This window comes from Acomys minous, assembly GCF_964271855.1.
Source record: "Acomys minous genome assembly, chromosome: 2".
NCBI lineage: Eukaryota > Metazoa > Chordata > Mammalia > Rodentia > Muridae > Acomys > Acomys minous.
This window is the reverse complement of record NC_140484.1, coordinates 25,975,997-26,048,085: the sequence shown is the minus strand read 5'-3', so window position 1 is coordinate 26,048,085 and position 72,089 is coordinate 25,975,997. Positions and strand designations below refer to the sequence as shown.

The following is a 72,089-nucleotide window of genomic DNA, read 5'->3' as shown; positions in this document are numbered from 1 at the left end:
GGTCATAAAAAGAGGTTCAGATCCCTGGAGTTGGAGTTACAGGTGGTTGTGAGCCACCTAATGTGAGTGGCGGGAATTGATCTATGTGCTCCACAGGAGCAGCAAGCATTCTTGACTTCAAGCTGTCTCTCCAGCTCCTAGAATTTTAACTTTAAGCATTTTGATGTTCACAGTATCACCATACCATTTTTTTTCCAAATCACTGGATCATCAGTTTTTCAGGAGAGGAAATACTGTCTTGGTCATTCTCCCCCCTCTCAACTGGATCTTTTCACTTTTATTTGCTGAGACACAGCCTTGTTATGTCATTGAAGCTGGCCTCAAATTCCTGGTCCCATGACGTCCTCCTGCCTCAGTCTCCTCACTAGCTGGGACTTCAGTGGACACCAGCATACCCAGCATGCGTCTTTTTATAGACTTAAATAGTATATTGTATTTTCTTCATACACTTGCTAAAGTCTCTAACCAAGGTCTATGCATGATGATTTCATTAAATGCACCTTCCCACCTGGGCCATAGAAAAGACTCTGGCACATAGATCTCCATTGGATCCCAGTACCTGTCATAGAGTTGGCATAGGACATCCTCAGTAAGTATTGCTCACATGGATGCTACTTAATTAGGAAGTCTAGTTAGACTCTTACGGTGAGCAAATGAGTACATGAATACCTATAACTCTCTGAAAAACAGGTGCTTTTTGAAAAGTGTGCTGGTGTTAACTCCATATATAACTATACTGATATTAGAAGGAAATATGAGTTCACAAGTTTCTGGAATGGATACTTTTCAATATACACGCACTCTATATATCCCATGCTTAATGCTGAAATTCAGAATATGGTGGATGTTTAGGAATAACTCAGTTTTTATGTTCCCACACCAAAGTACCTGTCTATTCATTCTTTACTGAAGAGCAAAGTCCTTGCTATGTTTATGTGGCTTTGTTTTCCCAAGAAATGTCTCCCTAATATTAGTTCTCCCCACCCCGGAAGCACCCAGGAAATCTGACTGAGCTAACTTTTCTTCTTATTAATCTTCTTTGAGTGCAGAAAATGCTCAGCTTCTCCTGACATCTGGATTTATTTGCTTCTAAGCTTGCTGATGCCCAGGTGAACCTCACACCAGTGAGATCACCTGCTGAGAAGTGCTGGGGACATCTAATGAGCCTTTGCCTAATTTAGCACAATTCCTATTAGTTCTAGGAAACAGAAAGACCAGAATATTAATGTGGCATTGGGAAAGTCCAGGAATTAGTCAACATAACTCTAGAATTCCCAACTTAACATTTATGCATCTAACATCTGGCAAAAGGATATATCCGAGTTCACGTCTGAGATTAGGACTCCATCACTCAGCAACAATCTGTTTCCTCTTCCATAACTCATAAGAAACACACAGAAGCCGGGTGTGGTAGTGTATACCTGTAATCCCAGCACTTAGAGAGGCAGGAGCAGGTGGACCTCTGTGAGTTCAAGGCCAGTCAGGTCTACAAAGTGAGTCTAAGACAGCCAAGGCTACACAGAGAAATCCTGTCTTGAAAAAACCAATTGAAAAAAAGAAAGAAAGAAAGAAAAGGAATATGGAGAAGAAACATCTTCCTGAATAAAGGAGCCTGATCTTCAATCTTTGATCAGTCAATTGTAGATTTAGATTGTAATGTATTTTCCTGAGCTGAACAAAATGGGCAGGCATTTTATTGGCTTGAATTTTTGCTATTCAGCATTTTAGTTATTTAATGGATATCTCATCTCCAAGAACACATGATAATAAATAGTGTATTTATTTTCCATCTTCAGAAATATAACTTGATCAAATAAATACAGCTATGGACAAAGACAACCACAGAATAGGCAAATCATAGGCCCAAGGACATAGCATAGTGGGTAAAAGTGCTTCTCATGTAAGCCTCAACTTGACTCTGGAACCCATCACGGGAGAGGAGATTTGACTACTGTGTTGTCCTCTAACCATATTTGTACTGTAGAATGTGCATGCCTACACATATATCACACACATTAATAACAACAACAACAATAATAATAATAGTAATAAACAATAGATGTAGAATTAATTAATTAAAAAAAATTTAAATGATCAAATTTCATGTAAGATATTTGGTGAGAGATGTCTGTGGGAGAGAGGAAACTGATGCTATCTCACCCCTTGTCTGGATGACTTGCTTCAATTCATGTCAGGATCTGAGTGATGGGTAAAATAAAATATACTAAGACTGGATACCAGTTTCATTTCTTCAGATACTACCAGATAAATGTTAGAAACAAAAAATATCACTCATCTAATTCCTTCTAAGTATTTGGATTTGTTCTGCCCCTTATTGGTTTGCCAGAAATAAGAGACAATAATACCCACTTGAACAGTTGCCTTTTAGCTCCTAAGCTAATAGAAAAAAAATGCTATTTGCAAATGTAGATGTGTAATAAAAATGACTGTAGAGTAAACATAGCAATTTTTTTCAACATCGGTTGTTTGTTCTTGCTGCATAATCTCCTTGAGAAACCAGCCAAGAGTGGCAGTCACATGGAGGTGCTCTGACAGAGAGCTGGCCTCGGCACCTAGTTTCTAGACGGCTATCAGTGGTGTTTGAGTCAGGGAACCTTAATGCTGCTAGCTTGTGTAGTTGACTGGTTTTTTTTAAACGTTTATTTATTTATTATGTATACAGTGTTCTGCCTGCATGTACACCTGTACGCCAGAAGATGGCACCAGATCTCATTGTGGATGGTAGTGAGCCACCATGTGGTTGCTGGGAATTGAACTCAGGACCTCTGGAAGAGCAGTCAGTGCTCTTAACCGCTGAGCCATCTCTCCAGCCCTTAGTTGACTGTTAATTGGCCATTTTAAATGAAATGAAACAAAGTCTCTAAGTCCTCACAAATAAGAACAGATCAGTTTAAATTGAGCTGTTGTCTGGGCTTTGGGCAGCAACTAAGATAAGAGATTAGCTACTTTTTAATACAGTAGTGATATGCTAGGAAAGTTTAGGAAAGTGATTGATATCTTCTTCTAATTAGCCTATTAATAAATAATATATTTGAAATGTTTAAATTAGATCAGTCATTATATGAGCAGTTCCCACATGCTACCTTTGCTAATTTGATCTGTCTTCCCCTGTCTTGTTCTTTTTTTTTGCCTTCTTATATAATATTTGAATATTCTATATGTTTACTAATTTGTACACTACTATGTTACATCTGTTTCCTGTGACTTTGAAGGAACTTCTCTAAAGATTACACTACATGTGTTTAAATAGCCATTGCTCGCTTGGAGTTAATACTGCCTTGCTGATGGAAATAATTAAAAGCCTCTGAGAGCCTTGTCTATGGTCCTTCATGTAGAAACTGCTAGCAAACACAGGCAGTGGCACAGTTTTCCTTCAGTATTTTCTCTGCTGTTTCTGATGTTGCATAGACACCATTAAAGCAAACACACCCTTCAGTGTGTTTCTGAAGGTCTGTCTCCTGAAACTCCTAAAAGCAATTCTGCGGCATTCTAAGGCATTTTGGACAACAGTCTAGCAATTGTGAGCCTGAATGTGTGTGTGTGTGTGTGTGTGTGTGTGTGTGTGTGTGTGTGTGTGTTTACATGTAAGGAGACCCTGCTGGGAGAAACCATTGACTATTACAGACTCAAAGTTGAACTGACAGGTAAGTTTAAAAACCAAACTTGTAAATCCTTAGTCTTTCTAAAAAGTAGTTTTAATTTCTGTGTTTCATTTCTCTGCTTTCATTATGCCATGTGCCTCCCCTCCCTTCACATGCGAGACCTAGAGATAATAAACAGAGACACAGATGGTTCTGAGCTGCCATGTCAATGCTAGGGACCGATATGGCAGGCCAGCTTCTCTGCAAGAGCAGCCGGCAGTCTTAACTCTTCATCCCCTGTCTAAACAGCTTTAAGCGAAATGGGAACTACATCGTTCTTCTGGAGAAAGTGATTGGGCAATCCCAGAGGTTTCCAGGGGAACAGTTGTGAAACCCTTTCATGCTGTTCACGACGAAGAAAGCATTTCATTAGACACGGTCCTTTCCTTCCTCTTTCTAAAGAAAAGTACGCTGCTTTATCCTTAGCAGCCAATCAGTTTATCAGTGTCAGGCACTGGTACCCGGGTCATGTTTGAGATACTGTATCCATCACTTTTGCATCACAGTAGCAGAAACAACCTAATGGAGGGAGAGGGTTTTGGCTCACATCTTTAAAAATTAAAAACATTGAGTTCAGTAAATATATGAGCGTCTGTATATAGTTGACTATGTAGGCATGCAGGTGCCATATAAACCAGAAGAGGGCGCTGGACCCTGTGAAACTGGAGTTATAGGTGGTTGTAACTGGGAATCAAGCTTAGTTCTTCTGCAAGACTAGTATGCATTCATAGCTACGGAGCCATCTCTCCAAACTTTTGGCTCATGGTTTTAGAGGGTACAGTCTCGCATGGTCCAGAAGGCGTGGTGGAGTTCACAGCAATGGGAGCATGTAGTAGGGACATGTTACATGCAGTAGACCTGAAGGAAAAAAAAACCAAGATCAGACCAGCAGTCGGAGTAAGCTTCAAAGACCTCCCCTTAACCTATCACCAGGCCTCACCTTCTAAAGGCTCTGATGCCATCAAAACAATGCAATGTGGCTCCCTGGAGGCATTCCAGGTTCAAACTGCAATGGGTGCCATACTTGCTTGCCACATAGTAACCACACTCCAAAGCTTTCAATGTCTTGGTTTCCCCCCCCCCCCCCAGGGCCAAAGCAATTAACTAGATAAATCTCAATTACCTTATTAATCCATAGTCATTTGAATATCATCTGCACTCATTTTGCTACTAAACCAGAGCCTTTTCTGCAAATCACTAGATGAACTAGGGTTTTTTTGTTTGTTTGTTTGTTTGTTTGTTTGTTTTGGCAAGCTTAATATAGGCATATATATTTACCTGTAAGCTTTTCATAGTTGCAGAAATGACTTCAGAGCTATAAATTTTTCACCATTATTACATGTGCTTGATATCTGTGGTGTGTGCCCATGTGCACACACACACACGTGTGTGTGTGTGTGTGTGTGTGTGTGTGTGTGTGTGTCTGTGAATACAGATGCATGTGTGCTGTGGCACAAGTGTGGAGGTCAGAGGTCAGTTCTCCCCCACAAATTGTTAAGAAAGGATCTTATTTCTTCCTTGATACATACTCCAGGCTGCTGACCAGTGACTTTCTGAGACATCATCCTGTCTCTGCCTCCCATTTCACCATGACAGTTCTGGGATTAGATGCATGCCACCTTATCTGGCTTTGTAAGAAGAGTCCCAGAGATTGATTGAAGCCAGGGCCTCCTCAGGCTTGTTAGGGAAGAGTTTTTACCCACAGAGCCACGTCACTAGCCCCAGAGCCTTAAACTATTAAACTTTAAAATTAAGGCTGACACATTGAGATGACTCATAAATGATAAAAAAAAATGGTTAAAAAAAGTAGCTTGCCTACTTGATAAAGGAGTAAAGTTCTCAAGACTTAATTAGTCACTTGTTAAATCAATTAAGCTCTCAAGCTCTATCTCTAGGAAACCAATACAAACAGACCATTCTTGTTTTCCCGTAAAGAGAGCGTAAAGAAAGCACTTTAAATTAGTGCCTTATACTTTAAAAATAAGATTAAAACTAAAGCCCTGTCTGTTGGTTTGAAAACTTTGACAAAGCAGTTCCATCATAGGATGCAATTTGTTGAGGACTGCCAGGGACCATTTTTCTTGAGTACTTAGGCGGGTCAGCTAAAGATTAGTAAGTAATAAAAGTGTTTCTGTGAATTCCATCTGACCATTGATCTTGGGAAAGTTGCTTTAAGCTTTGTTTGGTTAAAAAAAGAAAAAGAAAAAAAAATAAGTCCTTCTTCTCCTAATTAGGAAGCAGTTTTTGGAACCTGACAAATGTTCTAACATTTGAGGGTCAGGAAATATGTGGCATGTGGCCCTTGTGTAAGTAATGGTCTCTGTTATTGATAGAAGCAGGTAAAGGACATTCCTCTGAACAAAAAGAAAACATAAAAAGGAGGAAAAATAGAAGCTATTCTTAATAGCTAGGGATCTAAGGAATAGGAAAACATGTTACTGCTTTTCAGATTATTTTATTTATTTACTCTGAGAATTGCATTTGTCTGTGGAATGCATTTTCCTCACACCCACCACCCCCTCCAACTTCTCCCAGACTCCCTCAGTTGCTTCCCAGATCAGAGCTTCCTCTTTTCCGCTGTGATCCACTGAGTCCAGTCAGCACTGCAGGAATGTCCAAGGCTGTAGGTTGGGCCATACACTGTAGCACAACTGCATCCTTGAGGAAAACCGAGGAAATAAGATCTCTCCCCTTTCTCCATTCTCGGTGTTCAGATAGGTCAGAAATCTCAGACGCAGAAAAAAGAGCTCACGGTAGCAGGGGCCTAGAGACAGATGACATGGAGCTTCCTGAAACCACGTCTTTGAACTCTGGAATGAGCAGAACTCAGGCCCTGACTGCTTTTCTCCCAAACTGAGAACTCCATGGGGGGTAAGAAATTAAAAAATGGCTATCACGCTTATTATTTATTGTGTGTGTTTATGTGTAGGAATGTGAATTCAGGAGCACATGTGAAGAGCAGAGGCCAACACGCAGGACTTTATTTTCTCCTGCCACCTTGTGAGACACTAGGATTGAACTCAAATTGCTGGCAAGCTCTTTAACTGCCGAGCTATCTGGCAGACACTTTTCTCTATCGTCTTCATTTGCTACTGCCTCACAGGGTACAATGATCAACTACGCAATGGACTCTGGGTAAAACTGGTGCGATGTGCTGCTCAGGCAGGAAGAGACTTCTAAGTCCTTGACAATTCACCTACTTTAAAGTTGTTTCTCTCCCTTAGCCTTGACGTGTGCTCTGTGTAGAATTAGCATATTGGATTAACACTACCACTATGGTGCTGAACCAGGGAGCAGCACAACTGGAGTTCGAAGCTTACCTTGAATGTTGTTATGATGTAGGCCTCAGGGGGCATCGTCACTTCTTTAGAAGTCCCAATTAATTGCCACTGAAATCCAAATTCTTCCTCAGAGTAGAGGCCAAGACCAAATTGCCTCACCACTGAATCACACATTTCCTTCACCCAGTGAATTACTATTTTCATGAAGAATTATTAATATGTTTTAAAAGCTGGGACAAGCTCTTGACTAGCTCTTTCACACAACCATATAAAACCTAGAAAACAACTCTGCGTGTGCTTGCTGACTTTTGCCACGGGGTACCAGATGCACACTAATGTACCTGCTTTTTGTAGGCTCAATTTTCTTAACCAATATATTTTATTACAACTTACTAACCAAGTGTATGCCACTTATAACCCAACTAACCAAAACTATAGAAAATGAGGATTAAGGAACACAACAATAAACCGTAAGAAAACCAGTTCCGAGGAACGATTCTCCTGGCGTAATCAGCAGGATTTCTTCTGCTGGAACCTGGAGTAACCAGAACCTGGAACCTCAGCAGGATCCAGAGCCCCGAAGCCTTCCTTCCGGCGGTTCTCTCTAGGAGCATCTTGAAGTGGAGCAATGAACAGCCAAAACTATCCGAAGTCTACAAAAAGCCTCCCCTCCAGTTCTGGGCTCATTTATATATCTCCTCCCAGAGTCTGTTCATGGGATCTTTTCAGCTGGCAACAATCAATCTCTCACACGAGGTGGTTGGTCTTCGAGTGGATTAACATGACCTGTTCTCTCACAAGACCATTCCGATCCCACACTTGGGATCCTAAAAGACAGGTTTATCTCTCCTTCAGCTTTGAGCACAAGTTTCTATCACACCTACTCTTCCCTACCAAAAATGAGGGAAAGAGAAAGGAGATATTCTGCTTAACTAGAGCCCAATATAAAGAGAAAGAAGAAAGGCCAACCAGGCGGGTCCATGCTAAGATCTGGGTCCAGTAAAAGAAGGAAGTCCAGCTGGGTGTGGTGGCCTTTAACCCCAGCACTCTGGGAGGCAGAAGCAGGTGGATCCATAGCTGTGAGTTTGAGGACAGGCTGGTCTACAAAGTGAGTCAAGGACAGCCAAGGCGACACAGAGAAACCCTGTGAGAGAGTGAGTGACAGAGAGAAAGAGAGAGAGAGAGAGAGAGAGGGAGAAAGGGAGGGAGGAAGAGAGGGAGGAGAGAGAAAGAGAGAGAGAGAGATCCACTGACATCAGATCCTCAGCACACTATTCTACTAAGGTATGGAGGAAGTTCTTTGGGTGAACATCGCAAGGCAGAGGTGGGTAATTAAACTCAGTCTTCCCTTCTACTAACCCATATTAGAGTTCTTCATCCCTGGCAATATTACCTTAAACGCTTCCTATAATAGCTGAGGTTAGGTGTGACACTTCCTCCTTTTTAACGTCTGGAATGTTCCTTCTTTTGTATCATTATTATTCATGGTAGCTAATACCCTCCGAGGACTCACTATGAAACATAGTTGATGTCAGCTATCTCCTTTAACCTTCATAGTAAGCATAAGCTCATTCTGTTGTCATTCATGCCATAGATGAGAAGACTAAAATCTCAGAAGAGGGATGTACAGGTGGTTCCTGACTTAACAGTGACTCGACTACGGTCTTTTGACTCAGCAGTGATGGTCAAACCCACATGGCCATTCTACATTTTCCTCTGTGTGAACACTATTCCATAAATCAAAGCGGCATTAAGAACATCACTATAAAATAGGCACTGTGAGGTCAAGTGTGATGGTTCCTGTCAGTTATCCTGGCAATGTAGGAGGCTAGCCTGAGATGCGCAGTGAATCTGATACCAGCCTAAGGCTACACAGCATATAGAGCTATAGTTCCTACTATCAAGGCCCCACTATGCTAATCTTGGATTCTAATGGACACAGAAAGCCAAAGCCAACAGGCAAAAATTATGCTTTAGAAGACCCAATAACGGACCTCTTTTGAAATATTATTGCTCATTTAGTTATTTACTTTACTGCTTACAATTTTCTGTTTTTCTGGCCCAGATGTAGATGAAAGGGTTTGGTTTTAAACACAGTAAGAATTTGAGAGAATGAACAGAAAAAAAATAAGTGGAAATTACACATGATGCAGTTGAAATATAAAATTAAGATGCAGGAGCATAAGGTATAGATCTGTACATCCTAAGAGTGGATGGTTGGTGTCTTACATCACTTCAGAAATGAAGGGAGCAGAGGCAGCAGAAAGTGCTTTGGCAAGCAGATGGTGCTGTGCCTCATCCGCGTCAAATACTGGAAAGGAACAGAAGAGAACTGGAGTGTGCTGTCTACCACCCTACGAAGGCGACCAGAGGCTGAGGGACCAGGGATGACTGTGACAGTTCCATGACTGTCTCATCCAGTATTACACAATAGGGCTGTGAAACTGGGACCATCCTTATCCTGCCTACCACGGCTCTGTGGGACCTCACTGTTCCGGCCCTTATAAGTAGTTGTAGAATTAGGGAAGGTCTTTAGGAATCCAAATTTAAGCTCAAGGTCTCCGTGTAAAGAAACAAGAAGATTAGAGGGGGAAAGGAAAAAGGAGGAATTATATAATATAATTATGATAAGATCATAAAACATAATTACATTATAATCTCAAAAGCAAAAGAAATAATAATTAAAAAAAAGAAACAAGAAGAAATATTTTCTCAGGTACCTGGTATTCTGATGAGGAACATGTCACATGCCACATGCCATGTAAGGTCAAGTAGCTACCGATGAATAAAAGAACAATAATGCTGAATCTAGATTGATTTCAAACAACCATTTAAAAAGACAGGAAGCCAATGCTGGAGTCTGGAATGTCACAGACTCCAGTTGTGACATTCCCCCTTGATCCTCAATTATGCCAAGGAAACTCTAAGTTTGGAAAGGTCAGAATTGGGTAATGAGACTCAGGGGAGGCTACAAGTCTCTAGTTTTGCCTCATATGGGAAGTGAGATTCAAGGAGCGCCCTCTTAGAGGAGACACTTGGGTGACAGGGTGAGAACAAGCACAGGAAGGCCAGCTGCTAGGGATTTACAACTAAGGAATACATCAAAGAAGAAGCAGCTCAGTTGGCACGGCGAACTGAGCAGGCTCCAGACCTGTGTGCCAACCTCAGCCCTAGCATATAACAGCAGTATATACATTACTTTCATTCACCAGACATCGGTTTCTCAATATGAAAAACAACAGTTCCTATGATGCCCTGATGCAACATGGGTTTCCTTTACTTACATGAATCAGACAAGTCTGAGAATTAAGTGAGATAACATATCCGATAGAGTCTGGCATATTTTGAGTTCTTAATTACCCAAAATGCATAAAAGTAGCACATTGCAGAATTCAGGGAACAACTGCCTTGCTTCAAATCCCATTTCTGTCCCTGTAACTCGCTCAATGGGTGATGAATGCATGATCCTTCTTCCTAGTAGGGTTTTTTTCTTTTTTGTTTTGTTTTGTTTTGTTTTGCTACTTCCCCTGTGTCAGGAGGCATCATGGGAACTTCTGTAAGCATAAAATACAACCATATTTATAAGGCCTTTATAATGGTGCCTAACTCATACTGAGTTCTCTAAATGGATTGTCTATGATTTTTAGCAGAACCAAAACCAGTGTTTCAGTTAGTTAAGGGCTTTTCACATAAGAGACAGTGGATTTTTAGATGAGCAATCACATCGAACTTAGATGTCTTTTCAGAAGTGGAAGAAGTCAGAACTAAAAGGCAGTGGGTGTGGCACAGAACTGTAAGATACAAGTCCCCAAGACAGAAATAAAAAAGGCAAAGACTCAGAGAGGGGGTAATTCATGGACATTTATGGTCACATTCTCCTGATTGGCCAAGAGACACAGCAGACATCCAGCCAATTTTCCTTCAGTTCACAGAAAAGCTTAGTGTACTTGAAAAGGAACTAAAGTGCTTCTCTCTCTCCCCTCCCTCCCTCCCTCCCTCCCTCCCTCCCTCTCTCTCTCTCTCTCTCTCTCTCTCTCTCTCTCTCTCTCTCTCTCTCATGTATTTATGCTTGAGAAATAAGCAAACTTATTTCTGCTAACAGAAAGTGCAGCTTCTGCATTATAGTGTGAAGCTATCTTAAGTAGCAGATAACTAACAAGACTGTTAGGAGATTATTGAGTTCACTAGTTTCCCTGCATTTTGCTCCTGACCCAACTGCAAAGATGCCCAAATAATAATACAACTGATAAAAACATTCAAGGAAGAAAACAGGCAGGTTGGCTTCTTGTATTTATTGGTGAATAATTCCCATGAACTGGCTATACTCTTGCCATCTCTTGGGTCCTTTCGGGTCATGATATCACTGTTGCCTGGGCAATGATAGCCACTTATCCTTCACAGATTTTAATGCATTAAGACTCCAAACTTAACAATGGCACTTGTGGTACTGGCATGAAATCCAGAGGCTTACCACAGTGCTAAATACACACTCTACCATGGAGCTACAACCTCTGCCTTCTTTATCCTTTTGAATTTGAATGGCATCTCACCAAATTTCCCACAGCAGTCTTTAACTTGTAATCCTCCTGCTTCAGCACCCCAGGAAGCTGGGTGTGATCCTCCTGCCTCATCCTCCAGTGTAGCTAGATTCAAGGCCTGCACCAACAGACATGATTGCATTTAGTAATGTTAGTAGGTGATTTATTCCATTCTGAGATTTGCAGGTCATGACGTTAGAATGTGAATTTATGGCCAAACTGGCTTCATTATCATGTATTTCCATCCAGTTTTGTGGCTTTGTAAGCTATCATTCTTACAAAGAATGGGTATAAATGACAGATTTCCTTCTCTGTGGAATTATTCAATGCAACAAGGAGGTTCCAAGCTCTTCATATGAGAATGCTAGTCAAAAAAAAAAAAAAAAGTCTAGGATTTAGGAAAAGATTATGATATGTAATGAATCATCAGGAAGAGAAGCATTTGACTGAAGCACAAAACAACCAGGTTTGATACTTCCATGACCATAAGGCCACTGATGTAATAGGCCTGAAAGGAATGTGGCTTAGTATGGACCTTACAAGTCTACCTCTGAAGCCCAAATAGTCACTGAATGACCATGGGCAAGGACCGCAAGGACCTACTTCCTAGGGAAGTATGAACATTCAGTGAGTTGATATCATGCAAAGCATCCACACACATTCAAGTCAGTGCCAGTGTTATACGCTGTGAATAAACGGAATGCCTGAAACTATCCTCTCTCGACACACAGACAAAACTTATGGAACTCCGTTGATTGACTTGCCAAGAAGAGGACTACTGTCCTAGTGTCTTTACTCAGTGTGGAAGCTGCTGTAAAAATATTCATTGCTCCCTTGGTTTGTTACAATTGTGCAGGATTGTGTAGAGTGAGAGGGAAGTCTCTTGTGTGTATGAGGGTGGGTGTGGTAGTGGTGGTGTCAGACTTAGGGTTCTCTCGTACCACATGGGGCCTGTGGCTTTAGGTGAGGTTGTCAGGCCTGTGCCTTTACCCGCTGAGCAACCTTGGCATTCCTTTGTCACTCAGTAATTTTTTTTTTTTTTGAGCAGTTTTACTTTTGCTTCCACGACTACTCTTTGTACTCTGGATGTTAAGCAAATGATTGTCAAAGTTCCCACATCAAGGGGAATTTCTAAATGCTCAGATGTCCTCTATAAGAAAGTAAAATGCCTTAGGAAATGGTGGGAGCCAATCCTGGAAGGATTTAAGCCAAGAGAGGTGCTCAGCTCCCAGGAGCATAGGGAAGAGAATCAGGTTTGAAATGCTGGATGTTAATTTCACCATCCAAAGTTCCTCCAGCCGTTGCTCTCCCAAGCTTTCTGACTATATAGGCCAGAAGTTACCAAGAGTAAGTAGGAATGGCCCAGGCTTCACAACCATCAAAACCCTCACATTATACCAAGATACTGATACGTCAAATAGCATTATGATGTAGTTCAGAATTTAGATTTTAAGCATTAAAAACATCAGTGTGCCATGCAGACATCCATTTCCATATTTTATTGAATTATTTTTATTTTAATATACCAAGAACTTCATAAGTCTGGGCAGCTTAAGCTCTCTGATCCAGCTTTCTCAGCCTATGAAAATTTCGTTCCCAAATTCGGTTATTCTTGTTTGTCTAAATAAAAAAGGCATGAGAGAGAGAGAGAGAGAGAGAGAGAGAGAGAGAGAGAGAGAGAGAGAGAGAGAGAGAGAGAAATTGATGGTTTTGTTTGCAGATCTAATGAGAGGAAACAACATACTCTCTTGTGAATAACTACTCTGAGCCAGTAATTCTTTTCAGTTCTTGTCTTGGTTTCGTTAGAATGAGTCGCCAAAGATCATGCATTGGAAAAAAATTAAGCTGCACATTGAACTGTAGATAGTTACACAGAGCTGAGGTCTTAGGGAACTATTTACAGTGAGATGTGATCACCAAGCCCTGAGCATTGAGCTGCTGCTTTATATGGAGAGAGACCTGAGCCGACACACCCGGCTTTCTCACCTCAGGCTGTCACTGCTTGTTATGAAGCAGCCAGGAGCTGCTCCCCAGATGAGGCCCTTGGCCCTAGACATCCAGCTTTTAGAAATGGATGAAATAAACTCCCTTTCTCTATGAATGACTTAGTTTGTTGTATGCTATAATGATAATACAGTAGAGATTAAAACAGCTGGTTTCTGAATCTAAAAAAAAATAGAAAAGTAAAATAAAATAGCAGTAAACAGCCAAGTCTATAGGTAATCATATGTTCCCTAAAAGGGAGATAGTACAGATTAACACACTGTGCCAGTGTTGGTAAGTATAGGTAACCTAGAACAGGTGTTGGTGAACCACATGGTCTTGAGAAAGCCATTTGTGAAATGCTAATAAAACCTCAGAAGACCACATTGATTTCCACCAGCAATGAAGGAATGTTCCTCTTTCTCCACATACTCCCCAGCATGTGCTCTCACTTGGGTTTTTGATCTTAGCCATTCTGATGGGTATAAGATGGAATCTCAGAGTCATTTTGATTTGCACTTTCCTGATGACCAAGGACGTTAAACATTTAAGTGTGTCTCAGCTGTTGGATATTCGTCTGTTGAGACTTCTCTGTTTAGTTCTGTACCCCATTTTTAATTGGGATATTTGGTTTGGTGGTGCATAATTTCTTGCATTCTATATGTATTTTGTTTATTAGCCCATTGTCTGATATAAGGTTGGGGAAGATCTTTTCCCAGTCTTACAGAAGCTTTTCATTTCCATGGAATCCCATTTATTAATTGTTAATCTTAGAGCCTGAGCTGTTTGTGCTCTGCTTAGGAAATTGTCTCCTGTGCCAATGAGTTCTAGGTTCTTCACTTTTTCTTCTAACAGATTTAGTGTGTCTGGATTTATGTTGAGGCCTTTAATCCACTAGGACTTTAGTTTTTGCATAGTGATAACTATGGATCTATTTGCACTTTATACATGTAGACATCCAATCTGGCACTTGCTCAGAAAATTGGGAATAGTGCTACCTAAAGACCCAGCTATACCACTCCTGGACATATACCTGAAAGATGCTCCACCATACAACAAGTACATTTCCTCATCTATGCTCAAAATAGCCTGATTCATAATAGCCAGAATCTGAAAACAACCTAGATGTCCCTCAGCTGAAGAATGTATAAAGAAACTGTGGTACATTTACACAATGGAATGCTATTCAGCTATCAAAACCAAGGAAATCTTGAATTTTGCAGGTAAATGGACGGAATTAGAAATGATCATCCTGAGTGAGTGAACCCAGACCCAGAAAGACACGCATGGTATATACTCACTTATAAGTGGATATTAGCCCAACATAGGCGTCCTCTGAGAGACTCCACCCAGCAGGGCATTGGGACAGATACCGAGACTCAAAGCTGGACTTTGGTAAAGAGCTGAATGTTGTATACAACCACGTTGGATATCAGTCTGGAGCTGTCTCAGGAAATAGGGAATAATTCTACCTCAAGACCCAGCCATACCACTCCTGGGCATATACTCGAAAGATGCTCCATGGTACAACAAGGACATTTGCTCAACTATATTGATAGCAGCTTTATTTGTAATATCCAGAATCTGAAAACAACCTTTCTTAGGTATTGAGATAGGCGTGAAAGGAAAGAAGGAGGAATATAGAAATAAATAGGGATGATAGGACAAAAAGTAGGTTATTGAATCTACTCCTTAATTTAAGGCCTTAATTGTTACTCACAAATAAGGTTATTTTTGATTCACTGGTATAGAATTTTGTATAATAATGAAAATTAAGTTAAGTTTGATACATTGATGTAGAATTAAAATGTAAGATTATTCTTCACACACATTATATATATTTCTACTCTAATACAAAGTATTGTACCCATACAACTCAACTATAATACAAAGTTTATTTCCAATACTTTTAAAAGTACTATTACAGGCTATTCAGGATAATTAAGTAATGCAAGTTAATTGTTAGTTGATCAACTCATGGTCATGTCAATTACTAGTCTATTTTTATCATAAGAATATGTATCCTAGGTTTAACAAATAGATATGACTCTACAGATAGATAAGGTAAAATAGTTGGATAAGGTCTTCAAAAACCTCAGTGACCTACAGAATATGGCATTTAAGGAAGCTTTTATTATTTTAAAGATTTTTTAATAATAAGACAGGTTAATTCCTGGCAACATCCAGCCTACTTCAAAGAAGAGGATGAGCATCAAAGAACTTCCTCATGGAAATGGCTTTGAATGTGGCAAACAAGCCACTGGGCAAAATGTCCGCATTCCTGCAACAGACAGAATTCTGCCTAAAAGTGGGCAAGCTTGTATGCAGGCAGACTTGATGGCCAAACTCTGCCAAGACAGGGTAAGCAAGTAAGTCCTCAATAGCTCCTGCCTCACAAATATGTCTGTCAGCTATACTGGGGCAGAAGGCTGAAGATGATGCTCCAACGTTATAGAGAGTTTTGAATGACTGTTCAGGGAGCACACTGTCTCTGTCATTTTTTCATTTTGGAAGCTGTTAACTTGTACTTCCTGTTTACTTAAGTAATTAATTTTATCTCTTCTTAAGTCTCTGATGGGGTTGAAGACCAGAGAGTTTAGTTTTACAATTAAGCTTAGTTGTTTAGGGGCTAAGGTATTTTTAGGTCTAGGTAGATGTTCTAAATTGACAGAGATGAGATATGATAGATATTGATTTACATTCAGAATTTTAGATGCACCAAGAAAGGAAAGATGTTTTCTTCAAGGTTGCCAAATACAAATAGCCAAAAGCACTGTTGATGTAACTCTTATATAATTCCTGATTGTTTTCATGGTTCTTCTTGCTGTATATAGTTTATTGTATATTTGTGAAATAATATAAATATATATATGTAAAACTATTAAAAGGAAAAATGAGCTGCAGGTTGTATGGAAGAGATGGGAAATGGAAGAATGGGGTGGAGCGGGGGTGGTTTAGAAGCTCCACAAGGATACTACCAAGGCATCTGGATGGGGGGGGGAGGGTTGCACAAACTGATGCACCAACCAAGGGCATTGCAAGCAGAGGACCTAGAACCTCTGTTCAGATGTAGCCAATGGACAGCTCATTCTCCACATGGAAAGTGGGTTCGGGGAGAGTTCTTGCCTCTGACAAGAACTCTGGTGCCTGTGATTTGATCACTGACTTCCCCTTGTTGAGAGGCCCTGTGGGAGCCCAGAGGAAGGGGGATGCAGGCTCTCCACTTCTGACCTGATAGGCTGTGGTTAGGTGGTGGGGGGAGGAGGACACCGCAGGGCAGAGGTTTAGGGGAGGGGAATGGGGCAGAGCAGGGAGAGAGGGTGGGAACAAGAAGATAAGGGCTAAGGGCGAGGGGATTACAGTGGAGATGTAATGTAAATAAACTATAATAAAAACATGTATAAAAAGAAATAAGATAAATGTAAAAAAAAACTTTTAAAAGAACCTTCAGAACACAAGGAAAACTCTCATGCGAACCGGCGTTATTCAGTAGGCTTCTGTTTACTGGGGATCCAGAACTGAGGCTGAGAGAGCTTAAATACTATACTCAGCTAATGAAGTAACTGTGTCAGGACATAAGTCCCTGGAGTCTATCCATGGAGAAAGGAAAAGTTCCCATGAGCACTCACAGTCTAACAAACCAAACGTCCTAGCCTCTTTCTCCCAGCTCCTAGTGTATTCCCCAGCAATCCCACTGGCTATATAAGTGACTAAAGTTCCCTTTTGCAGCAATCCATCCATGCACTTCTCTCTGCTTTGACTCAAGTGCCCTACACTCTAAACTGGGGGTTGGCTCTCTTGTCCTCTCCCTCTCGCAGCTCCAACTCCACGATATTGCTTTAACTCCACAGGACTCATTGTAGTCTTTCCTTCTTGCCATCCACCTTCTCCCTCTCACTGCCTTTCAGCATCTGCCGACTGGGAAGGCTGTGCACTCTGCAGACACCTCTCCCACTCCACTGGAACTAGTTGGGCCTTTAGAGATAAACTGCCTCACCCATCCTCACCTGCCCACCCTCCCACTGCTCCACCTTTTTTTTTTTTTTTTTTTTTTTTTTTTACATCGCCTCTCTTGCAGGGCCCAAGGCTAGACTTGATAGTCTTAGTTTGTCCTTTGGGGACAGACCACAGGATAAAGTTGACAGTAAGGACTATGCCTTATGCCTTATACTAACCCCTTCTACAGCTACAGTGTTCTAACCTTAGTGACTAGGGGAACAATTTTAGTGGTATGCAGACAAATATTTTACTTCAAATTTATTTTTGTACATATTTTCTATTTTTGGCAAGTAATGCCGATTTTCCATTTTCAGCTAGCATGTAATGTCTTACTTTAAAAATAAAACAATTGAAGAAACAAGTAAGTTGATTTTTAAAAATACATTTTTCTTTTTGAGAAAGTTTTCTCTCTCTCTCTCTCTCTCTCTCTCTCTCTCTCTCTCTCTCTCTCTCTGTGTGTGTGTGTGTGTGTGTGTAACCTTGGCTGTCCTGGACTTATTTTGTAGACCAGGCTGGCCTGGAACTCACAGTGATCTGTCTGCCTCTGCCTCCCCAAGTGCTGGGATTACAGATGTATGTCACCACCTCCAGCTTAAAAATATTTTTTTCTGAAACAAACATGTATTTAATATATACTACAGTGCACATACACATGAGCAAAACACTCGGGCACACTAAATGAGTAAATCTAAGTGGCAAGAAGAAAGAAATTACTGACACCTGGTGATAAGAATTCACTAAGTGATGTTGAACTTTACATTTTTGTCATCAGTTGGCCAGCTGTCATTTTTAGCCAGGTGTCCTGTTGATTACAGAAAGACGACACACTTATTAATTGGACATATGCTCTGGGTACTTACCCAGAAGTAGGATGAGTTATGCTGAGTAATGCATCCAACATTTTCCAACGGAAAGCACGGAGGTGGCCCAAGATGCTCATGTCTAACACTGTCTTTAATTTATTCCTATTGCATCTCAATTATTAACCCATCCCTTGTACCCTCCCATTCCTCCCTCCCTCCCACTTTCCCCCTACTCCCCTCCCCTATAACTGTGACTGAGGGGCACCTCCTCCTCCTGTTTATGCCCATCTAACACTGTCTTAAGTGGAGCTACCTGGAGACTAAACCCCATCAACACCAGGTGAGCACCTTCTGAAGATACGTACCTCATCCTGCGGTGTGTCAGTGTTGAGCACCTGGTGATAAGTGCACTGGTCAAGCATGGTGTCCTGGAATGTCTCTGTGTTCAGTACAGCCTCGTATACAGAAATGGCAGGGGCAGGGCGCTCACTTGGGTGTTGAAGTCTGGGTCTGCAGATCAGTGGTTCTTCCAACCTACCTGTTTCACCCCCTCCCCCCCCCCCACTTTCCCCCTTCCACCCCCCTTCCCTCTCTGGCACTCTGCGCTGTTGGGGGTTGGGCTAGTGTCATGCATTTTAATGCTAATTACTGGCCCCTAAGATCTAGTCCTTGCTCAGAAGCTGTGTAAACCTTGCTCCACCCAATTTAAAGTTGATTGGTTAATAAAAATCCTGAAGCTTGGGATTGGGCAGAAGAGAAGGAGGTGGAGTTTTGAGGTTGTGTGGCCAGTGGTGGGAAAGGAAGGAGGAGGTGCCGGAGAGGAGAGGAGGTTCCTAGGGAAGATACTAATGAAAGTACCTGGAACTTTGGATGGGAGGAAGATAAAATGATAGTGAGAGAATAGATTTATTATGTTCACCTCTGTGCTTAATTTTGAATGAGTCATAGTCTGTGTGTGGTTATTTGGGGGAAATTATTGATGAATGGATAAAGGTTTTGCTAAATATTATATATTAATATTCATCAGCACTGCATCTCAGGTTCTGAATGTTTTTTATATTGCCATTCCTATGTTATTGGTGTGGCAGTTTTCATGGTGGGAGAATTTGGAAGATTGGCTAGCTTGTTTCACATTTCAGGAAACAGGCATTCAGCCCTCATCAGTCAGGCTCCTGGGCACTTTTCTGTGTGTAGTACTGTCCCTTCAGGCATGTGGACATGCTTGTACAGGAGGTAGTTCAGGAAAAGACACTAGAAGTCAGATAAATTCTTTTCCTTTACTTTGACTTGTAAGCCACCTTCGGACTGGCAGTGTGTGCTTTGGAGGCGGCTTCCAGGTGTGCTGAGCACTTTGCAAACATATCTCTTCATCCTGTGAGAAATGCAGTTCTTTGAGAAGTAAAAATACCTGTATAGCCAGCACTGTGGAGTACTTACAAAAGTAAAGTTCTTCCTTTTCCCTGTCTATGAACTTAAATACGTTTTTAGTTGATCAATAGAAAACGTGGTCTGTCATTTGTCCAGTGTAAGCTCTGGTGCCCTCTAGTGGCAGAAAGTTTATTCTGTAGACACAGAATCGAGACTGCCCTGGATGTCACAGTCTCCCAGACACTCTCTAGGCAATCTTCCTTATTTAAGTTTGAAAAGGGAATGGCTAATGTTAAGCAAGTGCTTTTGGTAACAAAGGATGCCTTACATTGACCATAAGCTTTAATGGCATCCTCTTAGAGTTGTAAGAATTTAGCTTAGAGGAAAGCTGGGAATTGACTGGGTTAGGCAGCATAGGGAGCCCAAGTTTCAATCCTAAAGATAAGTCATTTACAAGTCAGGTGGAGCCCCAGGCTCCACCTCTCCATTAACTTCCTCTCAGTGTGAGTACTCTGCTTTTCCCTCTGTCAAACCACAGACCTTTCCCAACAACCAACAAGCCAATAGCACATCTCATATACATAGTCATCCCATTTTATATCCACTGAGGAAGAGCTGCGTCTCAATCGCTTCCAGCAAATGACCCCAAGGTTTATGCCACCTGAATATGATGTGTGGCTTTCCTGGCCAAGTAGAGTTCCTGGTTCAAGGCTTTAGAAGGAAGATTGACCACTATTAAGAAAGTGGGGAACCCACTAGCAGGCTGCCCTTGGGTTTGAACTACAACTTTTTCACGGGTCTCCATCTAGATGACCTACACTATGGGTTCTGGACATGGCCGACTCTGCAAACATGTGAACCAATTCCTGAAGATCTATCATCTCTTTATCACCTCCCCATACACCCACCCATTTATCCATCCATCCATCCATCCATCTGTCCATCCATTCATCCATCCATCCATCCATCCATCCACCCATCAGTCCATCCATCCATCCTCTATTCTATTGATTCTGTTTCTGATTCCCTGGAAATCACTGACTAAAACAACCACTCAGATAGTCAAGGGGAGAAGAGATGAGCAGTTTTTCCAGAACTAACTTAGAAGTTCCACTATAGAAAGGAGAAGAAAAGATGTAGGGTTTTAAAAAACATCATGGATGTCCACTATCGTTGGAAATTATTAAATCAACTGATGGTTATTTAGTAGTCAAAGTAGTTTGGCTGACAACAACACTTTAAAACATTAGCTCCACTGAAGAAAGAACAAAAGTATTGTTAGGAGTGAAAAGGTGAAGTGTTTTTACCTAATAAGTTTTTAGGCAGTCAGATATGTATGTGAACAGTGTACAATGGGTTCAGAAGCATAGTAATCTGTTCACAGTAGACAAATACTTTAACTTGGATGGTGTGGTTTGAGTAAGACAGTATGGCTATCCAAAACACTCCCCACACCCAGTAGAGTGCCTGAAACTGTATTAGCGAGTGCATTTCTTAAAGCTGTGGAGAAAGCTCAGTGGGTAAGATTGCTTGCTGTGCGAGCAGGAATGCCTGTGCTTAGATCCCCAGCACCTACCGAAGAAGCCAGGCATGGCTGCTCTCCTGTAACTTCAGATCTGGCAAGGTGGGCACAGAGATAAAAAGCTCTCGAGCTTGCTGGACCACAAGCCTGGGTGACAGAACATCAGGGTCCAGGTCCAATGAGACAACTTGGGTCAAGGGGATAAGGCAGATAGTGATAGAGGACACTCTGTGACATGCATGGACACACATTTGCACACACACACACAATTGTTGTGTTTTGCACTTGAAGTCATGATGATTCTTCAAAATATACATAGAATTAAAATAACTTTTAGAAATACTGTCAGTTGGCCTTCTGTTATCACAATAAAACACTTATCAAAAACAAACTAAGGAGGAAAGACTTTATTTCATCTTGCGTATTACAACTCCCCAGTCACAATCTATCACTAAGGAAAGTCAGTGCAAGAACCTGGAGCAGAGGCCAGGAAGGGACTCTGAGTACTGGCTTGCTCTCCATGGCTTGATTAGCTTTCTTTATTATCCATCTCAGAACTACCTGCCTAACAGTGGGCTAGGCCCTCCCATGTCAGTCAGTCATCCAGAGAAAGCTCCCCCCCAGACATCCCCCAGATTATCCCTTGGAAACGGTTCCTCCACTGAGAGCCCCTCTTGTCAGGTTACTCTATTTGTGTCAAGTTTGGACAAACACTAACCAATGCAAATACCCAAAGTAGTTTCCCCGAGATATCAACATTCAAGATTTACTCATTTAATATATATTCCTGGAAAGGTTCTATAAGGAAGACCTGCAGGGTACAGATGTACTTTATCTCCATCTTAGATGATAACAATACAAACTAGTGTATTAAAGACGATGAGAAATCACAGATTCGGATACTCTCAGCATTTTTCAAGTTTTATTATTGTTTTGTGTGTACGCATGATGTGTGTGTCTGTGTGTGTGTGTGTGTGTGTGTGTGTGTGTGTGTGTGTGTGTAAGTGCTGCTGTGTGTACCACAGGTAACACATGTGGAAGTCAGAAGACACCCTTTAAGAGTTGTTTTTCACACTCCAGTGTGGATTCTGGTGATAGCATTCAGGTTGTCTGCCTTTCCTGGTAAGCGCCTTTAACGTAATTTTATAACCACTTGCCCTGCCAAGTTGAAAAGTATTGAGAAAGAAAGAATGTAATGTGAAAGTTGCTGACTCATAGTTTATACTCAAGCGATGTTGATTTAACTAAGTGCCAGTTACCAAGAGTGCTCAGGCTCCTCAGCCCCAACCGACGCCCATTTCCCATACTTGAGTTTCCTCTCCCCTGCCCCTTTCTTTTCCTTCCTTTCCTTTTTGCCTAGGGATGTTTTCTTTCAAATGCTTCTTCCTTCCTTTCAAGTTTAGAACAGTTATAAGAAAGCACAGCCTGTGGCTTCTTCGTGGCGCTGATAATCTACAGGAAGATGATGCAGAATGGGGGTGGGAGGAAGGGAGAGAGGGGGGAGGGGTGGGAAGTGGGTATAAGTGCAATGACCCCTGCCAAAAGGAATGAAGGAACACAGACCGGAAGGAGAGGAAGGAAGGTGACAACACAGATTCGGAGAGCTAAAAACAAAATGCTCTCAGAAGAAAATACTGCAGGATAGTCTCTCCCTCTCCTTCTCCCTCTTCCATCCTTTCTCTCTAACCTGAGTGTGTGTGTGTGTGTGTGTGTGTGTGTGTGTGTGTGTGTGTGTGTGTGTGTGTGTTTGTATGTTCTTAATTAGATAGATCATCCGGGGGTGGGGTGGGGGGGAGAGGTGGTAATATGCAGATGGCATCCAGGAACCACTTCCTGACAAGGACCTCTTAGTGTTGCCCTTCGAACAAACTTACCTTCTAGAAGAAAACCACTCTTCTAGCCTAAAGGTCTAGCCTATAGGTCTGAACCCATATATAGGTTCAGGATATAGATAATATCCTGCCTGTCAGATATTTATATTACAATTCATAGCAGTAGCAAAAGTACAGCTTTTAAAATGAAGACACTTTATGTTGGGGGTTACCACAACTGGGTAAACTGTATTAAAGTGTCACAACATTAGGAGGTTGACAGCCACTGCTGTAGAACAGTCACCCAGTATTAAAGTGCTAGCTACTTTTCCAAAAATAATACTGACTTTGAGCTGTGTTATCTAGCTGGAGCGGTAAAGAAGTGCTAGAATTTTTTTTTTCAAAGAAAGTTGGTCAGGAAATAATCAGTGACAAAAGGAGGAAGTAATAGGGTTTAATACAGCTGTGTGAGTTTTTCCTTTTTTTTTTTCTGATAGATTTATATCCTGAATACAGTCCCCCTCTCACTACTCCTCCAAGTTCTTCCCCATCTTCCCTCTCCTTCAGATACTGCCTTTCTGTCTCATTAGAAAACAAACCAGCTTCTAGGGAATAATAAAAAAGAAAATGTGATGAGAGAAAACAAAAATTAACATACTGAAATTGGACAAAATAAACAAACAGAAGAAAAAGAGCCTGAGAAGGCACAACCTTGCACACTCAGGAATTCCATAAAAACACTAAACTGGGGCCATAAATATATATGCAAAGGACCTGGTGCAGACCCATGCAGGCCCTGTGCACCCTGCCTCAGTTTCTGTGAGTTCATATGTGCCCGTGTTCATTCAAAGGGCCTGTTTTCTCATTGTCCATCCTCTTAGCTCTTACATTCCTCCTGCCTCCTCTCCTTTCCCTGGGTTCCCTGAGCCCTGAGGGGAGGGATTTGATGGAGACATGCCATTTTGGGCTGAGTGTTCCAGGGTCTCTCACTCTCTGCATAATGTCTGACTGTGGGTCTCTGTATCAGGAATCACTTTATTGAAGAGAAGGAGGGAGGGAAGGAGGGAGGGAGGGAGAGAGAGAGACAGAGAGAGAGAGAGGGAGAGAGAGAGAGAGAGAGAGAAAGAGAGAGAACTTAATGTATTTATTTGTTAACAGTGGTATTTGTTGTTACTCCTAGATACCCTGAGGTCCCTGGGCTATCTAGTCCTAAGTTCTTGGTTACCCAAGCAGTGTCGAAGTGCGTTTCATCTTGGAGAGTCAGCCTAAAGTCAAATCAGGTGTTGGTTGGTTACTTCCGCAAACTTTTTGCCACTATATACACTAGCATATCTTGCAGACAGGATACCATTGTAGATAAAAAGGTTTGGGGTTGAGTTAGTGTTTACATTTCTCCTTTGGTAGTGTGCAGAGGGCCTTCCTGTGCCAAAGACTTTAGCATGTAGGAATGAAGGCTCTATGGAGGCACTTTTTTTCTTGTTCTCAACGTCTCCATATTCCATGAGCTGTGTAGGTGTTGTCTTCAAGCAATGGGCCTTGCTGTCAGTTTGTGGAGAGCAACCCATAGTCTTGGCAAGAGGCTGCATTGCTTGGGGACTCCCCTGTGACCCTTTTGACTGACAACTCAATTTGAAGGTTAACCTAGCCCCGGTACTGGAAACTTCATTTGGTGACAAGAGATGTCCAGCTGGGGCTCTGCTTCCACCATTATTTGGTGATTTCATTTAGATTGCCTGCATGTATGTATATACGTTAGAAAGCTTCGACTGTACCAGGTTTTCATACTCAAAGGTCCCTTAGTTTTAGCTGCCTCTTCCTGGATTCCCTCCATTCTCTTCCTCTCTTCCCTACCACTGGGTCCTACCATACCAGCCTCCTCACCCATTCAGAGCTACCTGTTCTATTTCTCTTTCCCAACAACATCTACCTGCCCCCACCCCACCCCCACCCCCAGTCCTTTACTCTACACCTAACCCCTGCGTTTCTACGGATTCTAGCTTGGTTATCATTGACTCAACAACAGCTGTGTGATTTGCCTTGGTCATTTAGCTTTGTTCTCCATTGAGGAAATGCAGCCAGGAGGACATTTTGCCCTTCAGGACCCCACAGGCCAGTATCTCTACCTCCTGTAGGGTGACTGTCACTCCTTACATTATTGATGGGCTCTGTGGAGGGACCCTCCCTTAACAGGATCCCAGGGGCTGTACCTTCTCTATGGTACTTGCCATTTTGAGGTTCCCCAGGAGTCTCAACAATTCAGTCACGCACAAAATACTAAGGTCTGAGTGATGGCAACACCATCTTTGTCTCCGGTAGTTAGTCAAGGTCCAACTCACTCAGGAAGTCAGAATTCTTTCCAAGGTGAAGCACAGCAAACCGAGGAAAAGGCTCTCACTTGACCTGAGCCTGTGGCTGTGGAGGCGCCCAGGAGGGGAATGCCCATTTGTGCAATCATGCCCTACTCGGGCTTCCCTCTCTGCAGTAACCGCCCCCCCACCCCGCCCCCTCTGCACCCCTCCCCCGCCGGTGAGGTGATGAATCAGTGGATTTCCCCTGAGGCCATCAGAGCTTCCTCCCAACCTGGGGCTTTACAAAGGTTGTGTCTGGTCTCTCAGAAAATTGACATACAAGTGTATAAGGCGATTTCTGGGGAGACCGAAAGGAAGCGGTTTGTGAGGCCCAGAGGCGGGCCCAGGCAAAGTGCACACCCAGAAGCCATCTAGGGGAGGGGGGTGGGGCCAGCAGACTGCCTTGAGAGGAGTCGCAAAACTCTGAGGGGTGAAGACTTAGGCTGGCTTTTCGTTGCTGCAGACATGCTGTGGATCTGCGCTGGCCTGACCCTGGTAAGCTTTGGGACGCTTGGGATGTGGGACGCTGCGCATTGGGCACCACCACATGAGAAACGGCCAGAGTTCGGTGCTGGCGCGTTCTTGGATAGGGACTCCGGCCAAGAGACGTGCCCAGGCAAAGATCCACTTTGGGGCAGGAAAGGGGTTCGCTGTGTGCCACTTGGCATTTCTGACAGTTCGCTCTACTGGGGAAGTTGAGCGGGCTCTGAGCTGTGGTTACTTACTACTCAGACATCGGAATGTACCATTTCTCAAAAGTTACTTTGGATTAATAAGCCTCTGAAGGCTTTACGTTCTTGTGACAACACGGAAAAAATAAACTAATTTTCTTCTCTTCCGGGAATTCAGCTGTAAAGCTGTGGGTGGCTGGACTGGTGGATATTTTTATACTGTTGTTCCGTCCTGTTTCTTTTCTCACCGTCTCTCTGCTGGCGCTGACAAGGCAAATTTGTCCAGGTAACTCTTGGGCAGCCCCGTGTCTGCAACAGGGACTTGGCACTGAGCAGCAGAGTCCCCTGCTCAGAAATGCTAGCTTGAAAATGCCTAGTCAGAGAGATTCGACCTTTGGAGGTACAATCCAGTTCTAGTGAGTTTAAACAAACTGTTTTATTAGGATCCTAAAAACTCCCTAGTAAGATGGTCTCAAATCGGTTTTCACGGAGGCAGCGGGGAAGGGAGGAAGACAGCCTAAGCTGACTTTTACAAGGCGAAACTGGGATCAAAGAGGGTAGTCATTGCACGGAGATGGCACAGCTAGCAAGTGACAGCGCTGGGCTTGTAGTCAGATCTAACTCCAAGGCACAAGCAGTTTGTGCATAAACTGACAACATGACTGTTCCATGGCATGGTTAAGGAGAAGGTTTGTGTGTGTGTGTGTGTGTGTGTGTGTGTGTGCGTGTGTGTGTGTGTGTGTGTGTGTGTGTGTATGAAAGAAAGAATAGTTAGAGGCATCTGGAAGAGTCCAGAACAGAGAGAGAAAGCAGACTGAACATGGCCAGGCCTATCTGACAGAGGGGGTGGGAGTGCGATAACAGGGGATAGAGAACAGAGAAAAGCTAGTAAGTAAGAAGGAGCAGATATAGAAAGAACATAGTGGAACAGCAGGGTTACAGGGAGACCCAGTAGCTGGGGGATGGGAAGCCCACGAGCTGGAGCTGGAGGGAGATTAGGGGAGGGGAGGAGATGAGAAAGCTAGCATGCACTTTGAAATATGTAACAGGTGCTTGTGGTGCAAGGATGTGCTTTGGTGAGGTGAGAGGCACCACAGATGGCCATACGTCCCTTCTTTCAGAGGCAAAGGAAATGAATTTCCACATTTAGTCAAACCTTCAGTACAAGCCAGCCAGATAAATTGGCAACATGATGCAGATACCTTGTCCTTGGCTGGGCAGGCATAAAATTGTAATCCCTGGAGGCCTTTTCATAGCCAGTCTTTTCACAACCCGATTTACTGACCCCCTCCGTCCCCTAGACCCATAGTGTTCTACCCCTGGAAGGGACATAAGAGAACATAGTTTCTCATCACCAGTTTTTCTGAATTCCCATGTCCAGGTTTGCGGCTGATGAGAATTGTATATCCTGGGCTAGTAAACTCTGGTCAGTCTTATTTTTAAGGAGTCTGTGGTCCAAGTATCAGCCCATCTCTCATCATTCTGAGTGTCTCTTTTTCAAGGGATGACACCAGCTACTTTAATAGTCGTTGAGATGTGAGGATGACTGGGTAGAGTCCCTGCCAGACAGATTCCAGGGTCTGGGCAGGGATCCTCTTTGTCCAAGTCAAGTCTCTTGGCTGGAGCTGGTTGGCGTGTGATGGCAGGATTCCCCTCACAGTCTGGCCAATGCTGCTCAATGGCCTGGCAAGGTTCCTGCCCTATGAGCATGCTGTAGATTTTGAAACTATCAAACCTTTTTTTGGTCTGAGTTTTAAGCTGACTTTCTGTTCTATATTTGTAAGTGCTTTCAAAGACCATACCCAAGGAATTTACAAATCCTAAGGTACAGAAAGTTTCCAGAATAGTCTTATAAATACTGAGATAATACTTTAGCAAAAGTATAAAAAGGAGGAAACCCAGAAGAGGAGTGTGACATCAGGACCAGTAATCTCTACTGGGAATGCTTTACTTTTTAGCCGCCGTGAAGCACAGTGTGTTTTTCCCGTGTTGTTCTGTTTTAGTATCCTTCTCTCACAAAGACAAGTGGCCTTCCTTGATCCAGGACAGAGACTTTTGTAGGAAACTTTTAAAGAAGCAAACTTGGGCCTGGAAAGGGAGGGCCATAACTCAGTTCCAGAGCCAGCTTCTTTTTTTTTTTTTAGTAGAATAGCATGTCACACTATTTCAATATTACTTATACCCACAAAGCAATTGAATTTATGTAAAACTGAATTTTATGCAATCAGAGGAAGAGACTTGAGCAAGGCAGGGAGCAGCGAAGGCTTAGATGGAAGATGTCTTGAGAGTAGAGAGCAGAGAAACTTTGCAGATAAGAGACTTGAGGATCATTTGTTCGTGCGGTGGCAGAAGTTGTTCCAATTTGTCAGAATTTGGAACTCTACTGTGCCATCTTTGACCGCTGGGTGTACCGAAGCCAAGCCATTTGCATTAGGTGGTGCAGCCTCATGGGGTGAGTCTGGGGGCGAAAAAGAGATTAGAGAAGGCAGGTGAGTGTTCTAAGTGGGAAGAACCCAGGATTAGAGAGAGGAGCAAGTTCCTAGAAGGGGGGGGGGTGAGGAGGGGGAGAGAGAGAGGCAGCACAGTGAGGAGGAAGTGGGGAGGCTTTAGGGGACCTCCTTCAGAATGAAGATTCTGGAATCTTAAAGGCCCAGCAGTGCATATAGGCAGGCCTGATACACCTACAGGTCTCAAACTACAGACGCCAGTGAGCCAACAAGAGGGATTTCCTGAGGGAGAGGTGAAGAGAGGCAAGCCATTAGCCATGGCTAGAGACACAGTAGCTCCAGGAGGGAGCTGAGAGACAGAACTAGCAAAGAGGCAGCCGGGAACAGAGTGAGGAGACACACAAGAGAACAAGAGAGATAAAGCAAGCTTCCTGGAGAATCTCAGAACATAGGGGGAGGGAAAGCAGAGGTAAGCGAATTAACTACTTTTGGCTAGCTTTTATCCAACTTCCAGAAATCCTGCAGTACAGGTTAAGCTAATTTCTGGATAGTTGGAATGCCTTTTGGAGTTTGCTGATTGCATCTGATTATCCGGAATGTGCCAAGAGTGGAACGGCAAAGGCCTTTATACTTGGCATTTTATAAAGGAGTAATAAACGAATCCCTTCGATTCTTTAAGAAGTGATGTATAAAGTTTGGTCTTTAGAAATGTCCTTAGGGAACGATAAGATTCTCCTCAGTGTAAACTTCCTTGTCGTCACTCCATCGCTGCAGTGTGGGTGGCTTGGACGCCCTCTCAGCTCTTAGAGTGATACTGGTAAAATAATAAAATGTCAAAAGTCTGGAGCTGTGCTTAACTGAGGTACAGCTGCGTCTTTGCCACGGGATGTGTGCCTCAAGCACCCAGGAAACAGCCTCCCTTAAAGAATGCACACATGTTCATTCTTTATGCACATGTGAATTTTTATACATGTATTAGTATGTAAATATTAAAAAGTCGAATTTGTTATAGTTATGATTTATGGCCTAGGAAATTAAAGTTTCTTAAATAACGTTATAAAAACAGATGAGTAAGACCGTATTGATAGCTATCGCCGACATAATCATTGCTGCATTTTACGCTACCCTTCCCCCCATCCCATGAGACCCTCAAGTTTCCTTGCTCAGACCCTGGCCTTGCCCAATAACCATGCCCCCATTTTTCTAGCATAGTGTCACCAAGTTTTGTTGAAGACTGATAATTTCCAGGAAGCAGATTTGGGGGACTGGCTTTCCTCTATTCCCTTCCCCAAGTCATCCTGTCTCCAGTCGTGTATACAGACACAGCAGCTGCCCCTCCCCAGCCCTTGCCTCTCTTCCCTCTCTCTGCTTCGTAGAGATTCTTTTCCTTCTCCTAGTTTCTGGAAATCTGTTGCGTAATGAAGAAGTCTGAAGTTCCAAAACTTTCACCAATTTTTAGAGGCAACTGCAAAACAGTTTATTTTACTTTATCTGTGTATTGTACTGTGGAAGTCCCGTGTGTGTGTGTGTGTGTGTGTGTGTGTGTGTGTGTGTGTGTGTGTGTGTATTAGGAAGTGGAGAGAGGTATTAAGGGTTTTATCCTGTAATGTTTAGGGGTATAACCAGTCACTCACTAGACAGCCACTTTCTTCAGATTTCTTAGAGCAGTTGTTAAAAATGGTGGTTGAAGAAAATGAAAGGTGATTTAGAAAGGAAGTGGCACATTTACAAGTAATCCTACAGAAGAGCCATACAACTGTGGGTATTTTGGGTTATTTTCAAGAGTGGACAGAGATAGCCGTTTAATTTGTAATATAACCATTCTCTTTAAAACAACTCTAGAAACACAAACTGTTTTCTGATTTTTGAGAGGGCTTTATTTATCCCAGAAGGGACTAGGAAGTTTTATGAATGCAATAACAAGCCTAAATTTAAATCAAAACATCAGCAACAGAGGCAGAAAAATTCAAGTGTTGTGGGTTCTGGAGCATTGGATTCGAGGTCTTGTGATTACAAGGCAAGCACTTTTCCAACTAAGCCATCCTTTCAGCCCAAAACACAAGTTTTTAAATCATGGCAAGTCTGAAAAGTAAGAATTGAGTTGACGTTTGGAGGCCATCTGCATCCCTCACCTGCTATAGTTAATAGAGAATCTTCTACCATCACCGTCCACAGTAGACAGAATTATCACCTTTATAGCAGATGGAGACTTTAATGCGGGAAGAGATTTTATTCTGACATTGTGATCACAGCAGGGTCAAAGGTGACAAAGCGCTGACAAGCAGGGTTTGATACTGTCTCTTAGCAAGCTCTTGAGAGCTAATAGTCTCAAGGTGGGTGGGGAGGTGTATCAAAGACAGCATCCTAAGGGCTCGGCATGCTCGGTGGGGCGGGTAATCAGCAAAATCCAATTGCTAGACGGACAGAAACACTGTTCTTCTGAAATAGTTAGAAACTTGAATAAGGAAATCCCCCTGCAAAAGCCCCTTCTAACTTATGTGCTTTGGATGAACTATCTGGGTTCCAAAAGTCCCTTACAAAGCACATGTCTTATATTAGGTACTAGAGACCACTTGCTGAAGAGTAACAAAAAGCATGTGATTTAAAACTGCAATGAAATAATGCAATAAAAATAACTCGAAACCAAGTTGAAGGTAATGAGCCCATCTCTTCTTTTTGCACAGGTAAATATTTTAAAATTGCCCATACAGAATGAAATCAAACATAAATACTGGAAAATAAAGTCATTATTTTTTTAAAATCAGCCTTATGGGGACATTTTAAATTTTTACTTAATAGCTTCTGAGCCTCATCCACACACATGCACAATTGCATGTTTAATCAGTGTAATCTATAGTCTTGTCTTTGACAATTTCTCTATATACTAACCCACTTATGTTTTGTAGGGTAATTACCATTTCATAATTTTTATTTGACATTTTATAGAAAGGTTATTTATTAAACGAGCTTGAATTACCATTGTTTTGCTTATTAATTTTATATTTTCTAAAGAAATGTCTCTTGGGTCTAAGAAGTAGCTCAGTGGAAGTGTTTACCTAGCATATGCTATGCCCTGAGTTTGATCCCAGCACAACTAAACAAACAAACAAATAAATTCCACAAAATATAAAATAGTGAATAAGGGTGCTTGCTGGAAAGCCTTACAACTTAAGTTGGGTCCTTGGGCCCCACATGGTATAAAAGAGAACAGTCTTGTATATTTCACTCCGACCTCCACGTGTGCAGGTACACGCACAGACACGCACAGACAAAGACACTCATGCACTCACACAGGCACGCACACACACATTCCTGTAAGTACCACAGCCTGCAGTTTTGTTTTATTTTTGCTGTTGGGGCACACATGTTGTGTTTGTATAATTTACAAGGCAAAAAGAAAACTCACTGAGTTGCCTGCCATTCTCCACTCCACAACCTGCCCCCTGCCCCCTGCCCCCTGCCCCCTGCCCCCTGCCCCCTGCCCCTCCCTCCCCTGCAAAATCGTTGCTCTAAAATGGGAGCGGGAACTGGAGAGAGAGCCAGCTCCATCAGGAAAACCGCTATGCAAGTGTGAAGCTGGTCATTGTAATACTGAGCAACCTTTCCTTTTTAGGAAGGAAGTGAGCTGGCCATCTTCTCTAACCTCTCCTCCCTAGTGTACTTGCACATAGCCCTGTCACCCCATTCATGACAACCTAAAAGCATCAATCACAGTTTGTTCAAACAACTATCCAAGGCCAGTGGAGATGCGCAGTGGTGGCAGCAGTGAGGCGTCTCCCTGTGACCGCCGTGGCCAGCATAGCAACGATTCCAGGAAGGTGAGAAGGAAGGCAGTTTGGTTTAACACAACTAAGCAGCTGGTGTTGGCTCATACTTTGGGAGTCTGACCCGGAGTAGTTTATTTTAGGCACATTTAAGCGTGGCGAAATGGGTGAAAACTTTCCTTGTGATAATTAATTCAGTCTTTTGCGCACAACACAGCTTAAAACGTGACTACATTGAAACTACATATATTGAAAGTACAGGTGACATCTTCCAGAAAGATGGGTTCTATGGATTGATTACATGTGACACCTTTCATAAAGGCAGGATCTTTACATTGACTAGCTTATAGTAAGGGTCTATAGGAGCATCCAAGTTGGCCTTGGCCACGAGGCATAAAGCATGTGAGGCAAGGAAGGTGTTCGTGTGTGTGTGTGTGTGTGTGTGTGTGTGTGTGTGTGTGTGTGTGTGTAAAATTTTTGTCAAAGAAATAGGCTACACATTGTTCGAGACTATGTTTTGTTTAGCACACGTAGTACTGACACATATAATACATAGATATAAATTTATTTACCATTTATTTTTATTGTTAGTTAGGACCACTTACGTGTTAGGTATTTTTGATGTCTGTTGCCAAAGAGATCTGGGCTAAAGTAGCACATAGGGCTGCTCCATACAGTTTAGCCCCAGCCGGCCCTTGGGTCTGGGCGCAGCAGCTGGGCTGGCCCTGGGGTCTGGACGCAGCAGGTGGGCTGGCCCTGGGGTCTGGGTGCTGCTGTCAGGCTTCACAAGTCCCATCCCACTCGAATACCCAATTCTCCGGGATGCTGCTGAGGCCTAAGCTTTTTATCAAAATATTCCAGGTATGATTCTGGTGTTTTCTAGAGTTTTTATGCATTACTCTATGATTTTTTATGCCTACTAGGGTTTCTGACAACCATTTTAAGAAGTTTGCTTTTAAATCATCTGGAATACTGTTTTATATTTGCACCATGCTCTGAAAAATTTACCTTATTATGTAAGTATTCTTGTAACCCCAATACATGAGTCCAATAACATATAAGAATGTCTCTGCCTCACTTAAATGCATGTTGGTGGAATCATCTGACAGACAATTCAAATGGAAAGGGACACTATTTACTCTAGAACCCATGCGTTCACCCGTCTATTTGAACTTTGGAGTTAAAAAAAAAGTCTACTTTCAAATTGAGTGTAGATTTAAAAGCAATTTTCTAAAACATGTACATTTAAAAAGTGAATCTTTTCCAATACTTCCCCAAAGCAGTTAGTCTCTAGATAACTAAGGTCTTCAAGTTGTTAGATTTTCTCTTTTATTTTTTCTATTAAAACAAAAAAAAACAAAACAAAACTACAACAACAAAAACCCAGATGGACACAGTGGCACACGCCTGTAATCCCAGCACTCAGGGAGGCAGAGGCAGGTGGAACTCTGTGAGTTCGAGGCCAGCCTGGTCTCCAACGGGAGTCCAGGACAGCCAAGGCCTCACAGACAAAACTGTCTTGAAAACAAAAAAACAAACAAGCCAAAGCTAATTTACAGAAGACAGTCAATCCACACTTCTCTCCAGGTCTAAGCAATTTTTAAGAAACATATTTACTTATTCTCAGCTCTAGCCGAGCACTGAGAATTACCTTCTAAGTCATTTTTTTCTTGCCGTCTCATTGATAACCCAGCGTTTCTAAAGGAATCTGCCAGAACATGGCTAAAAAGCCATAGCATACTTTTATAGCAAATATTCTCTAAGAAAGATACCTAGAGATGCATCCGGAATACGGCTCACCACGAGCTACAAGGTTGTGGTGACGTATTTCGCTAACAGTTCCTTTCAACACCTTTAGACAGCTCCCATCCTTCTTTGTCCAGTTATTTTTAAAGAAGACAGTCTTTTCCTTGGGATGAAGCAAAGGTCAAGTGGCGGCCTAGCAGGCCTCAGAGCACCAGGGGTCGTGAAACACACTGAACACTAAGTTGAGTAGATAGCATCACCTAACAGAAGCGGTATTTAGAACCCTTGATTCAATGAACTGATAGGACTGCCATCAAAACCAGAAGACAATCTGCCTCCACCTCCCCCCCCCCCAAAAAAACCCCCAAACAAAACCAAAACCAAAACCAAACCAAACCAAAAAAAAAAACCTTAAGTTTTTAAAATTCTACTCATTCAAACACGAACTGTTTTTGTCTCTGACATAGCATGCAGTTCCTGGTACAGATTCATGACTGTTATCTGGCAGGGTCCTAATCTCATCAGTGGACAGAGAGCAGAAACCGTTGCAGAACTTTAGAATGAACACGGTCTTTCACTTGTTATCGTGCAATGAAGTCATCCTCTCTAAAACCAGCATTATTCAGACTTTGATGTGTGTTTAATGAGAATTTCTTGTCTTTCTTTGGTTTTTTTCCCCACTCCTTCTCCTCTCGGTGAACAGTGTCTCCGAATGTAGGAGGGCCAGGCTAGCCCTTCAACCTCTGCAGGAGCAGAGATTATAAATGTACATTACTATGGATGGCTCGGGCATTGCCTCTTCCTTCTGCTTTTCCGGTTCCCCAGCGTCTACACCTATAGCATAGCCGTGTTCTCCTATGGTAACTTCGCATTTACTGAAGAAGATGCCCTTGTGGTTCAGACTAGAAGTTAATGATAACAACGGAGCCGAGGTGTCACTGTGCCACTACGGACGGCATTCAGGCGGCTGCTGGCGTCAGTGCCCGTGCCAAACGGTGCGGCTGCGTCCAGCCATCTAGCAACGCGCTCTCGCCATTTAGAGGGCTGACCTGACACCTTTCCCCAACTTCTACTTTTAAACAAGTCCTCTCTGTTTGTTTTGAACCTGAGAACAGAAAAAAAAGTGGTTTCTCTCTCTCTCTCTCTCTCTCTCTCTCTCTCTCTCTCTCTCTCTCTCTCTCTCTCTCTCTCTCTTTCTCTCTCTCTCATTAAAAAAAAAAAAACTAGTTCAGCCCTCAAAACCAGTTGCTATACTTTCCCTCCAACATCGGCTTTACCAGGAGGCCCAGCTTCTCTAAGTGGGTAGTTTATTTCAGTCACCTGGGTGTCACTCTGCTGGTCTTTGCCTTGTTACTTCTTCAGTATTGACCTTTACTGGGAGGGTGTGCTGAGCCTGTCCTAGCAGGTGACATGGGGCAAGGGCCCTTGCCTTCTGACTGTGCGCATTCCTGTACCACGTCTTCTGTCTGATAACTTGAGTGGCTCTGAAAAGTGCCCAGGAATCACTCCCTGTTCTCTGTGCCTTATAATGTGGTAACAGGGATAGGAGCCCACAATCCTTTCTTCTGGGGATTCCAAGGGACAAATGTCAAAATTCCAGCATCTGAATTTCAGAACCACGGCTCTACCAGACACACTGCAGCAAAGCCATGGCTGTTCAGACAAATGCTGCCCGACTGGGAGGGGAGCACCGGCCAACTGAGGTTGACTGACAAACTTTGTCTTCCCTAGTGGCCACAGCCCTGGCTTTAGTGGTCCTCTGACACACACACTCCACACAAGCTAGATTTGTGAAGCTGACTTCTGAGTCTGAGGGAAATCTTTTTTAAAATCCTCCCTCCCTCCCAGCATGTTTTTATTCTGAAGTTTCCTCCTAAAACCAACACACTGGCTTTTGTCCAGAGTTGTCTGAAAGCAATTGTTAGTGTACCTAAATAAAGCAAAAGTAATTAAGGAAATCCTCACAGGCTTGCACCAGAGCCCAGCCCGGGTTTGGAACAGAAGTGCTGAACTGGGGTCCTTGGCTAACCACTCCCAAATCTGGGCTTTGGGGAGAGTCGTTTCTCAAACATTGTGCTCAGCTTCAACTACCGCTAGGCCAATCAACGGTCCTTCATGAGTACTTTACTGTAACCGAAGACGTGGTATATGTAAAAGAACTGAAGCAGACCTCCTGGAAGTGAAATTACAAGGGGTTGTGAGCTGCCTGACCCAGATGCTGGGATCAAACGCTGGTCCTCTGCGAGAACAGTGCGTGAATTTTAACTGCTGATTCATCTCTAGGCTGAAGGAGATTTTTTTTTTTTAAAAATCTGGCTTGAAGCTGAGCAGATGCCACGATTTCTTTCTAACTTGACATTCCAGGGTTGCATGTAAGTGTAGCACTACAGGTACAGGGTCCCACTTGCCTGTGGGTACTAAAGTGCTTCTTCCCTCTGTGGGTTAGGAGCCCTAGAAAGCTGGTCCCCAACATGGCTCTCCCTTATATACCATCAGATCTGTAACTTCCTAGTGGCCTTCTTTTTCTTTTTCATTAAAAACTTGCATATGATGTCGTCATCACGTTTCCCCCTCACCCAGCTGGTCTCAGGTCTTCTTCCCGGTCTCACTACCTGCTCAGCTCTGTGATCTCCCCCCCCCTCCCCCCGCCTCTCCAAACACACACAACAAAAACCTTTCACAGAAACACAGAAATGAAAACCAAAACAAGCACACACACACACACACACACACACACACACACACAGACACACACATCCACACACACTCCTAAATTTACAATGCTAGAAAAGAAATTTCTCTTTCCACTGGCTTGTTCTCAGATATCTACCAGACAATGACCGACACACAGTAGGTCCTCACCAGTGCATTTGATAACTTAATACTTCTTTCAGTAGACTGTACTATCAAGGTTTCTCTGACCTTAAAATATTTTACATAAGAAAGGTGTGTATTTGTATTTTCTTTCCCTTCCTATCATTTGCCATAGCTTATCTACTTTTCCTATTATTAATTCTTTTTCTGTTTCTCAAACAAAACAAAACAACAAACCAAAACCAAAACTCCACTCAGAACATTTAGATTGGTGTGGGCTTTCTGCTGGATCTTAGTTGAAATGCCTCAGCCTCGGCCTACATAGTTTCCGTTAGATCATTGCATTCTGCAAAAATGAGTTAGTGCAAATATATTTTTTAATGCAAACTATGTGGAGTGTGGCGAGCCTCGCCTCTGCAAACAGTCATGAGAGGCCCTTCAGACCGTCTTTCTTTTTGACACCTGACACAACTTCTTGATTTTGTTGTAAGAAACAGCCCCTGAAGAAATCATCTCTGAAGTGCGTGTGGCCACATCTGAAAGGAGGTAGCTCCTGTTGCCTTTGTGTCTCTTTACTCATCCTGATTACAGATTTGATAGTTCTCAATTCTGAATGTATTTTGGATTTTGGTTCCCTGTCTTCAGTCCTGGGACAGTAGAACCTCAGGCAGTCTGGGCAAGTGTGATACCTTTAGTGCTACACCCCCCAGGCTTTTTTAATAAACAGCAACAAGAGCAACCTTTTCATTTTGAGGTGGTCTCCTTGATTGCCCAGCTGGCCTCAGCCTCCTGAGTAACGAGAGTTGAATCTGTACTGCCAGGCTTTCCTGGATGAGTTTTGATTTCCAGGTCAGGATATCAAACTAAAGCAAACAAAGTAGGGAAGAGAAGCACATTCCTTAAGAAAGCTTGAAAAGGCAGAATATATGCATACTTTTCTTTGAAAGGTACTAGAGGCAACAATCCATAAATGCAAGGTGTCCTCTGTTCTGCTTACTTGACCATTTATTCTGGGAACCAGGGGGTGCACATACAGTTCCTCTCAGCTGCTGGTTAAATTCTCACACCCAGGACAGGCTGGGTCTCCACAGGCCACACACATGTATATATTGGGCATGAAGTTTGAGTGTTTTAGACTTGTCATTTCTCCTGAGCCCCCAACCCTATACCTGCCACCTCTTTGAGTTTCGATCTCTGTCATTTTCTTGTTTCTACCAAAAACTCAGAATTGACAGGAGAGAAAGGCAAGTTTGACTGATGCTGATGTTACTCTTTACAGCAACCAGCGTGGGTGGGGGGAGGAATTGCTGCTCCTCCAGGTGGTTGTATAGACTCTATTTTGATTACTGTTACCAGTAGGACTTATTGGTTGCTTCTAGCTTGTGAGAGAGTTCCCTGACTTGAGAAGTCTTTTTCCCTCTTTCTCAAATCTCCCCACCCTGCCCATGTGTGCTCTTGAGTGTGTGTGGAGGTTGAGGGTCAACATTCGATATTTCCCTCAGTCGGGCCTCACCTTACTTGAGCTTGCTGACCCACCTAGCTTGGCTGGACTGCGAGCCCCAGGAATTATCCTGTCTCCCTGTCCTCAGTGCTGCCACGTGACTTTGCTACGCAAGTTCTGGAGGACCCATCACAGGTCTTCATGCTTACCTCACACACCGTTTACCAACTGAGCCATCTCCCAGCCCTAGTTTGGGAATTTCCACAGTGTTGCCAATTTCTGGAATGTCATAGTGTAAGGAGCCATAAGAATTTAAATGGCTTTTGTACAAAATCTCTCTTATTTGAACAATTAATCCTTTGGTATATTTCCAAATACATTATGATTCCCTGGTGCCCACAGTTCTGTCACTATAGCTGGTGGCTGTCCAATCTGAAAGAGAGCCTGACATCAACTGAACCAGCACACTATCTTTGCTGCTGAGAAAGCAAGAGACGGAAACTGCCATTCTGAAAAGAGAAGTTGATGCCGATAAATACAGTTTATTTAAGCTCCCGTGTTAGAGGTATCTTAGAGAAAATAGCAGAGTTTTGAGTGTGTTTTAAGAGCCATAAGTTGTAGGTGTATCTTGGTGGCTGATAACTCGCTAGACCCCCATGAGGTCCTGTGTTCAATTCCCAGCACCACAAAAGGAAGAAAAAGGCCATGAAAATATAAAGTGTGAAACATCCCTGTATAGGATTTTTTTTTAATAAAACGTAACTTCTTTTGGGAACTTACCTATTTTCCATTAATAGTTCATTATATTTATATTTGTTATCAGAACTTGGCTTAACATATGTCTGTTGGGGTTGAATTGGCAATACTTTGGGGGTGATGCCAGCAGACTTAGGCTTAATTCTTCTCATCTTTGTAAAACTTACCATACATAGTTCTTTACACATAATTATGGAAACATAGAAAGTCAGTTGTATTCTGTTAGTATTCCATGTTAAGCCCACACTCATTTCTGAGTCCAAGGAAAAAAGCACTATCCTGGGACTGGAAAACTTTAAAGACATACTAGCTGTGCTGTTTGCTAGTAAGAAACTTCAGACAAGTCAAGTATTTTCTGATATTTTGGTGCCACTTTTCCCTATTAGAAGCCTGGATGTCAAAGATACATCCTAAAATATATCTATCCCAGGAGAAAATGTGGTCACTTCATCACTTCTTCCCTTCTTCTCAGAAAGTGGTTCCATGGTACCCCACGACCTGAAGGGGTCATAGACGTTACTGATGAAGAAAAGCCTGAGAGGGACTTGGGAGCTTCTGTGGCCATGACTGTAGAACATTAAACTCTCTTGGCTCAAAACACCAATAAAGTTAACCACACAAACAGCTCCCACCCCTCCATGTGCCAGGAAAATGTGGGAAATGTTCATGAGAAAAACCAAATTCAAAGGCAGTAGCCAAAAGAATTGATGATTGATAATGTTCTCTATAATCATGTGTAAAAGGAGTGGCATACACTTATCTATGTTTAAGAGGATGTTCCAGTCAGTGTTCCATTGCTGTGAACAGACGCCATGACCATGACAGCTCTTATAAAGGCAAGCGTTTGGTTTAGGCTGACTTACAGTGTCAGAGGGTTAGTCCACTGGCATCATGGCAGCATGCAGGCAATCCTGGCGATGGAGAAGTAACTGGGAATTCTATACCTGGAAACTCGCACAGCAGGAAGAGTGACACTGGGCCTGTCTTGGGCTTCTGAAACCTCAAAGCCCACTTCCAGGGGCACACTTTCTCCAAATAATCCTTTCAAAAAGTGCTACTCCCTGGCACTGTTTTTTTTTTTTACCATGTTTATCTTCATGATTAACTTTTAATGATAGAAAATACTAGTCTCGTTAACAGGTGAGGGGAGTACAGCACAGAAAAAGTTAGTCAGTCACTATTGGTGGCAGAAACTAGGTTTCCAATGCTGCTTTGAGTTTGCTTTTCCCTCTATTTTGTTATTGGAACTTCACATTAATAGTAACAATAGTAATACCACCACGTACAGAGAACATTTTTCCTAAGTACCAGGCATTGTGCCGAGAGCTTCAAATGCAGGGTTCCATTTAGAAAAAGCATACAGTTGGTCCTGCTGGACCTTAGGGTGCCCCCTCTCCCAGCAATCATCAGCATGCTTCGGCTTAACCTGTACACAGATGCAGTCACTCTGGGCAAGTGACACATATTTCCCACATTGCTTGGTTTGGAAATCACTCTGATCCATATTATGATTTTCTTTTCCAGGTGTTTGCTGGATCCCAGTTAAGTGTTGGGACCCAAGAGATTGGGAACACCTCCCAGGGACTGGAGTTGAGGAGAGGTGTTCGTGAAACTGACACACACTGCTCAGAAGGATTGTATCCTGGGGGCAACTTTTGCTGTCAACCATGCCAACCTGGTAGGTCACGTGGGATATCCAGAGATGAGCGTGAGAATCAGGCTGAGGGACTCTGATGTCCTATACGTGAGTGTGTTGGGTAGTTATACAGCTATTGGCTGTCCTATAGTGTATAGCATTACAAAGAAGGGGGAAAAGACTATATATAAACTTATTTTCCAAACACTAATTGTTTTATCATCTGTATCATATTTGTCTGGAGTGCTTATGAAGAACCATAATTTACAGATGACATAAATGCCTGAAATAGGAAGATCTGTCTATTTAGCTTGATTTTTCACGAGCTAAGGAAAACTCATTTGTGAGGATTAAAAAGCCTAAGTCAGGGCTGGAGAGATAGCTCAGCAGTTAAGAGCATTGGCTGCTCTCCCAGAGGACCTGGGTTTAATTCTCAGCACCCACATGGCAGCTCTCAACTGTCTGTAACTTGAAGATCCGACACCTTCATACAAATATACATGCAAGCAAAACACAAGTGCACACAAAATAAAAATAAATTATTATTTTAAAAACACCTAAGTCATCTCAGAGCTAACCTGGGTGTGCCTGACTAATTCTGGGGTTCGCTCAGCAAGGCACTTCCACCCTCAGAGGTGTGCCTCAGCTCCTCTCTTCAGCCTGTCTCTAAAGCTCTCTTCCTGGCACTGAAGCCTGCAAAAATACATTTGCATTTTTCAGCTGAATAACCAGATGAAGTAAAAAAGCAATGAACAGCAACCAACAGTTTTTCCAAAATCGGTATTTTGAAATGCAAATCAATTTTAGTTTGGAACTGAAGTGCCAGCATCAGCGAATGAGAGGCCAAGGAAACTGTTATTCTGTAAGTTTAGTTTCCACTTTGGTGTTGACAACAGTTACATACAAATGTAGACCATGCAATTGGGAGGATAGGAAGTTGACCCAAGCCAGGCATGGTGGCGCATGCCTGTAATACCAGAACTTGGGGAGGCAGAGGCAGGTGGATTGCAATATGAGTTCGAGGCCAGCCTGGTCTACAAAGCGAGTCTGGGACATCAAGGCTACACAGAGAAACCCTGTCTCGGAAGACAAAACAACCAACAACAACAACAGCAAAAAAAGGTTGACTCAATGGCATATAAGACTGCAGGTTACTGGAACTATCCAGAGATCCCCAAAAGACTTCTATAGGTTTTATCATTGGCTTCAAAAGCACAAAGCAGACCCAGGTCATGCACAAATGAAGCCTCCAAGGGTCCTGTCCAGATTTTACTAAGCCTAGCAGAACACTTTCACTCGTGATACAACCCACTAGTGCCTAAGTTCCTACAGTTACTCTTTTCCAAACAGGAATTGGGAATTGTCTACTGGCTTTTTTAAAAAGTTGCTAAAGACAATCGACTTGTCCTATGAGTTGAAATCTGTGTTTATAGTTTGAAATTTTGGACTTATATGTTTACATTTTAAAGTGCAAGATGAAACAAAGATGATGTATTTTGTATATTAAAGTGTCCAAAATTTCTGTCTGTACTTTTACTCTAACTTTATCTTGTTTGCACTTTAAGAGGGAATAGCATGTTTGGTGTTTAGATATGTGAGTTCTCACACCACTGTGGGAAGTAGGTGGTGCAAACTTTTAAGAAGGAAAATGGAACAAGTTTTAACAATGTTTTCACTTGCTGACTCGTGATGTCAGCAAGTAAATATAGAAAAATGTCTTAAAAGATTGTGTGTGTGCCATTTCATTTTGATACCCAACAACATAGGATTTTGCATGTAAATTCTGGAGTAATCAAAGGCTGGAATACTTGGTATCAATGAAAGCCTAAGTGCATCAGCATTTTCCATATGTCTCTAAATCAATCCTTAGTACGTGTTTCTTTTAGCAATTGCTAACTGGCATTCCGGCCGTGTTAGAGGTTGTTCTTGGCCACCTCACTACTGTGTTTCAGCTGCCGTTCAACACACACCTGATACTCTCTCCACCTTGATTCTCTCTAGCTGAAGTTTAGGCTTACACGTATTCAAGTTAGTTTCAAATCTGTTTATAGCATCAATGATTTGAAAGATCGATGTAACTTTAATGACGATATAAGTCAGTGAAGAGCAAATATTGGGAAGTGATGAGTTTTATCTTTAAGAAACGCAGGCTGACTATTTTGGAGATGTTCAGGAATTCGTAGACCGTTGGCGTGGTTCTGCTTTCTTCTCATAAGAAAGAAGGGGAGTGGGAGAAGTGGGTGGAGGGAAGGCAAATGGAAACTGTGGGTGATGCATTTTGGATGTGACTTAAGTGGAAAGAGTCTATGGCTTATCTCTGTGTCAAATGATTGAAATGCTTGTCTAGAGACTCTTTAAAATGAAAATAAATGTAGACTTTTTCAGTGATTGCAGATGTGAACTGATGTTTTTGATTGATTAAAATGCACTGTATACTTATACTGAAGTGTTCTTATTGAAATAGATTCTTCTCTCATACAATACACCCCAACCACAGTTTTTGCTCTCTCCATTACTCTTATCTCCAGTCTTCCCCAGATGCACTCCCCCACCTCTTCCCTTCAGAAAAGAGCAGGCCTTCAAGAGACAACCACCAAACAGGACAAAATAACACACTACAAGGCAAGGCAAAAGCCCTCCACTGAAGCTGGACAAGGCAACCCAATAGGAGGAAGACAATCCCAAGAGCAGGCAAAAGACTCAAGAGACACACCTGCTCCCACTGTTAGGAATCTCATAAAAACACCAAGCTAACAGCCATAACATACGCACAGACCTGGTGCAGACTCATGCAGGCTCCATGCTTGTCTCCTCCATGTCTGTGAGCCCACAAGAGCCCTGCTTAGTTGATTCAGGAGGCCACATTCCCCTGATGTCCACCATCTCCTGACTCCTCCAGTCTTTATTCTCCCTCTTCTGTGAGGTTCTCCGAGCTCCAAGGAGAGGGATTAAATGAAGACTTCCAATTTTCTCTCTCTCTCTCTCTCTCTCTCTCTCTCTCTCTCTCTCTCTCTCTCTCTCTCTCTTTCTCTGCATGATGTTTGGCTGTGGGTCTCTGTACCTGCTTCCATCTGCTTCCAAAGGGAGTCTCTTTGATGACAACTGGGCAAGGCACCAATCTATGAGCAGAACAGAATACCTTTAGGAATCATTTTGTTGATTTTTGTTTGTTTGTTTGTTTGTTTGTTTTACCTATTCTGTTTGGTTCTACCCTATTTCTCTGGGCTGTCTAGTCTCTGATTCTTGGCCATCTAGGCAGTGTAAGGCATGGGCTCCCTCTCATGGAGTAGGTCTCAAGTTAAACCAGACATTGGCTGGCTTCTCCCACAATTTGTGTGCCACCATTGTCCCAGCACATCTTGCAGGCAGGATGCATACATGTAAGTGGAGGTTTTCACGCTTGGGTTGGTGTCCAGGTTTCTCTTTCAGTAGCCTGCAGAGTAGTTTCCTGCACCAAAGAGACTAGAACGTAAGGGTGAAGGCCCCATGCAGGTACCAGTTTAACCAGCTCAGTGAGCTGCACAGATGTTGCTCTTGGTAATGGGGCCCCCACCGTCAGGTTTTGGAGAATGACCTCTGTCTTAGCATCAGCCTATTGAGGAACCTAACGTAGGACCCCGTCAGCCAACAACTCAACTGTATACAATCCAGTGCCACCACTGGAAGCCTTGCCTGGCTTGAAAAGGTAGCCAGCTCGGACTCTGTATCCTTTATTACTTAGAGTCTTCCCCCTCATAGATTCCAGGAAGTCTCCATTGCACTAGATTTCCATACCACCCCCCCAAATATCCACCAATTCCACTCCTCTCCCACTACTCTGTCCTTCCATTTCCTCCCACCCTCAATCTGACCCCCCTTGCTCCCACCCCAACTCATCCCAGCACACCTGCAAAAGCTATTCTAATCCCCTTCCCAGGATCCACGTGTTTTCCCCAGAGGCCTCCTCTTTACTGTCTCTGGGTCTGTGAGTTGTATGCAGCTTGATTATCATTTAATTAACAACTAATATCCACTTATACGTGAATACATACAATATTTGTCTTTCTGGGTCTGGGGTATCTCACTCAGGATGAATTTTTCTAGTTCCATGCATTTGCCTGCAAATTTCATGATATCATGGGCATTTTTAACAGCTGGGTAATATTCCACTGTGTAAATGCATCACATATTTTTATTACATCTAGGTTGTTAAAATAAAGCTTCAATGAACATAAGTGAGCAAGTACCCTTGCGGTAGGATGGAACATGACATAAGAGTGATATAGCTGGATCTTAAAGTTGGTAGGCTTCCAATTTTCTGAAGAACTGCCATATTGATCTCAATAGTGGCTGTACAAGTTTGCACTCCCACCAGCAATGGAAGAGTGTTTCCCCTATCTCATCAGCATGTGCTGTAACTTTTGTTATTGATTTTAGCCATCCTGACAGGTAGAAGATGGAATCTCAAAGTAGTTTTGATTTGCATTTCCCTGATGGCTACAGATGTAGAACATTTCTTTAAATCTTCCTCAGTCATTTGAGATTCTTCTGTTGAGAATTCTCTTTTTAGATCTTCTTAAATTGGATTATTTGGGTTTTTGTGATATATAGTTTCTTAAGTTCTTTATGTATTTTGGATAGTAGACCTCTCTCTGATGTGGCATTGGTGATAATATTTTCCCATTCTAATCGTTGCTGTTTTGTACGATTGATAGTGTACTTTGTCTTACAGAAGCTTTTTAGTTTCATCAGGTCCCATTTATGATGTTTTTTTATCCATTAAGATATGCTGTATACATAGACAGATATTTCAAAACAATAAATAAAAATTAAATACTTGAAAAGTCCTCATCACATTTTGATCTAATAGGATGAATCCAACAGTACATTTCATATATGTATATATTATATATATATACACATATAATACATTTATCTATTGCATATATGTGTGTATATATGGTGTATATGTTTATGGTGTATTGTACGCATAGGAACATGGCAAAATAAGACAATAAAAATATGTCAAAGTAGTTGCTGTATAGGTGCTTTTAATAATTTCCCACCTTTTCCAGATTTTCTGCAATAAGCATATGTATGGTTATCAGACAATGATGCATTTTGAAATCCTATGTTCAAGGAAACAACCTTTTAATTTTTTGTTTTAGTACATTTAGATTGTGTACTTTAGAGGAAAGAATCTATGGTTTATTGTATCCATACAAAGCTAAGCATATTCCACAAATTCGCTCATTAGATATTTCAGTTCATTTACACACAGCATCATATGCCACCTGCAGGCAGTACAGTGCTTCTTCTGCCCTGTCCCCTTTAAGGTACTAGTGCTATTAAGGCTGGATAGCTCTGATGTGCTATTTTAATTTCGCTCTAGATTCTCATGGTTTACTTTTTAAAACAGACTTGGTTTTGTTTACTAAAAGATAGTAAATATTGTGTTTCTTGAACAAGACTGCTGAGGTAAGTCACGAGTCATGGGCTGGGAAACACAGCATTGATTACATTTGCTGGTTTGCGCATGTTGAACAGATTTGACTACACTGGTCTTTTATAATTATTTACACCATTAATGACTAGAGTTAATTGTTTGTTCCACATTAATGACTAGATTTGCTAATAATGCATTTCTGCTACACTTCCCTGTATATGTTTCAGCCCTTTTCTTTGCGTGCACTACCACTGACACTAGTTTTCCACTGCACTTCCTGCCACTTAGCATCTCTGTAAAGGCCTTTGTTTTGTCTTCCTTCCAGCTGGATTTCCGTCAGTGCTTATAAATCCCTTAGCACACAATAGGCATGTAATAAACACTTGTTAAATACGTGACCTTTCCAGAAGGCATTGTTCTGTAATGCTTAGTTGTAGAAATAGAATGACTTCCTTTAATAAATCAAAGCAAAGATGAATATAATTTCAAATGGTTTGCAATAATAACAAACAAATAATAAGCAAACTTTATTAGAAATACATTTGTGTTTGTCTACAAAAATGAACTGTGTTCCTGAGCAGAAAACAAATAGAAAAGGGAGAGAAGAAAAACTGTGACTATTTGGTGGCATGTGCATTGGTTCTGATGGTAAGGACAGAGAAGCATTGGTCATTTGCATGAAAAACCCCAGGCTCACAGACACTAAGCACTCTGTTAAAGATTTCACAGCTACTAAATTTTTGATCAATGTTTCTAAACTGCAGAAGGATGCAGGGTTTTTGCATCACCAGGATGAGCGACATGACGAGGATTTGCGGACTTGGAAATTTAAAACAAGAATCAGTACAAATTGAGTTTGTTTGATAATCGCAGTGGCCAAGGACAGCCATCTCCACCGGCTAGTTTCTCCTTCCCTTCAGAGAAATGCATTTGGTCACTCTAACTGACCCTTTCCTCATGTGTTTCTGTGGCTAACTGTTCTCCTCCTTTTTGAGACAGGATTTCTCTGTGTAGCCCTGGCTGTCCTAGAACTCTCTCTGTAGACCAGGCTGGCCTCAGACTCACCGAGATCCACCTGCCTCTGCCTCCTGAGTGCTGGGATTAAAGGTGTGCACCACCAGTTTAATTATCCTACTTTTATAAGAATATTGTTTGTCCTTTTGTTGGGAAGGTTTCCTTCCTTCCTTGCTTGCTTGCTTTCTCTCTCCCCCTCCCCATTAATTTTTATTGGTTCTTTGTGAATTTCACATGTTGCATCCCAATCCCACTCCTCACCTTTTCACCTCATACCTGCCCTCCACCCTCCACCTTTGCAACCTCCCCCACAACAGAGAAAGAAAATCTCACTGTAGAAACTGTAGCAATTCACAGTGTGTTCACAGCATTCTCTTTCGTCCACACTTCTTTGTTGCAATTGTTCATTGAAATGACTCTTTGTTCTGGTAGGAGGCCTCTGGCTTCCACTCTATCAATACTGGGACCTCACTGGGCCTTTTCCTGGATATCCTGTTGTTGCCCTGTGTCATGGAGATCTTTTAGTTTTATATCTGTAGTACCAGCCCTTTCACGCACTCCAGCAGTTCACTGATGGGGTAGATGTTAGGGTGGATCAATTCAAAGCCCTGGATCTGGACCTAAAAGGTATTGGAGATGGTCAGCCTACCAGCTCACATGCTCTCATGCCCTCAGGGACAGCTTACCCGCAAGCCCTACAACCAGGAACATGGCTAGTTCTCCCACTCTCTGATCTGCCATAGATGGTAAAGGACAAGGGAAGGAAAGAGGGTGCCTCTCTCTCTTTTCTGACTCAACTACAACCCCCACATCCAGGGTCAGCTCTCCTGTACTGGCCAGGTAAAGTTCAGGGCCTGCTCTCCTGAGTGCTGCAGCAGGTGGGGGGGGCGGTGCAGGGCTGGCATAGTACTTCTGCTCTCAAGACAATAGGGCCTCTCCCTCACCCATGCTGCCACCCAACAGACAAGAGGCAGGTCTAGCTCTTCCATGCTCACACCCTCAGGTCTGGCATCCCTGTACCCCTGCCATTAGGGTCAGTTCTACTATGCTGCCCAGGTGAGGTGCAAAGCCTGCTCCCCCTGAGTACTGCCCATGTGAGAGACAGGACCAGCTCTCCTGTTCTCATGACCCCATCAGGAACAACTCTCCCATCCACCTCTGGTCTCGAGGGCAAAAGGGAGAGGAGTTGCTCTTTCCCTTGACAATGCCCCCACACGCAGACAAGAGGCAAGGCTGGCTCTGACACACTCATAGCCTCAGAGCCGGGTCACCTGTCACCCCCATATCCTGAGTCAGTTCTACTGTGCTGCCCATACTTGGTGCAGGGCTTGGTCTTTTGAGTGCTGCAGCTGGTGAAGGGCAGGGACAGCTCTCCTGCTCTTATGGCCCCAGGGTCAGGTCTCCTGCCTGCGGTAGGTGGTGAGGTGTGAGAGGAGTGGAGGGTATTTCTCTTGATGAGATTTTCCCCCCAATAGCTATTTGTCTTTCCCATTGTATTTGCATATAATCAGCCTAACACGCATCCCCTGATTTTACTATTCTTTACTGTCATCCTTGTATCCTTTCCGTGCTGTTGCATGGCGACTGGCCCCAGCTCCAGAAATTCAATTTCTTTTTATTTTTTTCCCCATGATAGGTGAATGGAAAGTTTCTGACTGCACATTCAATGAGGGTAAACCAAGCTGCCGTCCGTGCACAGAAGGGAAGGAGTACATGGACGGGAAACATTATTCTGATAAGTGCAGAAGATGTGGACTCTGTGATGGAGGGCATGGTGTGTATCTAAGAAAGTGATTTTAAAAGGCTGATCCAGGTCCTCCATGTAGAACCATACATGATACAACTTGAGACTGGGGCCTACTCTGGTACCCTGCTGGCATACAGGAAGGAGCAGAGTGAGGCTCACTGGGTAATGCGCAGCCATATCATAAGGTAGTAGTCACTTTTGAAGGTCTTCTCAGCAAGTCTTCCAGATGGAGACAAAGGCCTAAATAACTGCAATCCAAGCCACCCACAGAAGCTATCTTTTTTTTTTTCCTACACATAGTTAAATGTGTCTGTGGTTCTTGTTTATGGCTATACAAAGAAAACCAAGATGTGGCGAGGATGTCCCCTCATCTTTGGGGATCGTATCTGTTATCATCATTCTGCCCTAAGGACCTGAATTTTTGTAGCTATCTCAACTTATTCTCAAGGCCAGGATGAATAAAAAAAAATAACAGAAAGAACTGATATTAAGAAAACTCTGAGCATCACATTTTAAGATTCTTTCTTCCTTTTTAAAGACAGGGTTTCTCTGTGTAGCCTTGGCTGTACTGGACTCTCTTTGTAGACCAGGCTGGCTTCGAACTCACAGCGATCTGCCTGCCTCTGTCTCCCTGAGCCTGGGATTACAGGCGTGCGCCACTGTGCCTGGCTAGAACCCCTCTCCCCTTTACAGGCAAAAGGCTCTTATATTAGACTATAAAGAAATGATGCAGAACCCTGGCTATCCATTAGAGCTGCGCAAGGAACTGTTGAAATCCTAATGCTTAAGTATCAGCTCAGCGTTAAATCAGAACCTCTAAGGTTAGGCTTATCGTGCAACATTTCAACATGGTAACATGATGATGATGATGATGATGATGATGATGATGGCGATGAAGATGAAGATGATGTTGATGAAGATGATGATGATAACAGCAACAATGACAATAATGGTTCCCAGGTTATGTGTTTAAGGTTCAAGGCTTTCAGTTAAAGGAATGGGAGAGCCACCTAAGCAACGGTGGAGAGTGTCTGCCTTTCTGGGTTATCCATCCACTAACAGCTCTACTAAATGGTTGCTGGTCCTTTCAAGGTGGTACTACCTTTTTTTGTTAGTAAACATTGCTATTAAAGGTGTGATAGTGAAACAGTTGATAATATGCCGTAGATCTCTAAAAAAAAAAAAAAAAAGAAATCCATACAGCCCCTGGCCATTATTTTCACAGTGTATTTTTAACTAGCTGCTACAATGAAAACTTCATAAACTGCCTTTTTAGGTTTAGAAGTGGAAACAAACTGCACCCGGACCCAGAATACCAAGTGCAAATGCAAGGAAAACTTCTATTGCAATGCATCTGTCTGTGAACACTGTGAACAATGCATCTCGTAAGTTTTAGTATTCAGTGCTTAAAACACTAGCCGCAATGGGGAGATCCTGCCTTTCTAGGGAAGAGCCACACTGGAATGAGAGTTAGGAACTAAGTTCTAGCCTTGTCTCTACTCCATTTGCTCAGTTACCACCAGTCAGCACCGAACATCACTGAGCACTTTCCAGTCTCTGAACATTACCAACATCATCCTGTTCAAGGGATACTGCTGGGTGCTTACATGTGTGATGGCAGACACATGAATGTCATCAAGGTTTTGGTCCTAGGGGCAAAGAGAGCACAACAACAACAAAACAAACAAACAGACAAACAAACAACCCCAATGTTTGCATGTCAACACTTTATGATGTATGGCAAGCATAAGACATTTGTTCTCAGCACAGGGCAAGGTATGCAGGAAGACCTTTTGACTCTATATGAAAGGTGGGAATCCTGAGGAGGAAAGAAACAGCATTATTAGCAGGTAAAAGTGGATGGGAAGTGTGTCCAGGCAGAGAATAACTACTTTAAAGAGGTGTAAGATGCTCCCACGTCAGCCGGAGGATAGAAAAGCTTGGGAGGACTTTGCCTTGATGCTAACAGGCTTGCTTGAGAGTCAGACCTACACATCTTGGTTCACTTGTCTGCTGATTACTTGGGCTAGTTTGAGCATACCACTTAACCTGTCTGAACTTCAGTTTTCTCACTCATCAAATGGGAAAGAATATTTAATTAGCTTCACACACCTGCCATATGGAGATCAAATTAGGTACTGCGTGGTGCAAGCATAGCTTTTTGCAAAGGGGGCGGTATACGTCAGTGGTAGAACACTTGCCCAGCATGCGCAAGGTCTTGGGTTCAATTCCCAGCACTGAAAGAAAAGTAGCTTTTGTTTTGTAAGAGGCTGCTTTTGTATAGAATGCTTAGGGCTGCTATTTCTCTGTCTTCCTCAAACCTGTAACTCATTTTTGTAACCTCCTGGGCATTCATCTAATAGGTGTGAAAAACAGAGATATGGTGCTTTACATCTTACACATTAGGAAAACATTTGTATCGCTATCTTTGCTCTCCTCTCCAGCCCCAAGCGTCTGAGAAGGCTGAGAGGCCAGGTATGGACTGTTGGGAGGTAGCTGGCTTAGTCAAGTAATAACACAATTATAGGTTGGTATGCTTTTTGCTCAGGATTTAATTTCCTTCTTGCTGGTACTCTTTGAGGTAGATAGTGTCATTATCCCCATGCTGTCAGTGAGGTGACAGGCTCCTCGAGGTTGGCTGCTTTCTCACACTCACCTGCTGAGGCTTCAGGAAGAAGTGGGTTGTGAGCTGTCAGAGTTCGGCTAGCTGAAGAAAATGCCACAAGTGACACTTGACTGTCCTGATTACTCTCTGCAGGGGCCCTGGGCAACATCCTAGGCAGTGGCTACCTTCAGGCTATTTTAATGGTTTATAAGACTTTTTTTGAAATTGCTCTTGGTAAGTTATATTTTAAAAGCACAGCCATTTGAAGCTCTTGTATCTTAAGAATTCAAGTTATTACCAATTGAAAGTTTATGTTTGCCTATCCCTTTCTTTTTTTATATCAGTAGCTTATTACTTTTAAAAAAATATTAATATTAAGATTTGCATTTTGATTTTTTTTTAAATCAAATGGGGATGCGGGGATAGGCATGTGACTGCAGTGCTGGGGAGGCCAGAAGATGCTGTTGGAGGCCCTAGAGCTGGAGTTACAGGTGACTGTCAGCTGCTTGCTGTGGGTTCTGGGAACTGAACACTGCTCTTTTCCACAGGCAGTCAGCACACTTAACCACTGACCCATTTCTCCAGTCCCTATATCTTAAAGCAGACTATCATTTTCCAACCAAACACCCCATCACAATTCTTAGCCTGTACCGTATTTGACAGCAAACAAGTACCAGAGAGGAAAGGACAAATAAGACAAACCATAGCGTATAATGTACGTTGAAAGACGGGTAAGTCATCCACCAATACCTTCCGATTGTCTTCTGCCTTTTCCCCCAGGTGTGAACATGGAATCCTTGAACCATGCACAAAAACCAGCAATACCAAATGCAAGGAGAAAGGTAATCATTTGTTTTTATGACTCCGTTTCTTTCTCGTCCCCATCATCACATGTCAGAATAAGAGCTCATTGGTGTATTATTGACTGAAAGAAAAGAACTCTGCTTTATCTTAAAAACTGTGTAACTTCATATAAAACATCCAATATCCCTAGATTCCAGAACTCATCTCCTGTGGTTGTTGATCGTCCCCCTTTTCTTGGTAATAATACTGTATGGTAAGTCCTCAATCTGTTTGAACTGTAGCTTGAAGTGATATGAGAAATAGCCGCTGAAAAAAACACAGAAAGCCAGGCAGAGTGTCATGGTAGCACATGGTGACTCCGACCTCTGTGCCTGCCCTCCCCGCAACAAACTGTTTGCTTTAATGTGTATACAATTTTTCTGTTTATTTACTTCTTAAAATTACTTCCTCTTATTTTGTGTCTTTAACTTCAAATCTATGACAGCATGTTTTGTTCAGACATTACTTAATAAAAAGTCAGTAGCTAAAGGAGAGCTGGGTGCCATGGCAGTCATTCTGGAAAGGCACCTCAAAGCCAACTTAAAGTGGCTCAGAATCTTCTACGCTTTGCTTCTTTGTTGGAAACAAGAAACTGTCTTGTCAATCCAGTTCTCTTTGTGTAAGGATTTCCTATCAGAATGACATTTGAGGCTAACAGAAATCCTTTCGATCTTTCAGTGTTGTGGAAAAAGTACTATAAAAGATGTCATGATGATCCTGAATCTGGAATCTTGAATCCTGTGAGTATGCAAATATGCATCATCTTTATTAAAAACAAAAAACCTAAACACTTCCGCCACCACCACGACCACCACCACCACCACAAATAACAACAAATTAGCACTTTCTTTAAAACTAATATGTGTTTGTCCATGCACAGGTTAGAATAACACTAATAATGAATTAACACACCACACACAGCTAATTTGTTATTTTCTGTGAGGTGCTACACAAAAGTATCCACCTCTTCTAGTCATTTGAGGTTAGACGGAGGTGGATCTGACCTGTCCACTCCTTTTTCTAATAGCATAGCATCCCCACTATCTGCTGAGCAGCACAGTAAAGCCAGGGAGTGGAAAGGAACATGGAATTGCTGCTCAAGACTCTTTTAGCAGAGTTTAACAAGGGAAGAAGTTGTTTTCTGACCCCCTCCTGGCCAAGAAGAGCGCTCTAAACCACCTGCAGATTTAATCCAGCTGTATGCACATGTTGTCCTCAGCACTTAAAGTGGATATTTGTCAAGGTTGCTGTCAGTCTGCTGGCTGCTTCCACAGAATGACGTTAGACTGTGTTATCACAGCACTCATGCACAAAAGCATTATTGTGGTTGAGGGAGATGATTATGGGGCGTTATCTAAGATTAAAGCTATGCACTGAAGTTAGCTTGTAAAAAATCTGGTTATGTGGGGGGAGTCCAAAGCATAGCTGGATTGGTTGCATTATTTTCTCAAAGGTGGATTAAATGTAAGGAAACAGGTTGAATAGATAGTTTTAAATAGTCTCAAAATATATTATTAACTTGGTTGGAAAAAGTTGTATTTCTGAAGGTAGGATTGAATTACATGAGGTATTTCCAGAATAAAATAAATCCTTACAAAGTTTTATACAGACGCCTTAAGGACATACATATGAAGGAAGCCTACCGGTGTGAGCTGGAAAAGGAATACGCAAAGTGCAGGGTTTCCCCTTGCAGTTTTCACAGAAGTGCCATTGACCAAAGCATGGGACTCGGATTCCAAATCCAAGTAAAGACTTTGCCCTTCAACCCCACTTAACACCCATAGTATGGTTCTCTGCGGCTGGCCATGGAGCTAAGGCTTGGTGCATCCAACACAGGAGGCTGCAACCATTCCGAATTAAAATGGAACGGCTGAAGGAACTCATCTTTACCACAAAGTCTGGTTTCCTAATTATGTGTATCTAACAGGCAGTCATGTAATAATTCCTTCTGAATTTAGAAAGAATTAAATGATACTACTATGTGTTCTTCTCTCTTTTAGTCTTCCCAGGAAACTGTGCCAATAAATGTATCAGGTAAGTCGTTCTATTACTTTTTTTCCCAGAAGTGACTTTCTTTAGCCTAAATCAGAACGGATGCTAAGATTTTTTAGAGGGAAATGTCTACATTTCAGTGACACTTTAAGCTTTCCTGTTATTTGAACTGTTGCTTCTTTCAAAAGCTTAAATTTATAACAGTCTTAATTTAAAATAAGTATATTATGAGAGGTTTGAGAACAAATTCCTTCATAGTCGGTTAGCTGTATCCCAGGACTCCTTGTAAATTGATGCCCACGTCAAGTGGAATCATAAACTCTACACATGTTCTCACCACTGCAAAAACATGTCCAGCTCTCTTTGGTCTTGTCCACTGACCTGAGACTCAGAGACAGAATGAACTGACCCTCTTAGGTGTGTGGGTCTGCTCATCAAGTCTCTGGAGGTCATTAGAGGTGATCTTTTTTTTAAGCTTCTGATTTCATAAGTGATATAAGAAGGACATAAAGATGCCACGTATCATGTTCAGCTCAGAGAGTAAACTATAGAAGTTGCAGCAAGCTTGGGTGCACAACTCAAGCTTCCTCTGTTTTACACCTACAGGGCTCACCTGTACTCTGAATTTTAAGGTGAGAAATAAACGTGGCTGCAGTAATGGGACTCTCACTTAGAAAGACATTTCCAGAGACCTGTTTTCTGTTTTTTTTTTTCAGATGTTGACTTGAGTATACACATCCCGAGTATTGCTGAGCAAATGACAATAAATGAAGTTAAAAAATTTGCTCGGGTGAATAAGATTCCTGAAGTGAAGATAGATGAGATCAAGAACGACCATATGCGAGATACAGCTGAGCAAAAGATACAGCTACTTCGGTCCTGGTATCAATCTCACGGGAAGAAGGATGCATACCGTGCTTTAATTAAAGGTCTCAAAGAAGCCAACTGCTCCAGTGTTGTGGAAGGAATTCGGACCATGATCCAGGAGGATCCTGAAAACTCAGGTTCAGACATCAGAAATGAAAGCGAAAGACAAAATCTCGGGTGAGAACTACCTCAGCTCCAGTTTTGAGGAAAGAGAGGAGAGAGGAGAGGGTCTACCATCGATGACGGGCGCAATATGAAAGCCCTACTTTAGCGCCATGGGTGACTCTTGGTGTGTCCTCTTTGCCTGCAAATGATAGCTGGTGCCCAGGAAAGGTAAAATGACCAGCAGGTTGCAGAGATGGCTTTTGTTATACTCTGCAGGTCTGAGACACGCCATCTGCTCCATCTACAGCTGCTTTGTTATTTTTACACTCAGACCTCATGAAAGCTGTATTGAATGTGAACTGGGATCTGCGGTGTTTGTGTTTATATTCATCGTATGCTGTGAACTGAGGCGCCTTATAAACGGAAACAAACACTTGCAGTTACCTAAACACCTTTCACTGGTGGACAATTCTTTTCCTCTCTATGGAAATGTATAATAGGGGAAGTCATTTTTTTTAAATTAAAGCATCATTTTTTTGCATTTCTAGATCTCTGTTGTCTTGCTTGCCATTTTAATGATCTTTACTCTAAGACTGCTTAAACAAATTGTTAAAGCTTGCTTTGAACTTTTATGAGGAAATTCCTTTGTAAAGCCTTTTAAACCATTCGTTCCATGGCCGTTACTGACAAGAATACTCTCAAACAGTATACAGTTATTTATCAAACACACTAGAGGCACTGAAATACTGGTAACAAATGTTAAGGGGTGAGGGTTGCTGTTGCTGTTGTTGTTTGGTAAGTGAGCTAAAAATAGAAAGTCCAAATACTCTAGCTAATTGGTGATCACTAGGCCTTCTCTCTCTCTCTCTCTCTCTCTCTCTCTCTCTCTCTCTCTCTCTCTCTCTCTCTCTCTCTCCAAGAAGTTCTTAAAATGTATTGATTCCTTTCTATTTTTAAGAATATCATCTGAACTCATATATTCCATTAAACAATAGCTTTTATGTCAAAATTAAATGTAGCTGAAGCTACTTACCAGAGTCACATAAAGTGAAATAGAAGCAGTATTTAAGAGAAGTGTGCCTGTGGCTCATAGGTTACCATATCAAACAAACGAAGGAGATTTGCAGGATCTGGTATGTGTGGAAGGTGTCTCCTCTCTCCCCATCTTCAATATTGGAAAAAACAATCCTCCATTCCTATCATTGACTTTTCTTTCATGTTTAAAAAAAATCTTAATTATACTAGTACCTTTTACTTAACTCAATATTTCTAAGGATTGGCATTTTAGCATGTAATCAGTATTTTAAAAAAAACTATTCATTAGAGCCAGAAGAACAGTAAGACCATAGATTCAGTCCCCAAGAACACAATTAAACAAAGCACCCCCCCAAAGGCTACTACCAACAAAGTATTAGTGATAATACAGCTTACACTTCCCTACAAAGTGTTAAAGCTCTAACTTGTGTTTTATTCATACTTAAAGCACATCTCACTTTTAGTTATCCACACTCCATAGATCTGGTGGCCACATGAGGACAGTGCCTACAGCAGAAGATAATTTTCATCTTGATCTTTGTTATAAACGCCCCCAAATGACTGTAGCTCTAGGGCAAGATAGCTATACTACTAAAGCCAGACTTTCAGGGAATGTCACCTGAGCCAGCTTTCCTCTAGCCAGTGGAAAGTCCAGCATCTCCCACCCATGAGCTAGCTACCATTGGCAAATGTTTTGCTTACCTTCATCAGTAGTTGTTCTTTCACTTAAAATTGTCCTTTGGGGCTGGAGAGATGGCTCAGCGGTTAAGAGCACTGTCTGTTCTTCCAAAGGTCATGAGTTCAATTTCCAGCAACCACACGGTGGTTCACAACCATCTATAATGTGATCTGATGTAGACAGAGCACTGTATACATAATAAATAAGTCTTTTAAAAAATAAAATAAAATTGTCCTCTGGTTGACTCTTGGAGTCCTTCTTTCTGAGACTCTAGTGAACCTCTGAATAGATTACAACCTATTCCATGCAGCCTCCTTCCCCCAAGGATTCTGTTTTATGAAGTCAAGTCAGATAGTGACAGGTTCCTGAACTCCATCTATGTGCTTTCGCTTGGCAGATGTCTGCTTTTCTTGAGGAATCTGACCAGTGTGGTCTCAAAGGTACCTTTAGGCAGAAAGATTTAGTGGGTGGGGATTTGTCTCTACTTCTCCTCTCAGGGATGACAATTTAGGTCATCCTGTTCAGCTTTCTAGTTGCAATGAGCAGAGGGCGATGAGTTCAGCAATGAGACTCCCTCTTTTCAAGGTGAAATTAAGTTGAGAACATTCTGTGCCTACTTTGATGACTTTGAACCAGAACCAAGAACTTTGAGTCCCATTGAAACGCCTTTGTACTTGAGGATGTGAGTCTTTTCTTTTTGGCTTCACCCAGAGGCTCCAGGCATGGCCCCTCCCACAGCAATCACAGCTATGTTCTGCATTTAAAGTGGCTGCTTAGTCTGAAGTTACTTGTTCGTGGTAGACATCTTGAGCAAGCCTGTCACCCAAAAGTTAGTTGTGGGCTGCAGGGAGCAAAAAAGGCTAACTAGAAAAGATCAGAGACCTCGAGGGCTTGCATACTTAAACATATTGGCATTCTTCATTAGCAAACCCACAGGGTTCTCTGGTGTTTGGTTTGACCAGGCACTATGTAGTACTGAATTGTCAATTTCTGTACAGTGATCTGGATAAGGCATGCAATGCAGCATTATTTACACTTAATGTTTTTATGCTCTCCTCCAAATGGAAATTTATCTGGATCAGAATTTGATGTCAGAAGCCGGGACGCAGCTCAGTAGTAGACCACTTTCTTAGCACCTCTGAGGCCCTTGGATCAATCGATACTATCAAGACAAATAAATAAATAAATAAAAGGAAGAAAGAAAGGAAGGAAGGAAGGAAGGGAAAAGGAAGTCTATGCAATGCAAGATCTATGTAGTTTCTTCCCAGTTCTTTAAATACCATCGATCTTGTATTTTCTTGTTTGTTGCTGATGGCATGCCCACTGCTGACAACATGCCCACTGCTGACGGCATGCCCACTGCTGGTCTAAATACTCCTTTCTAATTAATCCCTTTCTTCTCTAGGAGGTTTTGAAGCTTTCTCTACCACGCTTATTTGGTGCTCTACAGTTTAACTTAAAAGAGTTTTAACGTGGATTTATCTCCTCCTCCTCCTCCCCTCTCTGTTTCTTCTTTCCTCATCCTTCATCATTCTTGTTTTTTCTACCTCTATGTCTGTGTTCTAGGCTGGCTGATATTCGGGTCAATCCACCTTCCCTAACCTCCTAATTGATGGGATTACAGTGAACTTATTTTTAACTCATTTGCTAAGCAGTACAACTTTTGAAAACTGAGTTGGCTTTTTTTTTTTTTTTTGGAGATCATAATTACATCATTCCTCCTTCCCTTTCCTCTCTCCAAGCCCCTCCCATACTTCCTCTCTTTCAAACTCGTGGCCTCTTTTTTTCATTAACGTTGTTACATGCGTATATATCCACGTATTTTCCAGTCTACACAAATACCACCTGCTTAGCCTGCTTAATGCTACTTGGATGCATATGTTTTCAGGGCTGACCATCTGGTATTGCATAACTAATCAATTGGCATGACCCTCCCTGGGGAAGGCTGTTTCTCCCTCCCTCGGCATTCCGTGGTTGCCTGTCGTCCTGTGTGTAGGGCCGAGGCCTCCTGGGCTATCCTTGATTCACATTAGCATGTCCGCCAGCATCCTTCTCCTTCAGGTCATGTCTAGGCAGTGGTGTTGGTGAGACTTCCCGAGTGTAGCTTTGGACCTTCATAACAGGCACAATATCACAGCTTTATCTCTGATAAGAAAGGCAAAATTATGGGATTTTCTTCTTTTCGGTTTTTGCTGCTGCTGTTGTTGTTGTGAAAACTCCACTGTTTTCTCTTTGAGCATGCTTCTGTATGAGCCCTTCCATTCTTTCCTCCCACAGCTTGGCAGCACCAAGTGAAGCTTCTTGGGCTCTACTCCCTAAAAGAATTGTTTTAATTATAGTTGTATATACAGATATCATGCAGGGAGATACTTCATTATTTTTCTAAAATTAACCACTTCCTTTTGTCTTGTTTTATCTGTTTTTCTTCACATTTCTAATTATTTGTAACTACTCATGTGTACATATTTTGTTTCCACTTGCCTTCCATGGACATTTTAATAATATGTGGGGGATTTTCTCTATTTGTAAACATGTGTTTACAGTGATCTGGATAAGGCATACACCCCATCATGGCAAGGGGGGCATGGCTTCAGGACCATGAGGCAGCTAGTCACACTGTGTCTGCAGTCAGGAAGTAGATAGAGGCATGCTGATGCTCCACTAGCCTCCTCTGTTTCCATTTTATCCACGCTAGGACCCTGGCCTGTGGGATGCTGGCATCAGCTTTCTGCTTCCCTCTGAAGAAGGAAGAGACGGACCTTCACTCTACCGTTAAGCCGACCCAGAACACCCTTGTGTGTCTCTTAGGTGACATTAAATCCAGCCAAGGCTGCAAAGAAGACTAGTCATCTCAATTCCAGTCCACAGGTCTCCGAAAGTCCTTCCTAAAAAACACTTACATTTTATTTGTTGTGATTTCATGCTGCCAATCGTAAGCTCTCGTCCCCATGTGACTCTGTGTGTTCATGTGTGTGTATGCATGCGCACATGTGCACTGTATACACATGTTTGTGTGCAGGTCCACATGAGCACTATGTGCACGAATGAGATGCTAGAGGAAAATGAAGTGTGCCGCTCTCGCGTTCTTATTCTGTTGAGACATGGACTCTCACTGAACTTGGTCCTAGACCAAGCCAGCTGTCTGCCCATTTCCCATTGCTGAAGTTCCAGATATATGTGTGCCACACCTGGCTTCTTGACATGACTTCTGGGGACTTGTCCTGAGGTTACCCATTGAACTATATCTCTAGCACACTCATGTGACATTCTCGGTGCATTTTTGAACTTGGACTATAGGTCTCTTGCCATCTTTTTTATTTATCTGCACTAGCTTCATGCATAGCAGTTTTATGGGCTCGATTACCAAACTCCTCCTGTTCTGGGCCAGAGTCTCTTAGTATCTTGGAGCTTATGCCTTTCAGTAATTTCAGGGTTATAACAGAATTATGTACCAGGACAAGTTAGACTCTCCCATTGGTCCCACTTTTTTCTTTTCTTTTCTTTTCTTTCTTTCTTTCTTTCTTTCTTTTTTTTTTTTTTTTTTTTTTTTTTGGTCCCCCTTCTTACACCGTGGCAGTATTTGTCAGGAGCTTGGTTTAAGCTGCCTTTTGGCACTAAGTCAAACATTTGTTAACTAAAGGATCCTGCTAAGGCTTTAACTCTGTAATACCTCTGTCTTGTCCTCATGTCTCCAGCGATCTGCCTGAGGACAGATCACATGGACAGAAAGATGTAGGAGGCCATGTGTCACATTTGTCTGCTTATGTTTTCGTTGGCTTAAATGTTTATTTACACCTCTTGCCAGTTACGTGCTTGCGTGAATACCTTGGTTCTAAACAGAAAGAAGGCCATAAGAAAGTTTTAAAGAGCTGTTTTGCTGCATTATGTAAAGTGCTGACCCAGCATAGTATTTCTGTGGGTGTCAAAGCTCTTCCAGACAACCCTCCAGTGGAAGACCCCAGCATAGAAACACACCAGAGGAGGCTATGCAGTCACATGAAACACTTTGGAGAGCTGTGATGAAGATATCACATTTGTTTTCTTCAGATCTGGTGGGGGGGGATCTGGGTTTTCTTCAGATACAGCCAACATTGTATTTTAAAGTTGAAGTTGGGATGGGGCATAGGCAAGTGGCTCATGAGTGAAGCGTTTGGTGCACACGCACTACAACCTTAGCTTGGGTACCCAGCACATACTAGAAAAGATTCAGGATGATGGTGGCATGTACTTGCAACCCCAGTTTTGGAGAGCAGAGACTGGTGATGCCAGAACTTCCCTGACCATTAGTGTAGCCCGAACAGTCAGGGTAAGAGACCATCTCAAACCAAAGAGGTGGAAAGTGATGGAGGGGTACATCCTGAAGTCAACCCCTGGGTGCCATATGCACCTACATAGGCAAGTATGCACAAGCACACACAGACACACACATACACACACACACATACACACACAGACACACATCTGCATACACCACAGACACAATAAGTAAGTTATAAGAAGAGAAGATGTTCTGTAACCAAGTGACTGCAAGGAGATGTGCTGATTTTTTTTAAAAAAAAATATCTAGCTTTAATATCACATGTTTACTTTCCTGTCAGAAGGACAAGATCTCCATTCCAGAATCACTCACCATCAGTAAGATCATGGTCAATGTCTAACTTTGTTTCTACTATCATTGCGCATGAGGGGGAAGAACATTGCTTTTTAGTGAGAGAGGACACGTCTCTGATACTTTAAGCTTCATTGGAAGATGCCTCCAGTTACCTGATAGAAGCATCTACCTGAGCCACAAGTCCAGAATAAAGAAAGGAGAAAAATAAGCAATCATAAGAAGTGAGGATCTTGGGTAGAGACATGCCATATTTAAGTCTTTCACCAGAATCACTTGACTGATGGCTACTATCACATGACTCCAGTGACCTTGTGGTCCTTGTTCTTTCTACATGATTAAATTCATGTGCTGTAGGATAAAACATCTCAGATATAAAATCAAAGGCCTAAGGATCTGTCAATAAAATGCAACAGGGAAGGTTGAAGCTGGCTCCAAACAAATCCATCACTGAAATATGCAACAAGTTGGAGGAAAAGTGGTGCTGTTTCTCTACATATGGCCACAAGATGGCACCGTGTCTCCAGCACTGACTCAGACCCTGGTTGAAAATTCATTCAAATTATGCCATCGTTTGGACTCTCCCACTTAACATGGCAACCAAAGAATAGAACAGAATAGAATAAAACAAGAGTTGTATCTAGACTAAAGAAACTTCTCGTCCAAAGTCTATCACTTTTCATGACTTAGCTGTTTAACTTTAGATTTAACATCTTGAAAGTTTGGTTTCCGTATCTGTAAATTAAAGTCATATTTCATCAGCCCTTCACATAACTGTAAAACACAAGAAGGAGATGAATATGCAAACATGTGATAAGTGGTAATATACTATGATGTTGGTTATTAAGGACATTTGGAAAGTGTGTACTCCTGTCGATGAGATAGCTCGAGAGTAGAGTATGTGCCTCACACTCATGAGTCCCTGGTTTGATGCACAGCATTCTAAAATCCATACCCCTAGGCCCAGCCATGCTTCGGTAGGCTTGAGACTGGAAATATTCATATAACACATATATAATCTGCAATTATGAAAGTCACAATGACCATGCCAACACCCATGGAAAGAAGTTGTTTACAACTTAAGAGATTAATTCACTACTTAACTAAAAGCTGATCAAGCACTCCACCATTTTTAGACTAACTAAAGGCATAAATTTATATTATAGCATAAGTATAATCAGTGTATGTGCCTAACCCCTTAGTTTCCTGGGTGACAATCAGATAACATGGCCAAGTGTAGAATATCTGGAAGTCAGCTGATTCACAGGTATGGTCATGCTATAGGACCCTGACAGAACTGGCATAATCCCCCTGGGCTTTGCCTTTGGACAGCGATGCACTCGTAGTTGTCTATAAACAAGTGACTTGGTGTCTTCTAGTACAGTCAGGAATGAGAAGATTTAACAATAGCCATAACCCTCTTGGAATTCGCTGTCACCATAAGTCTTACAGACTGCCAAGGCCTGATGGCTAGTGCCAATGGAACTTTCCTAATCCCTCCTCTTCCTGCCCCTCCATCTCAGAGGGTTCTCAGAAATTTTAGTGGGAAAGGTTTAAAGTCTCTTACCAGGTCCGAGGCCAGTGTGCTATCCTCAGCGCCTCCATGTGTGTGGTCAGATCCCATCCCAGGTAACGACAGTACACACAAACAGTGGAGCCGTTAGAAGCTGCTGTGATACTGGCTTCATTTGGAAATGTGTCCAACACAGATCAAGAAAGAAAGCAGTGTGGGTTGGAGGGTCTGCCGAGAGCACTGGTTGAGTCAGCAGGCCTCTGGATTAGCATGTGAGAGAGTCCTGAGGCAGCACCTTCTCCACTCTTTTTTGCTGAGGTGGGTCTTGTGCAGGGCACACTCTGCCTGGCTGGCTGTCTCTTCATCCCTCTCTCACGGCCTCAGCACTTGACTGACCTATGCATCACACCTTACTCATCCTTTCACTGAGAAAGGACTTTCTTAAGAACTCGGGATTTGGAAAGTCCCTTCCTTTTCTTCCCGTCCCTTTTATTATTAATCTGGATGAAAATCACATAACATAAAAACTAACCATTTGGAAGTATACGATTCAGTGCTATTTAGTATTTCACAACATTGGGCAACTTCCATCTAGTTCCAAACACTTTTATTGCTTCGAAGGAAAACTGGTGTCTATTAAGCAGCTTTCCCTGCTCTCCCCTTATCCCCACCCAGCATCAGGAGTCAGTATTCAGATTTCTGGGCCTGTGGGTTTAACTATTCTGAGTATTTCAGAGGAACAGGCATGGTCTGCATAACCTTATATGTGGGGCACTGAAGGAGAGAAACCTGTTCTTTAGGATCCCAAGTGTGGGATCGAACGGCCTAGTAAGAGAACAGGTGATGTTAATTCACTAGAAGAGCAACCACCTCGTGCAGGAGCTTAATTGCTCCCAGATGAAAAAGATCCTGTGAACAGATTCTGGGAGGAGCTATATAAATGAGCCCAGAACTGGTGGCTGAGCGGATTGAAGACTTGGGATAGATTTGGCTGTACATCGCTGCCCTTCAAGATGCTCCTAGAGAAAACCACTTGAGGGAAGGCTTCAGAGCTCCAGCTCCTGCTGAGGCTCTGAGGTCTTTTTTAAATTTTTATTAATTTATTCATATTACATCTCAATTGTTAGCCCATCCCTTGTATCCTCCCATTCCTCCCTCCCTTCTGCTTCCCCCCCCCCACTCCCTTCCTCTATATCTGTGACTGAGGGGGACCTCCTCCACCTTTATATGCTCATAGGGTATCAAGTCTCTTCTTGGTGACCTATTATCCTTCCTCTGAGTGCCACTAGGCCTCCCCATCCAAGGGACATGGTCCAATATAGGGCACTAGAGTTTGTGTGAAAGTCAGATCTCCTTCTCCACTTAACGGTGGAGAATGTCTTGTCCATCAGCTAGACTGGGTAGGGGTTCAGAGTTTACTGCTTATATTTTCCTTGGCTGGTGCCATAGTTTGAGGAGGACCCCAGGGCCCAGACCCGCCTGTAGTTTTCCAGGACCCTCTGAATCCTTCTATTTCCTTATTCTCCCAGGCTTCTCACTCCTAAAGTCTCAATAGGATGTCCTCCTCTCTGACCCACTTTCCTGGTAGGTAAAGTTTTTCATGGGGACGTACCCCTTGGACTAGTGTCTCGATATAAGTGAGTATATACCATTTAGCTCTTTTTGCTTCTCGGTGAACTCACTCATTATGATAATTTCTAGTTCAATCAATTTGTCCACAAATTTCGGAAATTCCTTGTTTTTAATAGCTGAGTAGTATTCCATAGTGTAAATGTACCACAGTTTCTTTATCCATTCTTCCACTGAGGGACACGTAGGCTGTTTCCATGTTCTGGCTATTATGAATAAGGCTGCTATGAACATGGTTGAGCATATGTCCCTGTTTGTGTGGTAGTACATCTTCTGGGTATATTCCAAGGAGTGGAATAGCTGGGTCTTGAGGAAGCACTATTTCCATTTTTCTGAGAAAGCGCCAGATAGATTTCCAAAGTGGTTGTACTAATTTGCACTCCCACCAGCAATGAAGGAGTGTTCCTCTCTCTCCACATCCTCACCAGTATGTGGTGTTAGTTGAGTTATTGATCTTAGCCATTCTGATGGGTGTAAGATGGAATCTCAGTGTCGTTTTGATTTGCATTTCTCTGATGACTAAGGAGATCGAGTATTTCTTTAAGTGTTTCTCCACCATTTGAAATTCCTTTGTTGAGAATTCTCTGTTTAGTTCTGAACCCCATTTCTCTATTGGGTTATTTGGTTTGGTGGTGTTTAATTTCTTGAGTTCTTTATATATTTTGGATATTAGACCTTTGTAAGATGAAGGCTTGGTGAAGATCTTTTCCCAGTCTGTAGGCTGTCGCTTTGTTCTCTTAACAGTGTCACCTGCCTTACAGAAGCTTCTCAGCCTCATGAGGTCCCATTTATTAATTGTTGACATTAAGGCCTGGGCTGTTGGTCTGTTCAGGAAGTTGTCTCCTGTGCCTATGTGTTCCAGATTCTTCACCACTTTTTCCTCTAACTGGTCTTTAATCCACTTGGACTTGAGTTTTGTGCATGGTGACAAATAGGGGTCTAATTGCATTTTTCTACATGTAGACATCCAGTTAGACCAGCACCATTTGTTGAAGATGCTGTCGTTTTTCCATTGAATGGATTTGGCTTCTTTGTAAAAAATTAAGTTGTTACCCTCGGTTCCAGTGGAAGAAATCCTGCGGCTCCTGACCGGAGAATCATTCCTCAGGACTGATATCCTTAAGGTTTGTTGTTGTGTCAATTAATCTTCATTTCCTACTGTTTTGGTTAATCAAGTTATAACTGATATAGGCTCAGTCAATAAGTTGTTAATAAAATATTTTGGTTAAGAAAACTGAGTTCTACAGGGCACCTTTCAAAAAAGAACATTACTCAGTAGTAAAATTGGTCATGTGAAAGTTACAGAGTTTAGTTCCTCTACAATCAAGATGGGGCATGTAACGGCAACCAGCTATGACATTGACGACAGAGGTCAAAGCTCTCAGATTTCTCCAAATTTACAAAGTGACAGGATGGAGACAAAATGCTTGTAATGCTTCTGAAATGTCAAATGCATGTATATGTGTGGGGTGGGGGTGCAGTCTGAGCCCTTTTCTTTCCTAAGGTTTTTAAGACTCTGAAAAATGGTTGACATTGGTAATGGCACCGACACATCATTTCATAGTCACCATAACTTGCTTTCCAACCTGTCAAAAACATCGCAGGCTCGGATCAGAGCTTTGCTGTGCTCATGTTCTGTGAGCAGTCCAAATGAAGAGCACAGATATGGTCCTGTTCTTCAGCGTATAATAAGACACATGCAAAAAAAAAACCCCATATTTTCACTGCTAAGCAGCTACTCTGAAACATCACCATCCATGGGCCCCTCCATATTGAGGATGCAGACACAGCAATCTGGACACAACAGGGAAATGGAATGCGACTTCTGGGCTTCTGTGACGATTTTGTTTCACTTTGTGTGTCTTCAAGACTCCCCCTGGCCACAGCATTTCAGGACTTCTTTTTCTTTTCCTGAGCAAATACCATTCCAGGGGGTCTGACAGGCTGGCTTGAGGAAGGGCAGTCACATGGTAAAAGGTGAAGACTTGACGGGAGAAGATGGTGAAAGCGTTCTAAACAGATCAGTGGCCGCAGCATCCATTCAATTATATTTTTAAATTGAGTGTATCAAAGACATTTCCTAGCTTCCTGTTTTCATTTCTTCTTCACCTAAGAATGGCCAGTGGCTTAAACTTTATTTTGTTTTTATCTCCCTTACCTCAACTTCAAATTTAAGACAGATACTGCAGCTTGGTGAGTAATTAATGAGGTTTTCTCCATGCTGTTGCCTATGCTTCTCAGCCAAACTGAAATAGAGAATTAGAAACAAAACTGGGCAGAGTCATTTTCAGTTTTAATGTTTCAGATGGTACTTCCAATTTCCCCACCCAATTTCCCATCACTCCTCCTTAATGTGAATTTCTCACCTCTAAGTCATGAGCAACAATAATGCACCCTGCTAGTGAAGTGCAACACTTCGTGTTTATGCACATGTAGACCAGCCATGGACCAAGGTCAAGGCCATGTGCATATTGACTATTGCACCAGAATGTTCCAAAGCACAGGAATGCTTTCCATTGCTCATGATCTGGTGGATGCATCTTTCATAATTTATTTACATTTAGATTTTTTTCATTTAGTTTCACAATTACTTGCATGTTTATTTCATTACAAAAGCATCATCTTTATTTAGCTTCCTTACAGTAGCTCCAATATTCAATCAAACTAAATGTTTCAGGAAAATGCACTATTTTGTCTTACTGATTTTTGTAATCTCTGTGGCTATAACTTTGATTTTTAATTGTGTTAAGATGAACACCACGAGATAGACAGCCCTACTCTTCCTTGAATGTCTCTGCATGCATTTTCCTCATGCAGCTTCATGTGACTGATGTCAAAGGGGAAGTTTGGCAATATCAAGAAGTTGCCAGAAATTGCATACTGAGAAAGCAGTTACTAATCTCTCTCTCTCTCTCTCTCTCTCTCTCTCTATATATATATATATATATATATATATATATATATATATATATATGCATATATATATATGCATATGAAGAAATCTCTTCAGAAATGGCAAAATCTTTGGAGAAGCAGGTGGAAATAGCAGTGGTATCTAAACTGAAATCCAGTCATTACTGAATTTTAATTCTCAAACCGAGGTCTTTTCTTTGAAGATTTTCATTCGTCCATTTATCCAATCAGGAGACTCCTTTCTATTCCCTGGAAGCCTATGTCTATCCAGCCTGGCTAGAGAGGGCAATGACAGAACCAAATGCAGCAGCCTTGATAAAACAGTGAAAGGGATGCCCCGTTGGAAGGTAAGCGCAATGCCGAGGAATCCCCTGTGCAACTTCCTGGCCGCTCTAACACCAAAGCCTTCTCCTCCCACTGACTGTTCACTGCTTGTGTTCTCCAGGAAGGAGAGGACATCTTGAGCTTCACCTCACCCTCCACCTGAAGATGTTTAGAGTTTTTGTTTTGTTTTGTTTTTTTGTTGTTGGTTTGGTTTATTTTTCAAAACAGGGTTTCTCTGTGTAGACTTGGCTGTCCTGGTTTACCTTTATAGACCAGGCTGGACTTGAACTCATAGCGATCCTCCTGCCTCTGCCTCCCTAAGTGCTTGGATTACAGGCATGTACCACCACACCCAGCTCCACCTGGAAATGTGAAGAGGCTCGGTCTTGTGAGGACCTAGGGTATTTGGCCTGTTTGGATGCAAGCAAACAGTAAAAATCATCGTGTCTAATACAAGGGAAACAGCCACTCAACACCGTCAGTGTCTCAAGAAATACTCATACCATGTACATTTTGTGCAAATCTCTCAACAACAAGAACAATATTGATCACCTTTTACAGCCTTCACATCCAGCCTGAGTATGTTATTTGTCCACTGTGTGTAATAGCATCCTCCTTACACGCAGCATCTGGAATAAGAAACGTGTTCTCTGCACAGTGAGGGTCAGGAACCTCAGACCTGAGGAAATGGTCTTCGTAAGTCGTAGTCTAGGATAAGGTCAGGGCTGCAAACTTGTATGGAAGCTCATGCGTGCGCGCACGCGTGTGAGTGTGTGTGTGTGTGTGTGTATGTGTGTGTGTGTGTGTCGCATGAGAGAAAGAGAGAGAGAGAGAGAGAGAGAGAGAATGTTTCTAAGTACAGTCACATCACTGCTGAAAAGCTTCAGTTACCCAGATTAGTGACAAACTTCAGGTTCTTTCTCTATGGGGATCTCCCCAGGCTTCCAGAATTGTTGGCACAGCAAGGCAGCTTTCCTCAGACTGAATAATCCAATCGGTGTGTGTGTGGTGGTGGTGGGGAGGGGGGAGAATAGAGTCACAATGTACGGCTTTTTACGATTATACTGCAGAAGTCCAGTAATCTTGCCAAGTACAACTGAGCATACCATGACATTGGCACTACGTGTAGAGGGAGTCAGAGGGGATGAATATTAATTAACAGGCTGTAATCATTGATAAGCTTCAGAAGGACCCAAACTCAGAGACGTATTAACAAACAGTATCGCCAAATAAACGACCGGATGAGGTGATGAAAAGTCTATCCTACTTGCTACAGTACAGAACTTCCATGCTGATGCCCAATTATATTATTAGGTGTCATCATAGGACGATAGCCTGAAGTGTTCTGTGAGAAAAATCCTTGACATGGAGCTCAGAAATAGCTGCCAGAGGTTTAAAAACAATACAAGTAAAGCATAGTTCAGAAAGCTAGTCAATTTATAGAAACAAATTAAAATAATTTCCCCCACAACCACCAGCAGTCAAATATATCACTTAAACACTTTATACTATTGACTATTAGGAAATATGCTTTGAAATAAAATTTGTCTTTGAAATTCTTAAAAATTGTAGAAACCAAGAGTCATTTTGTGTGATTTATGGTCATTTTCCTGTGTTTCCTCCGCATTAGGATCTCAGCTGCATTGTTTACTGGAAGTTCGGGTAGAGCCATGCAGCCCTGGTTTTTGTTGATTGTGTTCTTAAGCTGGCTTTTAGTCTGTGGTGTTGGCTGGCTGCTCCAGGACCATGGTGGGTTTCTCAGGTGCGCAGGACAAGCCCTAGGTCACGGGCTGGGAACTGAATCTCTTTCCATAGGTTACAGTTCTACTCTGCTGGTTGTGTCCTAGGTGGACCTATAGGCAGGGAATTAGAGTGTGGGTTTTGAACCTGTATGATCCAGTGAGGTCCTGGAACTCTCCTCAAGACAGTCAGTAGAGCTGTGAACTGCAGGCTCGATTTTCCGGTCTCCAGGAGGGCAGAGGTAGTCAGGAAGTCCAAAGTGGCAGTGTTCACATCTGGCAGCCAGGATTCTCTCCTCTTTGGGGAACATGAACAGATTCTGGAGCTTTGGAATGAGCAGCGCGGCACTGGTACTCAGTCAGACTCAACTGGATGCCACCATCTTGGAATGGGGACTTTCTGTGCTCCTATTGTCCAACTGGTCTCCACAGAGGGACCAGTAGAACTGTAGACCAGAGGCTGGGACCCTGTCACTGGTATCTAGGAGTTGCCCTGAGGGAGTCTGGAGTCAGAACTCAAGAGCCATTCCCCAGTGGGCAGAAGGCCCAGTACCATCTGACCTGTGTTGGTATAATGTTCTCATGGACTGTGTACAGTTTACCCTTGTTCATTCAAATGTTGATTTCTCTACCCCACTATCTAGTTTTAATTAGGACATTTTATTGTGATGTTTATACCAAGTATCTCTTGTCTCAAGTTTGTATAAACATGTTACCATTTGTTCTTTGTATTGACAATAGAAGCAAACTAGCCAATGGTGAGCAAGATGGATCCTCCTGCAGTGAAGGGAGGAAAAAGAGCAGAAAGGGCAAGAGGGATGCATGTGGAGAAGACCAGGAAACACCAGGGGGAATGTGCCAGACATAGGATATGAGTAAAAAACAAGTGTATTGTTGGAAATCTGAATGGGAGGAAGCTATACTAACTTGGAAGTTTAGGATGGAGTAATTATTGCACAGCATTGTCCTATAGGTTAATTAAATATATCCTAGTCTCTTTGTGTGGTTATTTGGGTATAAAGCTGGTTAAGGAGTAACCTCTGATTTATTAAAAGAACAAATCAATATTAAATATTAATAATCCTTCAACAGACCTAGGAAGGGGGCTGGAGCTGTATGTCCCCAGTCCCTGGGACGCCTTCTCCTGTCCAGGAAACACAGATGCATTCTGGATCTCGCAGCCAGGTCACTTGCTCTCTCCACAGTCTCTGATCTTCTGCTATTCAGATATGGTACACACTGTGCATTGGATTGTCATCCTGGAACTCCTACATGCTTTAAACACAACGAAATGCCCAGTGTCAGGCATCCTGTGATAATACCACAAGATAGACTAAGACAAGGACCAAGGAAATCTCAATTTAAACCTTAGCTTCAACAGTTACTAGCAACGCATCCTTGATCAACACGCATAGAATCTCTGAGGCTTAATCACTTTAAAGGTAAAATGATGTATAGGGTTATTTTAGTTAAAGCCCCTGATGTGGCACCTATAGTATTTACAGACAAGGAAGGATCGTGTATGGGATACAAACCCAATACACCCCTTCATATTCCACAAACTCTGCCTACTACAACTATTCATCTCTCTTCACTGTCCCAAAAGCTCTGCATAGTCCAATCATTCTTCCTGAGTGTTCAAGGTACTTGGCCTGGGTATGCTGGGTCTTTGGCTTGGCCGTCTACAATTACAGCTGTTAATTCTGGTCTCTTGATTTCATTAAAATCCCATTCAGCAAGGTCTGAGATCAAGTAACTTTAGGTGTCACTGAGGGAACTGGATTGAATCACCTAGAAGTGTGCCGGTCTGATCCTGTGTGGGAAAATATGACCAGGAAATAGCCGTGGGGAGAAGTTTCAGTAAGCCCTCGCATTTTCTTTAAAGGGTAGCCTCTCCTTGCCACCCACGTGTAGATAGCCCAAGAAGAAATGCCTGCGGAGCCCTCTCTGCGGTTTGATGACTTCTCATAGAACAGCAGGCAGCTACATGTCAATCAAAGCATCAGTCTTTCCCAGGAAATCTCAGATACATGGACAGAGTTTGGATTGACAGAACACCGCCATCCATTCCTGATTTGGTCTCATGATCTTCTTCATGCAGCTTTTGGGTAAGAAATTAGAATCTGAGGCTCATGACAGAAGTGCTGATGACAGATTAATAAATGGCACAAGTTGCGCCTGGGCCACTGTTCCTGTTAGCAGAAAACTGGGTTTCCTAAAAAGCTGGACCAGCAACACACAGCAAGAAGCATAGTGGCCCTTCATTCCCCTTAATGGAGAATTATTTAAGCTCAATAATCCTCACCTCCCTTTTTTATCCCACCTTCTGGGTTTTACCAAGAATAGTCAGTGCAACTTTTCTAACAGTTTCTCTGCCCTTTGTCTCATTGTCAGCACAGTTCAAATACGTGAGTCCTTTGGATGAGAACTTCAGAACTGCTGCTTTGGCAGCATCCAGTC

At 42.4% G+C, this 72,089-nt stretch overlaps 1 protein-coding gene across 1 annotated transcript; it reads left to right on the top strand.

Moving 5' to 3' along the window:
• The first annotated feature begins 25,542 nt into the window (after positions 1-25,542).
• On the top strand, positions 25,543-55,729 carry FAS (Fas cell surface death receptor). Its single transcript, XM_084749978.1, has 9 exons — positions 25,543-25,810; positions 40,479-40,632; positions 48,666-48,803; positions 50,053-50,161; positions 52,162-52,223; positions 52,376-52,438; positions 52,903-52,964; positions 54,225-54,258; positions 54,933-55,729. The coding sequence occupies exons 1-9, from the start codon at positions 25,781-25,783 to the stop codon at positions 55,262-55,264; spliced, it is 984 nt and encodes a 327-aa protein (XP_084606104.1). The 5' UTR covers positions 25,543-25,780; the 3' UTR covers positions 55,265-55,729.
• The last annotated feature ends 16,360 nt before the right edge of the window (positions 55,730-72,089 follow it).

Bases quoted from the DNA above. Each gene is read 5' to 3' on its own strand.
- FAS (XM_084749978.1), top strand. From the start codon at position 25,781: ATGCTGTGGATCTGCGCTGGCCTGACCCTG. The intron at 25,811-40,478 runs GTAAGCTTTGGG...TTTCTTTTCCAG, and splicing joins TCTGCGCTGGCCTGACCCTG to GTGTTTGCTGGATCCCAGTT. The intron at 50,162-52,161 runs GTAAGTTTTAGT...CTTTTCCCCCAG, and splicing joins CACTGTGAACAATGCATCTC to GTGTGAACATGGAATCCTTG.